The sequence below is a fragment of the Carex rostrata genome, chromosome 6 (genome assembly GCF_964058835.1).
Source record: "Carex rostrata chromosome 6, lpCarRost1.2, whole genome shotgun sequence".
In the NCBI taxonomy this organism is placed as follows: domain Eukaryota; kingdom Viridiplantae; phylum Streptophyta; class Magnoliopsida; order Poales; family Cyperaceae; genus Carex; species Carex rostrata.
Genome location: NC_135923.1, coordinates 9,663,168 through 9,735,256, shown reverse-complemented (window position 1 = coordinate 9,735,256; position 72,089 = coordinate 9,663,168). Strand labels below are relative to the sequence as shown.

The following is a 72,089-nucleotide window of genomic DNA, read 5'->3' as shown; positions in this document are numbered from 1 at the left end:
ACAATCACACATACATATTTCTCAGTGGGAACGATAAATACCTCATACTGTAGAACGTGACACTGAATGAAAACATAAATGACACGAACACAATTCTATTTAATGTTTCATTCGGGGTCTGTCAAATACCATGTTTCTAAAACATGTATCTATGTGATTAAAATGACATCTCGTGTCAGGTGGTTTGTAAAACTTAACCATCTTTTAATCCACATACTAACCTTATCGCGGTAATTAGTGTTCCTGCTAATTACCTTGGTCAGTGACCTTTTAAGAGTATATATCATCTATATTATGGAGTTTCACAATTTCAGTCATGAACTCGAAATGATCCATAAATTCAATAATACTCAAGGCAACAAAATGATATATAAATAAACATTCAATTCATGAACAAAGCTTTATGATAAATTATCGTATTATTGACTTCTAGATTATTATAAACTAACATCCCTGTCTACGGCGATGAGATGCCGCAAGCTCCTGCAGGTAATTACAAGTTAATATTAAAAGTACGACACACACAATATTCTTATTTTCGTTGAATTGTTCGTTCTAACTCAGTTAACTTCCAATTATGCAGCTGATGACTCAGGTTGGGCGTTCCACGACTGGGTGTTGAATACCCAAGGATGGGATGCTTATAAAAATAAATACGGAGTTGCAGTAGAGCTTGGCACGGTCAGTCGCCAATTATACCATTATTTGTTGCAGAGTTCTTTGTATGTAGCAAAACTAACATTATTTTAATCTAGGATGGAGCACCTCGTTGGAATGCCGATCCCATATTTAGCATAAATGAGCTGGACCCAGCAGATACAGATGCAGAGGCGTATGGCTCCCACAGACCACGATATGGAGTGGAGATGGAGCATGACTTTGAGGCTGGTGGGAGTTCATCTCAGACTGCAGATGGCTTTGTCTCTGCATTATTTGGCGCACCGCCTCCTTTCACGTATTCTGCAAGCTGGGAGCAAGATCCATGGGAGCTGCGTACACAGCCCGCGATGAGGAAGAACTGAAACCGAACGGGAAGCAAAAAGAGCACTCATTAATAATTTTTGGACGGCTGAAGCCTACGCGATGAGGAATTTGGAAAGATTGTTTTCACCCAAAAATAATGAAGAATTTCTGAGCACTCTTGATCCATGAATTAGAAAAATGCTGATGGAAGGCTGGGTGGACAGGGTCCCTCCACCTGGATGGGGACAGTGCTGCTTATGTGAGCTGAACGGAGATATGGTGGATATGTTCTTCTGTTATAAATGTGGCAAAGCTGTTCATCCCAATTGCATGGACCCGCATGCAGATCTGCTGAATGACGCTCGTCTCACTACGTGGGAGTGTCCTGCGTGCGTCCGTCGGGCTGAGGAAAAAAAGGGAGCAAGCTCCTCGTCTCGTAAGGTTTAGACCCCAATTGTATGTTGTTGTAGTATTTTATGTTTTAACTGTAACGGTTTGTATAATTGTTGTATGAACTGGTTGTTGCTGTATGAATTGTATGTGGCAGGCTGCGAGCGGTGTCTGAGGCTACGAAAATCCTTCAACCGACGGTCCAGATTAGTCAAATTATCCATTAAGATGTGCGGTCCAGATTAATCCGTTTTTCTTCACAAAATTCTTCAAATCAAAATACTAAGATCTATATATATATAAAAAAAAAAAAAAAAAAACACCATGGGGCGCCCTTAGGGCTGGCGCCTCACTTGCCTTATGGGGCGCCCCAGGGAATGGCGCCTCACTGAGTATTTTGGGCCGCCCTGGGCCCAGGCGGTCAGGGCATTTTTAAAAAAAAATTGGGAGCAGGGGCATTTTTAAAATTTTGATTTGTTTTAGGGATATTAATAAAAATGGCCGCATGGAATCGGTTCACTATAATTTATTTAGATAAATTGAACGATAATGTTATTGAGTATTGACAGTACGGGCGGATATATATTGATTGAATGAGATCAGTTCACCTCTATTTTTTTTAACTTTTTAGTATGTATGTATGATTTTTTTATATAATTTAGAATAAAATGTCGGCGGTATTGTAAAATTGATTCTCATGTTGAACATAAAAATTTTGTATGTTGACTTCCGTTCACGTTTGACTCTTATAATCAGGAAGTCTCACTCTGCCCTTGATTAACAGTACTATAAAGTGTGTGTGTAATATTGTTGTGTTTGAATTTTGATCTGATCGGTTTAAGCCTCTTTGTTATTTTATTTTATTTGTTTTTCACTACGTTTTTATATCCAACGATTCAGTACTTGATCAAGTTTTATTTTAATAAACTGGATAGTAACGTCATTAAATTGATGATAATACTATTAAACTGAATTTAAAAAAAAATGATAGCAATAATGATAAAAATGCAAGTTCTAGTATATTAGCTCTCTTTCGAGAATATTGTTTTTCCTCTTTTCTTGTCCCTCAATCCCTCATGCAGATGATGTGGTGATTTATCTTTATTAACATATTATATTGACCAAACACCGCCCCCCACCCCCCCCCCCCCCACCCCCCCACTCCACCCCCAACCCTCACCTTTCCTTTTTGACAAAATCCTATAATTTCATCATCTTTTTGTAATTAATATATTTTTTTGTACATTCTCAATCAATGGTTTAAATAGCAATTATAACGGTATAGCGAGACGGTTAAAAAAAAAACGATTGCACTAAGTAGCTAGCTATATATCACCCATAGCCTTTTAGGGTCCGAAAGAGCTATAGCTAGCTATTTAGAACATTGTTCTCAATTAATGTTTCAGCGATGCAATTGTCTTTTAGATCTTGACATAAAATTATTCATAAATATCAAGATTCTAAATAGTGATTATTACGTTATCGCGAAAAGACTAGAAAAGAAATATTGCGAATATCATAGCTATGACAGAAGTTATCATACATAGCGTTTTTTTTTTCAAAGATTATGTTATATATTTGTACTAATTATCAATATTATCTAAAGAGCAATAAATAACATCAAGTTCAAATTGTTATTCAAAATATCTCTAGTATTATCATAAACTATCTATCTTTTTTTTTCTATTAACTCAAATATCATGACATAAATTATCTATTTTTTTATATTCAATATAATCTAAACATCATAACATAAACTATCTGTCTTTTTCTTTAAAAAAAAAAAGTAATCTGGGCATTGAAAATATTTGGTCTTTATAAGAAATTTTCAGTTTGGACATTTAAATAAAAACATATGTAGCATAGCGCGCGCTATTTGCGCTCCACGCTTTTGCGGACCGCTATCATCGCCATAGCGGTCATAGTTGAATGAACACACTATTATTCCATAGCTTAACATTTAAGATAATTTTTTTTATAGAGCGTTATTTAGAACATCGATAGATACTAAAATATATTTGTGCAAGTTCAAACTCCAGAGATTTTAAATTTAAACATCAAAATGTTTAAGCACATGATTCTGCAATTATAAACATCTAACTATATAACTTTAAATATTAGGCAATTCAGTTTAAACAATGCGCCTTGAAGTATAAACAAGCGGTAGTTCAAGTTTAAACACCCAATTTTTGTAAACAATTGACTAAAAATACACTTAAGATTCAAAGATTATAAATTATGCCTCATCTTAAAATTTATTACAAAATATGTTTCTCTTCGTATGTTTTTTAAAAATTATAAAAATATATATAATATTTAAAATAATTATAAAATAATGTCTCATCCTATTAAATAGCTAGGCTTTGTCTCTATATGCAGCAAGTTTTATCTCTAATCAAGGACGGATTCAATGTATGTAAAGGAGAGAATCGTCTTTCTGAATTTGAAAAAGTAATTTTTGTTATAAAATAAAGATAAACAAGTATATACAAGAATAAACAAGATAGAGATGACATAAAATATGACAATCTCTTTATTAATATATTTCTCATATATGTACAATACAAGATTACAAAGACTCTATTTATAGGTCACAAATTGTGAATGTAAAACCATCTAAATTAATTACAAGAATAAATGCGAATTATATTCATATATGATCTTCGGGATCATTTCTCTAAAAGACAATCTACATGTCTAACGAATGTGTTAAATCACAGATCTTAACCAAACACATACTTGACTTGCTTTTGTGTATTGCTAAATTTTCTCATAGGTAACAAAATACATGTTTAATTATATGTCAATATCTTCGCGTGGGAGAATAACTATATCTTGCTAATAAATTTACTATAAATGATATATCATGTATTGTATACCCATCAAAATAAGTGCTTATATTGCACTAAGATATGGTACTTCAAGACCAAATAGTTCTTCATCAATTTCTCGAGGTCTAAATGATCTTTATTCGCATCTAATGATCTTACAACCATCGGAGTGCTTAATGAATGTTAGTTATCCATATAAAATTATTTCAGCACTCTTGCAATATAATTTTCTTGATACATAAAAATATCATTTTTAAATGTTCAATTTGTAATAAAATGCAAAATTTTGTTATTCCAAGATCTTTCATCTCAAATTCTTCTTTTAAATAATTTATTCTTTTGGAAGCTCTTCAGGAGTTCCAATGATACTTAGATCGTCAACATAAACTACAATTATAACAAAATCATTTCTATATTTTTTCATGAAAATATATAGACATGTCGTATCATTCTTATATCCATGTTTCAATAAATATTCACTTAAACGATTACACATCTCTAGAGATGAATTCAAATCGCGAAACAATCTCAACCGATGAATTCGAATCAGATGATCTCAATCCAAAACACAAAGATTGAGTTACTTAAGAAAATTGAACGATGATTTGTGTCATTTAGTTTTCATCACACTTCCACCCAATCAATGATTGAGAAACATCATTTTTCAAAAGAGCCTTATCTTCTTGATTGTTGATGAAAATATATTCTTAATTGTTTATTTGTGTAACCTAAAGGATAACATTCCGTGGTTCAACAAAAGTAGTGCGGTCATGTCACTCCAAGTGGCACTCAGGTAACTGTAGATTGTCTTTTTATTTATTTTATTCAATATTTTATTTTTATAGAAACAAATAATGATCATCTTGACTTCAAATATAATAAGATAGTTAGAAATTTATACTTGGTTATCTTACACAAATATTTAACTGTCGAAGACTTAAATATTTACATTTGTATAATCAGATTTTCATACTTCAATGTTTCGGTGTTTAAACTTAAATTCACGGGTCTTTAAACTAACACAGTCATTTATCTTTTTTTTTTATAATTAAAAAAAAACATATAATAAAAGTAAATTTTTTAATTTGTATCAAATATTTCATGTTGCCAGCGTTTCAAAATAAGATTTATGCGATTTTAGAACATCTCCATTCATGAAATTGACATGCAATTGCAAACAACTGTGAAAGTGTAAAATGAAATTAACTTCAAACTTACTTTCACAAAATCTACATTCAGACAATTGATTAACAATTACTTTTAATATTACGGCAACGAGTTTGATTGACTGTGAGAGAGTGAAAGTGAAGATGAAAATTTTCAAAATTTATAATTGCATTGCATTCATCATAAAAGTGAAATTGAAAACGCTAATAGAGATTTAGAAAATACCAAATATAATTTTACAATTCAATTTACAAGATTATGGAGATTCTTATGCGTATGCAGCCTTAATTGATCTATATATTACATTGAAAATAATACGTGTTGTATAATATCCTTCGATCCTTATATATACATTTATTTCTCTTTTCTCATCTCGCCCGTCCATCTCTTCATTTCTATATCGTGTCCTATTCTCAACTCTTCAAACTTCATAGTTCATTCAAAATCAGCACAGAAAAAGAGAGAGAGTAAGGATAAGAAAAGGAACGACACAATGACATAGTCGACGTCACACAACAATGGATCATCACTAGCAAAATTGGAAAAAAAAAAAGAAGAAAAAAAAGCACCATTTAAAATTGGGAAAGTCCAGAAAACCTTCATTGAGAATATCAGAAAATATTTTGGCACCATAATTAAGTTATCTATTCTGAAGAAAAAAATTTGGCTCAAAAAAAGAGAATATCAGAAAATATTTTGGCACCATAAGTTATCTATTCTGAAGAATGCTTCTGATAAATACTTTTTAGAATGTTAATTTAAGGAGATTTGTTTTTTGTTTGTATGTTAGATACAGGTGGTTAGTGTAATTTTTTTGCATCTGTTTTTTTTTTCCTTTCCATCTCTTGAAAAGCTTTTGATTATTGTGTTAATATAAACGATTATGAACTTGAATGTAAAAATTAACTGTAATAATAAAAAAACATGAAACTAGGTTCACTGATGGACGCTTGCATGCCTTTGAAATGCTTTTACCTTTTGCTGAATGAAACATTTACCGAACAACTAATTATAAATCAGAATCGGAAGATGTCGTTTAATAGCCTTTGATTTTCATCAAGATCTGCACAAATAAATTTAAGATTTTTAATGATCAAGTTCTCATGAACTTGATGCTGATTGAATCGCCTTGATAGAGTATCAGACCGAGTTTGATCCAATGCGCATTGGATCGCCCCAACTTCATTATACAAATGGTTCTTAAATAATAAAATCGAAAAGAAAACGAAAGAAAAAAGGAAAAAAAGATATCAAAAAAGAGCAAGTCCCACACTGGGTGGATTGGACAGTGGAATGGACCAGATAGTATCGACCGGTTAAAATGGTTCTCCTTCTCCATATACCATATTAATTATAGCGCTGTTGAAAACTTGAAATCTCACTTCACTGTCAAAATAAGAAAAATCTTTTCATTGATCACATGCCAAGCACGTGGAGAGCTTACTTGTGCAGCTTGTGCTTGTATGTAGTATGGATCGATCAATCTCTCCCGATTCAACCGCTGCGCCACCATGTGATCATGACCCGTTTGATAATATCATCATGATGAGGTTGCTAGTCAAGTATGGCATTCTTGCATTTGGGCTGTGTAACACTGGATACTATCTAATAAATTAGACTATGGAATGTATGAACTCAAGTTAATGATTTTAATGGAATCACTTTGAAACCACTTTTCTAAGAAAAAAATATACGCCAAACCTAAATTATAGACGTAAATAATGTATAAATAAAATTGATTATTTCAGTTCACACTACTACAAAAATGCTAAGCATACATTGCACATTATACAAGTTTTTTCAAAATTTCATGTTTGCACAGTATGAATTGCAAAAAAACAAAGGGAACAGCCAAAACTTGAGTTGAAGTTTTTTATTATGTTTTTTCATTTATGATTATTGATTTTGTATTCCTTAATCATATTTTTTCTTAGGCATTGTTTATGGAAATGTATAGTCTCCTTCTAGATTTTAGTCTCCTTCTAGATTTTTTTAGGGTAAATTTCGCTGGAGGTCACTAAACTTTGTTATTTGTCACGAATTGGTCACTCAACTTTGATTTGTCCCTTTTGAGTCACTCAACTTTGTTATTTGTCCCAATCAAGTCACTCAACGTTTTCCATCCAAATTTTTAACGGAATATTCCTATTCCGTCCAAAAAATTAACGGAATATACCCATTCCATCCAAAATTTTAACGGAATTAGCATATTCCATCCAAAAAACTAACGGAATTAGCATATTCCGTTAAAAATTTGGATGGAAAACGTTGAGTGACTTGATTGGAACAAATAACAAAGTTGAGTGACTCAAAAGGGACAAATCAAAGTTGAGTGACCAATTCGTGACAAATAACAAAGTTTAGTGACCTCCAGCGAAATTTACCCATTTTTTTAGTTAGAAGATCAAAAGATTATTCATGTAACTAATAATATATGATGTAATTGTAAATGTTATTTATATTTGGTAAATGTAGTGTTTTTTGTTATGTATTGTGTTTAAATTCATAATTTTTTGAAATAGTTTAGTATTTTTGGTATTCAGATCTAGGATTTAATTTGAATTCAGATTTAGGGTTTCTTTAGATGTTTTAAAGGTATGAATAATTCACGGTTTTTAATAAAAAGTCGTGTAGGATAAGGGTTTTCATACACGGTTTTACTTTAAAAAAAAAAGTAAAACCGTGTATGATATGTTTTTGGCAAAAAATATGATTGTTAAACGGTTTTTTTTATTATTAAAAATCTTGTAGATAAGAGTTTTCATACACTTTTTTACTTTAAGAATCATGTATGGTGTGTTTTGGTGGAAAAAAAAATCGAAGATTTAAAAAAAAAAAAAATGCACGGTTCTATTATACACAATTTCAACGGACACGGTTGCAAAACGTATATAAGCTCATTTTTCAACCGTGTATGAAAGTATTTTATGTAGCAGTGTCATGATGATTTGACTGGGAGAGTTTTGCACTGTAAATTAGTGGTATGTATGTTATTAAAAAAAAAACTACCCTTATGATCAAGTTGTGTTTAGAACTACGAGCTATCAATTAATTAGTAAGTTAACTCAATATCATCATCTAACAAATTAATATCAATCTAACGCTATCACATTAAAATAATTAAAAAATTACCCTGGTCTCTCTTCTCTCAAAAAATTTAATCCTGATCTCATACTTATACCTTCACACAGTAAGAAACAGTTTCTTATGTCATGAAACAGCCGCGCTATATAATTTACCTATGTAATGTCAAACAATGCAAGAATCAATGCACGTAGGATGCATAGTTACGTATTGTACAAAAAACACCTAACCCCACTAAAACACAATTAAAATAGTGCAAAGAGAATAAAATCAGCGAGGCAAAGACAAAAGGTGATTCCACCTCCAAAGAACTCCCCGCATCAGGCGCTGACCGCAGCTTCGAATTCCATTAACTATGAAGATGTTAATTAATTAATTATTAAGTCTATTCAATTGTTAACTTGTATGTGTATTCTCTCCCTCTTACCCGCGGCACACTCCCCTAAATGTTCTTCACTTTTGGCCTTACTAGCGCAACATGTCCACCATTAATTTATATTTTTAATGTGTGCAACACGCATAGATGCACCCAAAAATAGTTCGATTTCCATGTCATGCATACTTAATTTTGGTACTAATCATAAACAACTAGAGTAATTTGTTAGAGACAAAAAAAGCTAATAGTGATAGACAGGCGGATCTTAATTAGGGCCTGTCCTGAAGATTTTGAAGTCCGGAGCAAGAGAAAATTTTGGGCCCTTCATATATATAAATTATTTTCTTATGAGACAACATAATACATTTCCATAAGTACTTCAACATCATATGTCTATTAAGTTAATTTTACAATTTCAAAGTCCGAACAGTCGATCCGAACCATTCAATATGATATCCATATTAAAACATGCCTGGAGACCAAATTTTACATTTTGTTAGAACTTTTTTTTTACTATTTTTTAAGATAGATAGAAAATCTATTGATTCGGAAGATTTTGAACCATAAAAACAATGATTTTTTACCTACCATAAAAAATAGTAAAAAAATTCAAAAAAAAAAAATTTCATCTCCAAGTACGTTTTAATATGAATATCATGTTTCCATCAAACGATTAAAATATATGAATTATCAAATGAAAATGAAAATATGAACAAAAAAATGAAAATCTATTACAACCGAATTACTTGTTCTTGTTCTTTCATCCAGTCTCTTCCTGTTCTTCCGCTAATTCCTCATCAGGTGCATACACTCATCATGTGCATAAGTGTCGACATGGTTCCAACATTAATCAGGTGTCTAGTGAATTAAAGAAAACAGTAAATTGCAAAAATTGCTTCCTAGCAGGTACAACAATTGTCAAATCTGCAACTTTACATTATTCTATGCAAAGCAGGTTTGACAGCAGATCCAGAAATTGTCACACAAATTGTTTCCCAGAAAAAAAAAATTGGTGCAATTTTTTACAAAGCAGGTACAATAATTTATACCTTTATTGAAATGATAAACTTTGACATCATTCTATAATTTTATTAATGCTAAACTTTATTTTTTAAAAATTTATCTAAAACTTAGATTGTCAAGCATCTTTGATGAAAAAAACTTATTAAATTTACTACTGTCAAGTATCAAAATACCGTTATTGCATTTCTTGGTGATCATTCTAATTTTGTTGTCTTTCTTATCTTCTTTCCCTGCTAATTTGTGCTTCTAAAATTTTCAATTGATTTCCATTGTGATATATATATAAACAAAATTGATGATATTTCTATATTTCTCATGGCAATAGCTATAGAAACATAGAAGAGAAATAAGGAAACATAATTATATTGCTAAATTAGAAAGGAAGAAATAAGGAATAAATGAAATAAAGAAATATATTATATCGCTAAATTTCAGAATTTTTTTAATTTTAATTGTAATGCATTTAATCAAAAGAAGATAGCTTGTGTAATTGGAGGGTGAGATTAAATCCGAAATTTCAACTTTCAATCATAGTTATTGACGGATCAGACATCCAACATACTTAATAATAGAATGGAAATACTCAAATTACCTTCATTCTTAATTTAAATCTTTTTTTAATTCTATTGTGCTTAGACTCATTAATGTTTGCACACTGAATTCGAAAGAAAATTATCAAATTTTATTTATATGCCATATATATTTGTTGTCAATTTTGTATTTTAATTACATGTTACAAAACACCAACTTAGACGCTGAAATATTTTTAAGTTGAATGACATCATATTAAAATCATATAATCATCTGTGTATCCCATATTAACTTTATAATTGAAGAACGCTAAATTAAAACCAACAAAAGTTACACATTAAAGCCTAAGTTGCAAAAAGCATTATCAAAATTGACGAACCAAAAGATTAAACTAAGTCATGGTTAATGTTAAGTTAAAATTGACTTTATAAATTTGAATATTTACCTTACTTGTAATTTATGTTAAGATTAATTTTCAAATTGCTTGTTTTTTTTTGTTTCATTTCATAACAAATACTAAATACATATACATTAGATATAACTTTAATCCATTTAGTTTAACTGGTAAAAAATTTCAGACTTTCACGACAAAATAAGGAATTAATGAAATAAGGAAACATAATTATATCGCTAAATTGGAGAGGGAGAAATAAGGAATGAATGAAATAAGGAAATAAATTATATCGCTAAATTTCAAATTTTATTTAATTTTAATTGTAATACATCGTGTGACGGTATGTGTGGTGAGTATGTTTTTAGTTAAATTTGGACTTTTACACATTATTCAAATGCATTTAATCAAAAGAAGACATATTAAGTAATTGGAGGGGTGAGATTAAATCTGAAATTTCAACTTTCAATCGTAGCCGTTGGCAGATCGGACACCCAACGTGCTTAATAATAGAATGAAGATAAAAAAATTAAACCCTTTATATATACAAAATTTGGACTCTAATATTTTATTTATTTTTAATGTATACAATTTTTTAATACATACACAACTTATTTTATTTTTTGAGGCCCTTTGAATTTTGAAACCTGGGGCGGTTGCCCTGGCTGCATAACACTAGGGCCGATCATGATCTTAATGTAACTCAAATAGTGCTTAGCAATTACAGTAGTTTAAATATTTTTAATTATATATATTGAAAATCTATTTTCCTTTAAATTTTTATATAGTTCATCTATTCTCTTGAGATATATATCAAATATGTACTTATAGTCTAGTGGATAGAATTTTACATTCTGTTTGTAGAAATTTGAATTTCTTCTATCCCACATCAAAGATTTTGTATTTTATGTTTCGGTACTTCTAATTTAAATTTTTTAGTTCTGTCCCTCTCTAATGATAGATATGTTGGATTTAGTGAATAAATGTTCCGTTTGCCTTGCATGTCTTATAAGCATGCCTCACTGCTTGATTGATTACACAATTAGTGACTAATATTTTGCCCATGCTTTGTTAGGGGTTCAAAATTCAAACATAAAATACAAAAATTAAAAGAAAATCAAACCAAATATTTTCATCTTTAACAATATTTGTCTTTTTATAATTTCTATTAATTCAACAATAAAATAAACTATTTTGTCTTTGCCTATCCATTAAATAGAAAGGTAAACAAATTTATTTAGAAAGCATGTTAATTACTTCTTATTTTTTTGTAATCATACCATAAAAAGAAAGAAAGAAATGTAATCAATTAATTGCTTTTATGGTAAAATTCATATAAAGAAATTGTAAGAATAGAATTAGTGTACGTAGCAATTGTTCAGAGAACTAAATGCTGACTTCAACACAATGAATGCCAATCCATTACCACATAAAATTACAATTGCATAATTTTTTTTATCTTAACCGTTTATAATCCAGCAAATTAAATCACAGCCGTTAACGGATCAGAACATCTACATTAGATTTTTTTTTTCCATTTTTTTTAGTGTTTTAAGGTCACCTGGTGATTATATATATCAACCGACAGTAAATTAAAGTATTGTAATTAAAAAAATTATAAAATTTTGATTGATGCAATATTTAGAAGAAAAGAAAAGAAAAAAAAAACAAATACTCAAAACAAAGTCACAAATCAAAAGGTTCAACGTCTGAGAAGATTTGTGTAATTTTTTCCACCATAAAATCCTAAATCTGAACACCTATAGTGGATCCTATAGCTTTTATCATGTGGTTTTTGCAATATTAATTTGTCAACCTTAGCATGCCTCTAAAACAATAATATTATTGTATCTCATAAATATCAGAAGATTTAATTGAACATTCTGAGATCTCCGTAAAGATTGAGCAAGGAAGCAACACCAAAAAAGGTGACCCACTGTTTCCTCTTGATTTGATAAACGTAGCATGCAATGCAAATTGAGAATCTAATAGGGCTGGCAAAAAAGCTCGTGGCTCGTGGCCCGCTTGGTATTCGCCCGTGACTCGATCGGTAACAGCTCGTTCGTTAGTGGATCGAGTTAAAATTAGCTCGCTCATTACATACTCGAGTCAGAATTAATGAGTTTGAGTTTGGCCTGACTCGGCATGAGCCAGCTCGGTCGTTAATGAGCTATTTAATATGCATAGTTTAATAGTTTAATCGGATCCATTCACTTCAGATTAGGGATATTATGATTTATGGATGTTATAGTCAGTGTTATGGCAATTGCACTTTGGACTGTGTTTAAGTTGATTGGTAATTTTATATGGAATATGTGTGAATTAATTATAAACAATTAAGTTAATTTGTATGAATTTGTTTGATTTGGTATGCATGAATTTATTCTGTGAATATATTTGTATGAATTTAGGATTTTGATATATTTGTATGTATAAATTTAGTTGTAAACTTAATTTATAGTAGTTGATTTGCTTAATTATAATTGAATTAAGAGCATTCCTCAGTAATTAGTCATATAAATATTATTTTGTTTTAGCCATAATTGATAAGATGTGTTGTGAAAATTTAAGATATAGTAGGAAATAAAATATACAAATTTATAAATCTGCCAAGCTAATAACGAGCTAGCTCGGCTCGCTCGGACAAGCCACGAGTCGGTCTTGAGCAATAGTTTTAGCTCGGGACCTAAAATCTAAACTCGCTCGCTCAGCTTGATACATTAACAAGCCGAGTACGAGTGTGGCCTAGCTCGCTCTTTAACAGCTCGTTGCCACCCCTAATCTAACCTCTCTTAATTAAATTTTCTAAGAAGACCGATAAAAGAGAATGGGATCGAGCCATGCAAATACTTTGACCTTAAACTTATGAAGTGGGATTTTTTAAATAAAAGGAGGTATCAGCATCTCCGACCCTTGCCTGATGATTTTCTTCGAGTCTATAATAGGCTCTATCGCGAGCGGACAATAATTCTACACAGTGAGCGTTACTCTAGAAGGCTAATGCAGCTAATAGTGCCAGAGCTCCTAGAGCTTTACGATTCGAAAAGTAAAGATCCAATTAGAGTTTTTATAGATTGCTCTATGTTAAAGGCACCTGAATCTTTAGCTTGTAAGGAGTCTTAATATAATTCTATAACCAAATAGGGAAATTAAATTATGTCTAGTATCACTCTTGCTCGAAAAGTTTCCATTTGCATTCTATTTCCAAAAAATAAATAAAAATTCAATTGTTAAATGGAAGAGATGGTGAATAAAGACCAGAGTACCAAGACATCCACAAGAAATTAGAGAGAGTGAAATTATTATCATTCCATTTTAATTAGTATATCTGTACACCCATAAAAAATGTGGATAGTGAATGACCAAATATAACTAAGTTGCATTGTTGGTAACCAAGCCAATTTGAGGAGTAAAGCTTGATTAATTGTTCATTGTTAAATCTAAAATATCTAGTCCTTAGATTTTTTATTTTTAGGCATACAACAATTTAACCAGTTGACAAGGGAAGTTTCTTTTGGTCCAAGACTCCAAGTGCTTTATAAGGCTTGCCGACATTTTTTTTTTTAATATATTTTAATAAAAATAACTAAACTTTAAAAAAAAAATTAAAAATATCCAAGTAGCAGGAAAATCCTGCGACTTGAGATTTTTTTTGTTACACTATAGAAACCTAGTTACACTATATCTCTTTGAATTTTGAAAAAAAAAAATAATTATAGTGTAAAGGACATATATTGAACAATCAGAGATAATTTTAAGGTTCTTTGAATAATCCATTAAAAAAAAAGTAAACACACACAATAAATAGTAAATGCATTTTAAAATAATTATATGGGTAATTTTTGAAGCATCGATGTGTTATCGGTGATTTTGCAATAATAAAGTTATGGCTGTTTAGAGAGCATGAGTGCGTCATCGATATTTTGGCAATGAAACATTGATGCACATTTTTGCCATCGTTAAGCTGGGCATAAAGCATCAGTGCGTTATTGGTGTTTTTGCACAGAAGTATTGTTTTTTTAAAAAAAACTTAAACAACCATAACTTTGGCTAGGAAAGTCGGATTTACTCATATGACCACAATTCGGAAAGGGGGAGGGACGAGACGGATCTAGATTTTGCCACAAGAGAACCTCCGGGCATCTAAAGCATCAGAATTGCAAAAAAAAAACGTCGTTTAGTGCCTCAAAAATTCAGTTTAAGTTTTCTATCAACGGTAGACATACAACGATCATTATTTTGTTTAGTCAAAAGCCTAAGAGATTATTCAAGAATTATCCATATAATTATTTTAAAATGCATTTACTATTTATTGTATGTGTTTGCTTTTTTTTAATGGATTACGGTTTCATTTATTATTCAAAGATCATTAAAATTATCTATGATTGTTCAATATATGTCATTTACACGATAATAATTTTTTTTTCAAAATTCAAAGAGATATAGTGCAACGGGATTTTTATAGTGCAAAAAAAAAATTAAATCCCAAGTTGCAATAAAAAAAAATCTCAAGTCGCAGGATTTACTTGCAACTTGGTATATTTTTTTAAAGTTTAGTTATTTTTATTAAAATATATTAGAAAAAGAATAAAAATAAAAAGGGGAATTTCATATATATACTCAAAAGTTTCAATATTACATATTTATCGCTCCAAAATCAGTAAATACATATTTATCCTTGAAAATTGGACAAACTCGCATATTTGCCCAATCTAACTCTATAACATATCAAATATCTCCAAAAATAATTAAATAATATTTTTTAAAACTTTGAAATTTATTTTACAATATTAATTAACAATATGTTGACCATTATGCCCTTCGACCTCTTTAATCTGCCTGAGCTCTCTTCTCGGTAAGGCATCAAACCTTCCCCGCCTCTCTCTTCAAATGCGCAAAATCACAAATTTCTTCCCTCCTTCCCTAGTCGCCTCCCCTCTCGTAGATTTCTGCCGCCCCTTGCTTCTTTAATTTTCCATTTACGTATGGAGAGAGAGGCTGAAAATTTGGCGCATTACAGAGAAGAAAACTTCGGCGGACTAAAGAGACAAAAACGAAGAGCATAATAGTCAACATATTATTAATTAATACTGTAAAACAATTTTTCTAAGTTTAAAAAAATATTATTTAATTATTTTTGGAGATATTTGATATGTTATAGAGTTAGATTAGACAAATATGTTAGTTTGTATGATTTTTAAGAATAAATATGTAATTATTGATTTTGGAGGGATAAATATGTAATATTGAAACTTTTGAGGGATATACATGAAATTGCCCCCAAATAAAAATGTCGGTGAGGCTTGCAGCCTTGCATGTAATAAAGTGGTAAAACATTTAGGTTAGATTTGACAAGTGTGAACCGTCATTCTAGTGATTGAAAGGTGTACTTTTCATTCTACAATTTTTTTTATGAAATTCATTATCAACGATTAGAAATGCATTTTTTCTTAGCTTTCTCACGCAATTAATCAAGTGAACATGGATAACCTACTGGGAAGCTTTAAGCCTCCTTCAAATTAGGATCTCGCAATACAGGAATAAGGGTACAAGTTGGAGAAGTAGCTAGCTACACAAACAATTGATGAATTTGACATAAGAATAAAGTCTAACATTATTCTAAGCAGAAGAAAACGTGGAGAGAATATGCCGAGTTCTCTCTGCTACAAATCTACAGATCTAGTCGTAGACATGTGGAATAAAAGAATGAAGAGGTTTTGTCACGGGAGACGTGCACGTGGAATGAGCGACGATCGCTGGATGACTGCCACGTGTCTCGAAGGGCTCGAGAATTATAGTAAACACCGAGAGCGAATATAGGAGGGGATGCGACCGTGCGAATGCACCCGAGCGAGAGATGACAAACGGTCGCCGTTGGATGATCTATGTGGGGCCTGATGGGCCCCTTAACAAACCTCTTGATATGGAAATGCTAACTATTTCCGCCTTGGTGTACACGTAAGTGTAACTTAATTATCCAACCCCTGCAATCTTTGAATGGAGATCGATATCGTTAGTTAGACATAATTTCTTTTCTCAAAAGCTCTTTACTTAAATAGAAAATTCTTAAATTACAAAATGATAATTCTCAATTAAATTTATCAACATTTTACTAACCTGTACGTTAATCTCTTTTTTAGTGCGTTGCGTAACTAAATTCTCAAGAGTGCGTTGCAAAGGTTGGAATTAATTTGTAAGCCTCAATTATTTCTCAACAAAAAAAATACGAAAAATATGAGGCTTTACAACTAGGGTTGTCAACACGTGGGTGGTCAAATTTGAAAGTATGGTTACGAATGTTAGTCAAGTCGTAATCACACATAATGTGTTCAAGTATAATTGATCACATTTGTCATATTTGATCACATTTAACTATTTTATTTTCACAATTTAAATTAGTTTATACAATATTCACCATTCGATTAAAATTTAACGATTCTAATTACACGTGACTTGTGTGACCACGTGTTATATTGTGATCAAATCTTTCGCGTGACGTACCGTGTTAAATTTTTAAAAAATACCCATTGCAGGTGACCGACACACCGTGCAGTAACAGAATCGTGCCGTACAATGACGTATCTGATCACACCGTGATCTCTATTTACAACTTCCGGTTCTGGAGCCCACTAGCAGTAGCAGCACTACCATCATTAATTGACGGAGAGCAGTGGTAAATTAGACTAGCTAGCTGGTAGTATATATATGTGTACGGTGTACCGTGTATGTACTAATGTACGTTGAATTAGCTAGGCGGGACAGAGAGAGGGAGAGGTGGGGTCCATTAATTTCACATAATCACATGGTTCCCAGCTCCGATGTCGCCGGACATACCGGCCGCCTGTCAGAGAGTGGGGGTGGGTGGTGTGAGCTGTGATCTGTTTCCTCTCTCAATCTCTTTTAATTTACTTGTCTAGCTCTCGGCTCTCGCACGTTGAGAGGTAGGGAGGATCGCACGTGTGCTTCTTTCTTACAAGTAAGGATTAGGAGTATAATTTATTTCTGTAGGTAGTATTTCCAACTCCACATTACCTGCGAAATTTTGACTTTTGACTATTGACCTTTCAAAGGGAGACAAAAGAAAAGGAAAATTAAATTTCGAGAATCAAATTATTGGCGAACTTGGCGGACCTTTTTTTTTTTTAATTTATGTTTTCGCAAGGAATTAATGAGACGTTACTATTTGATGAGTGTTCAGTGTTTTTTATTTTTTTTTACTTTATCCCCTACAGTAATTATTAGTTAACAAAATTATCTCTTCTTAGAATTAATTTTAATTTAAGGTTAATTAAGTTAATATTCTCTACATGAAAAGTCACGTGTTCAATTAAAAATTTGGTTGAAGAATTTTTTTATAAAAATTAAAAAATTAAAAGCTTGATCTCGTCTTTTTTTTTAAAAGATAAAAATAAAAAGTGTTTGAATGCTTGATAGTTTTGAATAAATACTCGGAGGAAATGTACAACTATTCTGTTCTAAAATGCTAATCAGAGAAAGAAATATTTTTTTTGGCCTACTAGAGAAAATGCAACTATGTTTCAATAATTTAATTTTTTAAAAATTACAACAATGCTTCAATAATTAGTACTGCATTTACTTTATTGTCCCGGACACAGAGATATATATATAGACACAGTTCGAAGCATTGGTCCCCAAAGGCTCTATTTTTTTTAAAAATATATATACGTGTTTATCTGACTCAATTTCATCAACAACTTTTTTATGACAGGCCTTTTTCATACATCTTAAATTATTTGAACCTTTATGCATTTTTATAGGAACTTTTCATTGGACCACATATTAGTTCTGTTTGGAATTGAATCGGTAACCAAGTAGTTATTTCTGGAACATATACATATACATACATACATATATACATATAGAGAATGACTAAATTCAAAATGTTTTTTCTCTAGCTTTTGAAACAAACGACTCAGTTTTTTTTATTTTTAAAGTCCAAATAGTCGATTCAAACCGTTAGATGATCAATCTATATTAAAATGTGCTTGGAGACCAAATTTTATATTTTTTGAATTTTTTTTTTACTATTTATTAAGATGATTTGAAAATTATTGTTTTTCAATGGTGCAGAATTTTAATAAAAATAACGATTTTCAAACCATCTTAATAAATAGTAAAAAAAAATTTCAGAAAATGTAAAATTTGGTCTCCAAGCACATTTTAATATAGATTGAACATCTAACTGTTTGAATCGACTATTTATTAGACCTTGAAAATCGAAAAATTGAGTCGTTTGTTCTGAAAACTAGAAAAAAAAATGTTTTGAAATTAGTCATTCTCTCTCTATATATATATAGGAAAATGCTAATATGCTATTAATCGTTGAGCATATAATTATATATATATTCTTCTATCAAATCCTGCTAGTGTAACATATGTGGTATTCTACTATTCTAGTCTAAATAATAATACAAACTTCAAATTATAAAATCATGTCTCTAATCTGGTTGGTATATAGTAAATAATTTTGATATAATATATTAAGCCACTTACGAATTAATACATTTTAAGTCACCTAGCTTGTAAGTAATTATTTTGTTAAGGTTGCACAAGATAACAAGTATATATGTGACTATCATAATCGATCATATCCGTTTTAACACTGTGGATATTTTAGCAACGTACATAAGTGCTCACGATAATAATTCCGTCGGATCGGAATAACTATTGCGCGCTTCGGGGATAACTATCTGTGTAGATTATCCAACGGCATTAATCATTTTTTGTCTACGGTTTTAAAACAGATTCTAATAATGTAGTGAAGTATATTAATTGAATTTTGCGTTATTTGTGCTGTAGTAAATGATAAGTGCATCATTATTTTGTGACCTCATCCATAATAATTCCAGAACGGCACAGATAATTAATTAACATATTGTTTTGTCGTGTTGTATGGAAGATCTTAGATATATACAAACTTTTACCTGTTAATTGATGTTGATAGTTTTTATTTCAATTTGTACTCAAAAATAAAAAATCGAAAAGTTTTTTTTTTAAATATTTAAAATGAGTGAGGCTAAGGTACTATGCAGAGCGCAGATTGGTCCATACTACGAATTAATATTTTTATTTTGAAAATCTCGATTTGAATCATTCAGCATGGGCCCCATATGAATATGTACATGTAAACTAAATTTTACATTATTTTATAATTTTTTGCTATATTTTAGAACTTTCATACTGAAGATTTGAGTTCATAGCGCAGGCTAATTAATATGCATTGTGCATATATAGTACCATAGCCTCACTAATTTAAAATTGAGTTCTTTAATCCTATTTTTATCATAACATAAAAATAATTGGTTTCAAAACATTTGTTTTTAAAGCCGTAGGCAAAAACTAGCTCATTATTAAAAAAAAAAATTCTTAAAAGCTTCGATCGGTTGTACTATGCAAGTTAAAAATGCCACATTAATAACAAAATCCGTTAATCTCGATTATTTAAACAATTAAGCTAATTTGTATGGTACTTTTCTTTGTTTTAATATGAATTCTAAAATAAAATTGACCTTATATATATTTGTTTACAAAATTACTCCTTGTGAGTTGTGACCTTTACAATTCCAAAAAAAATAAATGAAAGTTAAAATTCATAGATTTGTACGTATCCTTAATTACTCAATTGAATATATATATATATATATATATATATATCAGTCATCACCTCTGCATTTTTGGATTTTTTTTTTTTTTTTTTTGTAGAAAGCATGTGAAATGAAGAAGATTATTAATTTATTATAGAATGAATCATTTTCAATTTACTGGATGGACTAGATATGAAAATTGGATTGTTGGTGCCTTCCTGGAAAGTACGCCTCCAATAAATATGAAGCAATTTTGACAAATCTATGTAGGTAAATTATACTATTCATGACTCAAAAATCCAAAAAACTGGTGTACAAAATTTGCAGCCTTGAAGTTGCTATCTGCTGATGTCAAATGAAACACTTCTGGTTCTGGTTGCTCTAGGTATTCTAAATCTCTTATTCCAACCCTTCTCTCTCTCTCTCTCTCTCTCCGAGCATTTATGACCTGAACCATAATTCCCTTCGGTTTCATGGAAAAGGAAATATTGACTCACATTCTCTCAAGCCATTATACCTTTGATTACTCAAATGACCACTATGTCTCTCTCTCTCTCTCTAGTCCCCTTCATCCCTGTCTCAATCCTTCTTTAATTCTCTCTCTTTGTTATTCCCTGTCCTTCAAGCAATTTCTTCCATACAATATCAATATAAGGAAATTATTTCTCTCTCTAGCCCATCTCACATTTCTCTCTCCCTAGCCTTTCTCTTACTCTATAACTCAAACCCACAATAGAAGAAATCATAAGCCACTCATGACCTAATCACAATCCCCGCCTTCTAACCTACAGCTCCATTGCTCTCTCTCTCTCCTTTCCTTTTCACTTCGCCATTACACTGTCCCCTCCGCAGTCACCAAACCCTTTAATTCTCCACTCCTCACCAATAACTGCTCCATCATCATCATCCATCCTTTCTAATATCTCACATATCAAAAGTAGACACAAATTAAACCCTAACATGGAGACCATGCCAGATCTCTCACTACACATCTGCCCACCAATTTCTTTCAGTCAAAATTCAGAGTCCAGTAGTAGTGGCAGTGATTTGAGCCATGAACTAGGGGTTTTACCTGTGGGCCGGGACTATCATGAACCGAACATACCAGCCAGTGGACTAACGCTGAGTCTAAGTTTGGACTCTTCACCGGTTGTGTCGGATCCGGTGTGTGCGCCGCACAGTGAACAGCATCATAGCCACCAATACTCGCCTCACCTCTATAATTTCAAGAGGAATTCTAGAGCAATGGTTCGGGGGAGCAGCAAAAGAAATGTTAGAGCTCCAAGGATGAGATGGACTACCTCTCTCCATGCGCATTTTGTGCATGCAGTCGAACTACTCGGTGGCCATGAAAGTATGTTTAATTTTTAATATTTTATTCACAATTTTTGTTATTATTTAATAAATTATAATACAATATATTTTTTTGTTTCTCATTGAAGAAATCATTTATGTAAGTGAGTATATATATGTTCTTCCCAAGAAAATTTTCATATGCATTTGTTCTATTATTTCGTGACTTGAAACAATTTCTATGTTTCTTTCCTTCTTTTTTTCTTATAAGTTTAGTAGATGCCTTTTCAATTACTTGGTGTTCATCCCTAGAAAAAAGGAAGCAACTTTTTCATATCTTTAAGGGTTTTTCTTTGGTTTGTTTAATATATGGCCTCATTAAGTTACCTTTCCTGTCTTCTTTTTTATAGCTAAAATTTCCTTATATCTTTCTTGATTTTTTTTTGCTGAGCAGGAGCAACCCCAAAATCAGTGTTGGAGTTGATGAATGTAAAGGATCTGACACTGGCGCATGTAAAAAGCCACCTTCAGGTATTACTATATCCGCTACTATTAAATATTTAAATATTTTATATTAAAATATTCTTCATTGCAGAATGCAATAACAGTATTTGCAACTAGGAGCCATTTATGCCTTCGTATATATAAAAAACGAACCATTTATACACTTTTGAGTAATATATTGAGACAAAAAAGTGAAAAACTTCGCACATATCATTTTATATTCTCTTATTGACTAAATCGAACCTCGCATAAGTAGGAAGTTGTGCCTGCCTACTAATTAATTCCATTGAACCTCGCATAATTGAAATGTTAATTAGTTCAGTATTTGCACTATACCTGTTTATTTATTCTTTTTCTTTTTGTCCATTTGATCTTAACTTCTTATATTTGTCGGGTGCAGATGTATAGAACAGTGAAGAGCACTGACAGGTGTGGAGGTACATCTCTCTCTTTCCTTGCTCCCTTCCCTCCCTCTTATTCTCTGGAACTTCCATGCCTCTTTGGTGTTAAACTTTTTATCTAGATAAATGCCATATCTGAAACTGGTACGGTAGTATCTGTTGAGACGAGTGTGGTGCCATGCTCCAGTACTGGAAGTATTACCTAAGCGTTATTTAAAGACGCAACAACTTATACTTTAATATAATCTGGTATGTTTCAGGACAAGGTCAGAGAGACACGGGCTTGAACAAGCAAATGGAGCCCGGAGAAATAACACCATCTCCTTCTGACAAATCTGGGTCCACCAGCGCTCCTTCCCTCTATAATTCTCTCTCTGCAGCCATTGCACCAACAACTGTTAATCAACCAGACGTGTTACCAAGGTGGGTGTAAGTGTAACTCTACATACTACTACTTGATTCTAATGTAAATAATTTGCAGTAATTGTTCTTCGCGGTTAACTATGCAAAATTAATTACACGGAATATATCATTTAAATTAGCTTACATATATATGAAATAATTATCTTATTTAATTAGCAAGCTTTAAAGAAACGGCGATTAAACCGGCTAATTGCACTTAGCGTTAAGATTATTTAAGAAACAGATTTGATAGATTGTACTGATGATTAAGTATATTAACCACCGTAGAAGCGAATTATTTTAGCACTATAAAAACTGATTTAGCGGATTTTGATAATTTGTGTTTTGAATTATTAAGTACATATTAGTTTGATATTTGTTTTGAGATATTGTAGTTTTAAGTACTAGTGAACTGCATTATATATAGTTGTATAATTTATAATGAGTTTGGCTAATATAACATCAGTGTCATTTTAGCCTATATAACACCAACTCTAAAACCTATCAAATCGACTTTGAACGACTAATCCAAACCGATTTACATTATGAGTGATGTGTTTACATACAATTTTTATATTTTCGAGTTATTTTAGTATCAAATCAAGCGGTAAAAATATTGAAAAATGAATGTATTAAAATTAACTTAAAAACTCACACATTTGACCACCTGACTTAATACTAAATAAATTCGAAAAGTTATAAATTTTGCATGTAAATGCACAACTAATGAAGTAGATCGGTTTGAACGGTTTGAATTCACCATTTGAAGTCGATTTGATAGGTTTTAGAGTTGGTGTTATATGGGTTGAAATGACACTGGTGTTATACTAGCCAAACTCATTTATAATACGATAAATAAAAATATTATTAATTATAATTACATATATATAATAATTTTGACTTTTTAAAGTTCAAAAAGAAATTTTATATAGTGTTCAGTATATTTCACAATTTACTAGTCACTTTATGTTGTTTAATTGTTAAACGGTTAAATTACTATTCAGTTTTAGTACCGTTAAATATTTTTTATAACTTCTTTTTGGCAAAAATATCTAGGCGCACTAATATGATGACATACATGGTCTTTGGTATATATGGTTAAGATTTTGCATGGTGTCTAAGATGAAAGATACATCTTGAGATATATAGAACACATCAAGGAAAAATAAAAATATATACGTCGATCTCCAAATGCTTAGTTTACAACTTGTTACAAGTCTATTAATAGGATATAGATAATGGCAAGGTCGATTTGACCGAGATACTACTCAAATAAGCATTAGTTAGAAATAAGTGCCTAGATAAAAGAGAAGACATGTGTATCAAGTTGACCTTGTAGAGTTTTGAGTCATGTATGTACAGACGTACAGTCCATTAATTAAAGTGGTATACACAAATATCGATGCCTTTTGAAAGGCTAAGGTACGATCGATCTGAAGTGCATTTAATGAGCTTTTGAATATGAATTCTGGCTTTGACTAGATTCTTTTTGTTTTTTTTTTTTTCCTGAATGAACCCCACATTTTGTTACCAACTTACCATCAATCGGATTAAAGATGAAAATGCAAGTACTTAAGTATCATACTAAATAATTGTAATTTCACCGTTATGCCTTCTCTTAGCTCTTTTTTATTTGGCTATTCTGCGCTTAATTGCCTTGTATTTTAGAGCAAAGGAAATATGATATAAATTTTTCTAACTTTACAATATTTAATGAGACCTGCTAACAATTATTTCAGATAAAATTGCTTCCTACTCATCTATTAATGGGGCTTGGATATATAATAGTAATGTAATCTGAACCATATCTATTTAAAAATATATCTTTAATAAACATTTTATACATAATTAACACGGGTTGAGGCGATTAATTATTTGCTTCAGATGACAAACATTATTTTCCGTATTTTATATAGAGGAGGGTTCAAATGCCTCCATGTTTTTGTGCCTCCATCATGCCTCCATCTCCTTCCATTATTTTCAAAGTTCAAACAGTCGATCCGAACCGCTCAACCTAAACTCCATACTAAAATATGTTTGGAGACCAAATTTTATATTTTTAGGAATTTGTTTACTATTTTTTTAGATAGGTAGAAAAATACTGTTTTTAGATGGTTCAGATTTACTGATTTTGTACCTATCTAAAAAAATAGTAAAAAAATTCCTAAAAATATAAAATTTGGTCTCCAAACATATTTTAGTATGGAGGTTAGGTTGAGCGGTTCGGATCGACTGTTTGAACTTTGAAAATAATGGAGGGAGATGGAGGCATGATGGAGGCACAAAAACATGGAGGCATTTGAACCCTCCTCTTTTATATATATACGTTTCTTCACAAAGAACAAAATATAATACTATTTAAAAGATGAATGAGAAACCTGATTTATGCAAGAGGAAGATCAGTGTAATTTTTTTTTTTTTTATAGGTTAGATGGCTTGATTCCGCTAACAATTGCATTAAATAAGAAAAGTATTTACAAAGATAGAATGCTAGATATTGTGGAGTGAACAATTTAAGTACTCAACGAAAGAAAGAAAATACATTATTCTATCGCACACACACACACACATCCTGAAATTAAATCATCAATGTAGTTTGTGAACAAGATAAATAAGCTTAATAAAAAGAAGAACAGAAAAATCAAAGTCATCGCTAGAGTATGTGCGCATCAACAGGAGGTGCACCCACACATGACATATAGCTGACACACACCTAAACATTATCTCTGAATGTTCTCAGATTGCACCATTTCATATGGTATCTAACATAATACAAATAAGAAACAGACAAAACACTCATCACTTCTCATACAACATGCCACTTTCCTGCCAATTGCCCTTTTGCAAAATTATTACAGATCACTGAAAAGCTGTAAATGTTAAGACCTGAATTTCTCAGCAATAAAAAAAAGTCAAACAGCAGGTTTTGTTGTACCGGAAAAGGTTTAATTAGGATGATATCGAGATAAGCTCCATATATTTCTTGGATTTTTTGAATTAATCAATTGGTGTGATTAATTTAGTTGTTATTAATTTTGTAATTCACATTTACATCTGAATATTTTTCCTGCAGGAGTCAATATGTATCCATGGAGGCATCTCACTGGCTATTTATCCGGCAAAATATTGCAACCCAGGTATTGATTTTACAGTACATTTGTAAATTACTATGAAACTACTATATCTGACATAAAGGAATAATAAGTATATTTTGGTTGAAGTATTAATTATTAGTTTAGAGATATAAACTACAGAAGTAAAGAAGTTTGTTCAAATAATTGCTTAAAGTGCTGTTTCCTTGAACAACTTCCTTCAAGGAGAAATGGTACCTGACATTTCAAACAAAGAGATGTGCAAAAGTACCTTCTTTCAACAAAAAGTTAATAGGCACACAGAATAATTTTTCAAAAGTTAAGAGACACAGAGAAGCTTCTTTGCTCAAAAATCCATAAAGCTTTGTCTTATTTTATTGTCTCGTTTTTTGTTTCAAAATCATTAAATCACTCTTCAGCACAGTAAATGTAAATGTAAATGTAAAATGCCTTCACTATCTTGAAAGTTGGAGAGGAAGAAACAATAAGAAAATGTCCCAGTATAGCTTTGATTACCTCAATAAATGCGGATTATTTATTGCTCTGTAAAGTCTTCAATTGATTATATCCCAGCTTTAGTTACTTTTAACTCATTGATCATGCATGTGCATTACATGTGAGCTTCCGTGATATCAGAATTCTCTTAATTGGCCAAAAAACGAGGAAGACAATATCTAAATAAGCTCTATAAATTTACTTCTACAAAGTACATTTTCTATATATCTGTAATAATTGCATCGCTTAATTAATTTCTTAGTATGTATATTCCTTTTACTTACAAAATTGGCCAAGTTTTTACCAGATGAAACCATATATATATGTGCTCTGTTACTCTGTACGTGAAATATGCTAGTAATTAAGTTTTCTACTATCAATTTAAATAACTTATTTTTTTTTAGAAATTATTATGTTTCTGCGAACAATATATAGTTGCAAACAGTATATTCCTTTGTGTTGCTTAATTTCTTTCTAATTTATTTGAATTTATTTTCTCTTATTTCTAATATAGGCATGCCAAGAAGGAATAAATTCAATGGAAGCTCTCAACGCAACCGATGATATCGGATTATCGGAGGGATCAAATCCAAGGACTGGATTACTGTCATCAGGGTGCATTAGCTCTGGAATGAGACATCTTTCAACCGTACCGAGCCTAGAGATATCCCTAGGGAGGCAAGGATGGCAACAGGAACCACACTTAGATTCTCCAAATGAGCTAACCCTTCTAAAGTGCTAGTTAAATAATTGAATAACATGTCAGATCAGATCAACTTCTATATTTCCTTCTATTAACCTTGTCATGTAAAAGTGAAAATTAAAAATTGAAAATGAATTAAGTTAATTAGCTTCTTAATTTATAGTACCAAAGCCTGATAAGGTGTATGGAGTGTGTGGCTTGTTGCAATTAGTACTTTTGATTTAGTCTCAAGAATTATGATTTACATACATCAACCAATTGTTGAGCTTTGCTAGTGTGTATTTAACTAATTAGATTCAAAATTCTTTGTGTGGGAAACATTTATTAGTATTTAGCACAATAACACTGAATCAGAATTTTAACTATATACTATATACTATATACTATATACTCACAAGACAAGAAATATCCAACTCAAATCAAATATATAATTATCTGCCCTTAAAAATGTACCATGCACATTCGCTCAGGATTATCTACTGGAAATAGACAATTAATAGGTTGAGGTAACGAATGCAATAATGCAACATTTATGTGCCATGCTGACATTTAATGTATATGCACAGTAAAATTTGGAAGAAAGAAATTATTTACTGTACTTTAAGTTATAAACAAGACAACTAAGTCCAGACAAATTAACTCTTGTTTTTCGTCTCTGTAAACTTTCTGGCAATATAATTAATTTGAATCTCGCTGTGGTGCAGTAAATTCAGATGAATCATTTCGTATGAACGGATCAATTTTTATTTCTATGAACGGATCAATTTTCTGGCAATATAATTTTTATTTCAGTAAATTCAGATGAATCCTTGCAGCAACTGGTAGGACACAAACTGGGACTGATACGATCAAAGGAAGAAATACACATTCTGGTACCGAACTGGTACAAGGCCTGACAGGGACAACATAAGCCCAGTTAGGGGAAGGAAGTCGTTGTTGCAACTTCAGGAGATTAATAAATGTTTCAATTAGTATTTGTTTAGATTTTACTATTTTTACTTTTTTTTAACTACTTTCATATTTGCTGCTCAAGATGTTTTGAGCATTGTTTATTTTCAATTTGGATACAAACTTTGTAACCATTTTCTCAATTAAATATGGGCATGACCCCTATTATTTCTCAAAAAAAAACTAATTAAATCGACGGTTATATATATCGATCTTAGAATTGATCACAAAACACAGATGAATCTTTCAGGTGTAATAATAAATCTCTGCAGGGGCGGAACTAGAAAGTCTGTACGTGCACGTACCGTAGCAATTTAAGTATTTAATCAATATATTTTTTATCAATTATTTAATTATATATGGAATTGAAAGTATATATTCACGTCAAGATATTTTAATGTACTTAATTATGCATGCGTAATAAAAAAAAAATTGGATATATCGATTTAAATCGATGCATTACGTCATATCGAATGCTGATTTTTACCGTAGTGAATTAAATTAACAACACCTCAGAATTGAAATCGACATTATATATATTGTTGTGCATGAAATTAGAATTTTTTGTTGTCTTTTGTTGGAACTTTCTTTCATATCGTTGTTATGTCATTTTTGTTTTAAGTCTGTGTTGATTTATATACAAGTAATTTAATTTAATTTTACTGACATATTTTCTTATTAATAAAAGTAAAAAAAATATATTAAAAAGCAAATTCTGGCATATTTTCTTATTAAAAATATTAGCCCCAGAATCCCATATGCCCCCCCAAAAAAAGTCATTTTCATCAAAAAAAAAAAAATTTAAAAGATCTAGAGATAGAAAGAGATCGCTCCGGGCAGGAGAGAAGAGTCAGGGAGTGAGATTGTGACTTGACAGCTTGGGATCAATTTGTGGTTTATGCCGACATTTTTAAAAATACCAATTAGCAAAATATTTTAATAATAATAATCAAATTTTAGATAGATTTTTAAAAGTACTCAAACCGTGGATTTTTTCCACGGTTTTGAATTTTAATTCGAAACCATGGAAAAAATTCACGCCTTGATTTTTTTTTTTTTTTGCAAAACAGAACAATTTTATTTTTATTTTTTGTATTGAAACATTAGAAATATTGAATATATTTCTTTGCAAATAGATAGAATACAATATAATTTGATTTATTAGAAAGACTGCAACAAATAACTCGGATCAACATTTTTCAGGCCGGATTTTTCACGGCTGTAAGAAAAATTAATATATTTATTTATGTGTTATTGTAAAAAAATAAAAATGCTTGGATTCTAAGTTATTGATCCCAGTTCGAAAATCAGTTCTAGGTAATACAGAAAATATTGTCATCCTTCTAGTACATTTAATTTCTAAAAAGATGTATCTATTTTGAGAATTCTTTTTGAATAACAATCATTAAATAACTTAAAGTCTTTTTGAGAATTTCTAAAAAGTTGTATCTATTTTCTGTATTACCTAGAAGTGATTTTTGAACCGGGATCAATAACTCAGAATCCAAGCATTTTTATTTTTTTACAATAACACATAAAGAAATATATTAATTTTTCTTACAGCCGCGAAAAATTCGGCCTGCAAAATGTTGATCCGAGTTATTTGTTGCAGTCTTTCTAATAAATCAAATTATATTGTATTCCATATATTTTCAAAGAAATATATTTCAACATTTCTAATATTTCAATAAAAAAATTTAAAAATTTCTGGTTTGAAAAAAAAAATTTGAAGCAGTGGAAAAAATTCACGGTTTGAATACTTTTAAAATTCTATCTAAAATCTGGTTATTATTATTAAAATATTTTGCTAATTGGATATTTTTTAAAATATCGGTGGTTTATGTAAGCTACAGAATATTTATTCAACGAAGCTTCATAATATAATTTTCATTTTCTTATTGAGAAAGTTAGTTCCATGTTATATATCCTTCAGATTATATTCTTTTGTATCGTTGTTGTGTCACTTTTGTTTAAATTTGTGCTGATTTATATACAAGTAATTTAATTTAATTTTTCTGGCATATTTTCTTATCGAAAAAAACTAGGGGCTCCATGCATACATAATTAAGATATCCATGATAACTTGATATGGTTGTAATGTGATGACTATTCGAAGAAAATATAACATAACAGAAAAAGTCAGCTCTCATCATCATTTGTTTATTATTTATATATATTATTTTCTCTATATACATATATATTATCACATTTCAATGTTGTTTTAATATAAATTAATAGTTGAAAAATCAATGTCTAGAAATTATTATATCAATATATTTTTACAAACTCTTCGTACCAATTAAACCAAAATAAAATTATTTTTATATTTTTATATGTACATAAAAATAATATCGATCAAATATAATTGTTTTATTTTAATATTGAAATTTTAAATTTTGTATTATTAACGTTTTAAAAAAGAAAGACATAACATAGATACAAAATTAAAGTTATTTGAACCATCATCAATTAACTATTTTACAAAATTAATTATTACGCTAATACATATCTCTTTTTTTACGATATCTCAAGGTTACGACTACACGTTAAACTACTGTACAATTGGCATCGATGTCAAATTTGGTTCTACAATTGAAATTGCGATGCTCTCAACTGTTATTCCTCACAAGATCCGCCGGATAACTCTCTTCTACTCAGCGCCAAGAAATGCCACGTCAGGACAAAATTTAGGATAAGGACTCCGAGTTAAATCCTCATCAAACGTCTTCTGAATTTTAAACGCTTCTAGAATCTTTTATTTCCAATGTGCTGGATATTTCCGTTTGCCCTCTCTAGATGCCACATCAGCAGACTCGCTAACGTGGAGGCATATCACTAGTCTGGATATATACAGTTAATAACAAAACTTGAGGGGATTATAGCCACATGCATTATTCTAGGTTCCAAAGCACACTGTTTTAACGACACCGTCTAATTAACAACGGGCATGTCTTTCTTTAAATACCAAACATGGAGCTGATTTTACTCAATTCAGATTGATCAAATCAATTATTAAGTGATAGCAGGGAAAAGAGAGAGAGAGATAGATGGCGATGTTTGTTGGTGCTAGGATTTTCGAATTTGGTGGATTGGGGAAGTGGCAATGGAACCACGATAACAAGTCGAACGCCGGTCAAGATGAGAAGAAAGAGAAAGGAGAAATAGAAGGCAAGGAGAAGAGGCAAAAGGAAAATTATGGAGATAACAAGGAGAGAAAGCCGATCAGTCGGGTTATATCAGAAACCAGTTTGTGCCTAGTCATGGATCGGTTTGCACCAAGCTAATTGCAGATTGTGGCGACCTGTCTGTTGGGTTCTTGTTTGTTTGTAGTCATTTCTATTTACTTCAATAAATTTCTAATATAATCTGTAGCTGTAAATATCTATTGTATAGAGGAATTTTTGTTTTTGTTTTTTTTTGTTTTTTGAAATATGAATTGAGATCAAGCCACTTGATACATTTCAAACTTATGTGAAGTAATACAGAGAAGGGTTTCGAACTCATAATCTTTCACATGTTTCATGTGAAAGATGTAGAGAAAAATTAAAAATATCTTGATGCTTTTTGTTAGATGATAATTAATTTCTTCTTTTCTAGTCCTTGAGATCCAACCCCGGACGAAAACTATAAAGAACAAAAAGCATGAGTGGGTCTTTCGATATTATAGAGACTTCTTTCGCATTGTTAAATTTATTAATTTCCGTATATGTATCGTCTTATACCGACAAATAAGTCTATACATAACTAAGCCTACCGGTCTTGATTTAGTACGAATTCTTAGTGGATAATACATGATGCAGTCAAATGCCTATTGTCCAAATATATTACAACAAAATCTTGCAGTATTAGTTTAACTAACTATTTTTCTAGAGCCGGTATAAAAAAAATAATAATAATAAATTTGGTGCTGTCATGTAAGAATGCGGGGCCAATTGAGGCAAGGTGATGTACTTCAAATCGCCACGAGTCAATCCAAAGCAAACAGGGCAACCTGGGCCCTATTTTTTTTTTTTCTCTCTTGCATAATTGAATTTTTGACCCAGATAATTTCAAATTATATCCGAACTATTCTCAAATCATGACTTTTTAATCTCCTCAAACCCGAATAATTCATTTGCCGTTTGCACTGAACCTAACGAACAACACGGTGAAAGTAAAAATCGGCAAGTAATTGAAACTCTCGGTAAAAGCTTAAGGATCATATACTGAATTTTCCTCTAATGAAACTAAGAGTCTCTAGACTTCTAGTGGTATGCGAAAATTACAGAAACTTGAAGTCGGACTAATGATGAATATAAAAGTGTCCTGTACGGTTATACCCGCTTTAATTAGACAAGTAATTCGGTGTGCATTCACCACAGAAGCTGAACAGCATTCACAAAAAGGAAACCGGTACCAAAGATCTCCAACAGGAAACAACATTTTACTATCACCACAGGGTAATTCACATGCAAGACTTTCTCATCCACTACTATTCACATGACCAAAAATCACTATACATTAATTACATGAACATTCTCCCGTGCTTAAACCAAGAATATTAGGAAGAAAGGAAATCTCAACTTTGTTGACTATCTTTCCTATCGAGAAAGCTCAACAAGAACCCACTAACTATACGTCTTGCTATCGGGTTGGGTATGTGACGACATAACCGCCCATCTACATATGCAACTACTCCCGATAACAGAAAGCCACCAACAACCCAGATTTTGCCACCTTGAGGTTTCTCCCTCCCATCACCTATGAGTTTCCTCCCTTTCCAAGTTAATTTGCCTGCTACTTTTGTGGCTTCTTTGTGTAGTAACCGGATCGCGAAGCTGACGAACAAGTGCTCGCATAGGGTCAGCATTGTGGGTCCTAGTCTCCATTCCTGCTTAAATTTCAATGTACGAAGTAAAGAGTAATTGTTTTTTCATTGCACAGTAGAAACTGTCATCTCCAGACACATAAGCTGACACTTAGGTGTAACATTTTTATCAACACGATTATAAGGTGGTTTAAAAGTTGGATACAGTTAGCAGACTTTGAAGCATCTAATTACTGATTAGTTATTTCTGTATATATCATATTAGTGCATAATTCAAATAAAGGAGAGTTTTAAAATTACAGTGTAGTAAGAAACGAAACAAACTAAAAGCTTGTACACAATAAAGATCCTAACAATGTTAAAACTGATGCAATTTTTTATAAATATGGTGATTTCAGCAAAGCTCTTCAATGTAAATCCAATACATATGTGCTTGTGTGTGTGTGTGTCAGAGAGAGAGAGAGAGAGAAATTTAACACTCGGCAGCCACTGCCAAGATTAAAAGAGAAAAAAAACAGAGGGGGACAGAGAGCTTACTCTTTCGGTATGTAACTGCCGAATAGGCCGAGAAGCAGCAGAGGGATCTCCTTGTAACAAACCCTTACTAATAAGGAAACCCTTGACATTTTCCATAATCTCCCTTATCACCGTACTACTCGGTGGTAAATTTTTCAGGATCACCTATAGGACATAATTACTCGATATAAGATTATTTCATTTTCGTAAACAAATATTGCATGCAAAAAACAAAACCACTGATGACCTGAAATTAATCAGAAAAATGGACACCAAAATAAGATAAGGCAACTGTATACCTGGTCATCGATTACTCGTACACGGAGATACTCAAGTTTGAAGGAAACATCCAGCATTCCTTGTAAATAGCCTTCAATATACAACTGAAAACATAATTTAGAAATATCCATTATATTACTAAATATGAACAATCAGTTGCTTTTTAAATGAGATAAGAGAGAAAAATAAGAAAGAAACATGCAGTAACCTCATCAAGCCCAGGGCTGCGAACAAGCTTGATTTTTCGATCAGGCCCACCATCCACTATAGCTAACCCTAATACAGAGGGCTCCATTGCCAATCTCAATATGCCTTGGTGAAATCCTTTGACCTAAAGAAAAATGGGACCAAAAGATATTTTAATTTTGGTTTGGCACACAGTTTCCAATTATCAGACAAGAATAAAATTTACAATAAAAACATAAATTACCATGCCATTAAAACCGTTTGTTTCTGCTCCCCTGAGGACGCTGTCTGAGATTTCAGTAACAACAGCAAAAAGAGCCTTCGAACCGGCTCTTTCAATCTATATCAGTAGCAAAAAGAAAAAGAATGATAAGCAAATAATATTCTATAAACCAAGAAATTCAATTTCAGGTATCATATCAGTTTTGATCTGATCAGATACTCGTATTTACTGACCAAACTTTCACTTCATACCAGCTGTATGTGAAGCAATCCCCCTTAAAAAAAATTAAACATAACCAGAACTAGTAGTGATACAATACTTCACCTATCTACAGCTGTTTTGAGAATTTCAACAAAAATATCCCCTTCAGAACATAAATAATGGATAATAATCAAAATAAAGAGAATGTGCTTCTTGAATTACGGTTTTGCCAATATCACCCAAATATCGCTTCGTTCCATAGCCCTTCGATTTTATGCCTTTGCTGATAAATTTGAACATCCCTGTAAATAAACAAAGGCGTTAACTATTTAATCTTAACTAATCAATCATCACTGCACTTCTGACCATTTAAATTAATCACAAGCATTGATTTTTATATTTCATGGATCATAACCAAGCCAAATCAACAACCTGGTACACCTACAAAACGATACAGCCAGTACCAGCTAGTATAAGAAGTGGCACCTGGCAATATCTGCCATGCTAACAAAGTTGTTCAAGTAACAGAAGCTGACAAATGAAGACCCAATTCAATAAAAAAAATGCAAAATTAAAGCTTGGAGGGGGAAAAAGACAAAAAAAAAAAAAGGGAAGTTCACAAAAGAAATCTATTTTACCCATGGTGACTCCAGGAAGGCTGATGGAGCCATCCGAAGGATCAAAGAAAATATCAAGAGAAGATAATGCCGAGTCATCAAAAATCGAGGCAAAAGTGGGCGGAAGCAGCTTGCTTCCTTTTACTACATAGACAGCCCTTAGCATATACCTGTACAACACAATAACCATTGATTATACTTGTGCAACATATTACAATATATTCACCAGGAGTTTTTTGAATCAATTTAGAACCAATATTTGTGGGTTTTGCATCTGGTGGCAAGTTTGGAACTATTGATAGTGTAGTAGGTACTAAATGGCTGACACAACAATAGGTAAGCCTCAATAAGATCTAAAATTCAATATTCAATGACTAAATTCATAAATTGTAGATGAATGTTCTATATGAAGAGGTATATTTACCATGAATAATGTTGGGCACATTTAAAAAGCAGTTCTCGAGAAGTGACCAAAGCATGATTAAGTAGTACCCCGTTCAGCTCTACCACTGAATTGTTTATCGGTGGCACCTAAGAGGAACAGGTGAAATACAATTAAATACATTACTAAAATCAGAAACCAACTCTTTTTTATTTTTTATAACTGGACAAACAAAATAGTGGCAAAATAATTCTATATTTCTCTTAAAAAGAATGAGCAAAATATCAACATGCTCTTAGTCATAGATGCCCAAGATATGTTCTTCTTAAAGCGCAAATGTTGAAGCACTTTACCTGTACAACAGTGTGAAGTAGAGAGCGAAGAGCCTCCTGAGCTGAACTATAAGTGGTATGTGAAATCCCAGGACGAAAACTTGCAGTTATCTAAAAGACAGACATAACAGAATCATTGAAAGCAAATAAAAAAAAAATACATTTACTTCAATCTTAATCCGTTCAACTTTAATATATTCAGGTGATCCCTCATACTTCCGATTCTGTTATTGGGGGTCCCATATGTCTTGGATGGTAGTGCCAAGACAAGGAAACCCATGTTGAAGATCTTAAAACAATAAAGCTCGAAATTTTCAGAGAATTTAAAAAATCTTATCACTGGTCTGGGTCCCCCATTTCCTTGATTAAAAGAAAACTCATGGATTCATTTTTGGAATTTCAAGAACAAGAATATTAAAATAAGTAAAATACAAGACAAAAGGCAAAACCTTTATAGGGTGAATTTCAAAGTGCTTGAAATAGTACTTCTGACTTGGTGCACTAGAATCACTAAGAGAGCTTCTCCAAAAAGGAACAAGCTTCATTAATGTCTCTTCATCTATTTTTAAATCAATTGGCTACACATAAAAGTGTCATACGGTCATTTGCTTGCAAATAATAACAAATCTACTAGAAAACGTTAAACCAAAATGCATAGTATTTGTTATGCAACATGAAACAACAAAACAGTTTCAATAGGTATCTTCATATGCACCCCTGCAAAATGCCAAAACATCAGAGCTATACCTAGAAAGGCTACAATATTTTAAAAATTACCCAGACACTACAAAACATTAGAATAACCTTGGTACGATAAACTGTATCAGTTCTTTCTCAAATTACTCCAGAACAAAATAAATTCCCTAACAGACCATCCCAATAGTTTTTGATTTCTTCAAAACTAAGGAAGAAGAGGGAGGTAGTATGGGGTCCTTAGCGCATACATGATCACTTATTTTATTAATGCAGGGTTCTATGTGATATAAAGATATTTCATTGATGAACCATGGACATATGGAATAGTTACTGATCACATAATCTTGGGACCTATCATCTTAGTTTTCTCTTGGATCCAAGGCATGAAAGTTGAGGGCAAATTCTGACATCCAAGGACATTTACCTATTTTACTTGCAATAATGCAACAGTTAATGTCATTTGGAAGGGCCTGAGTTACAATATGAAAAATATCATTGTTTGCAAAGACAATGATATTAGGATCTTCTTTGCAAAAATGTTTGCCAACCAGAGTACCTGTAAAAGTAGCGAAAGATATTCAACTTGTTTGATTTTAGACTTGGTCGAGCTAAGAACCAAAGAAATAGAGAGAATGTTCTCATTTGAACTGGCATCATAATCTCGGCTCCTCCTCAGAATTGACCCAAACGAAGCACCATTCCATCTTTCTTCTGCATTTATAGACTGCAACAATAGCATATATGAGGTTAATACACTCCTTGCTTTGCTTTCAAAAGACAATCTATATATATTTAAAATCTAGCAACCTGAATTCTTGTGGAGATGTACTTCTGTTGATATGCCATCACTGAGTCGACAGACATAAAGGCAAGATTTAACACCAAAACGGTGGTCTCCTGAGGTGCCTCATCTATGCTCTTCCGTAAGGGAAAATGTGCATAAATATAGCCCAAAATTAGCATGCAACAGGAAAATCTTATTGAGTAGAGCAGGACACAATTTTGACATATGTAGTATATTTATAGAAAGTTGGTGGCAAACCTGGCTCTTAGTCTCACATAAATGAAAAACTGCAGAAGCCCATCTTAGCTGGACATTTGCAAATGGACGGCTCGAATTATCAACTTTTGTAAAATTGGCCCTTTCACAAACACGTAAGACCCTAGTAAGGCCATCAAAATCCACCTCATAGCCCACTTCCAGCGGCCATTGTCTGAGAGATTCATCAGACCGTCCCTTATCTGTAGGAAATATTCCCTTACTTAAAGACATCAAATCCAATCCAAGGCCTCTATGATTTTGTATTTTGAAGAATGGTCTCCATTGGCAAACCTTATCTATGCTTATTTCACGGAGCAAATTCATATCTGAAAGGGAAAAAAAAAATGGGAGAGAGAGATTACTACCTCTTACTCAAATATCACAAACAAAACAGTAAAAAATTTGATCATGAAACTAAAATCAACATGGATCATTATCAAAAAGAAAAAGAATTCAACGTGTATCATATTCTGCAATAGTGTATTATGCCAATGCAGGTATCAAACTGTATAATGTAATATCGTTATTCACAACATGTTTTCTTTATAAAACCATCCATTTGTTACTCAATGGATGGCAATTTATCATGTAAGAGATTCTATTATATATTTTTTTCATGAAAAAAATTATTGTATTATTTAATTGCAGGTATCAACATATAATGTAAATAATCATGTGCGCCAATGTAAGATAATTTTTTTTCTCCCTTTTAGTCCGAAAGGGGGGGAAGGCAAATGGGAACAAAATTTCATGATCAAGTCTTCCTATTAAATTTAATTGTACAACAGATTTTCTCTTCTTCACGAAATGAAATAATTAGGTTTTATATGGCTTTGAAAGAAGTATGAATGTTTTAGATAATGGAGCCCAGAATATTTACGGGTGCCCATTCAAATTGTCAAGAGCTCCTTCGTTATTTAACCCATGCTATCAGAAGTTCAAAATCCTAGCAAGAGATACTAAAATTTAATAAATCTTGAGGCAAAAATATTCCAAATCTGCATGGCAACAATGCTTGGAGGCCTGCTTGGAGATGTATTTGTTCTCTTTTTCTTTGAGAAAAGTATTCATATCTAAACAGCATATAATAGTGTGGAACTAAGCAAAAGAAGTACTGTACCAACAATACGAACAACGAGCTTATGTGGCAGATTGATGTCATCCCAGACATACTCTGCCGACTCCCCTGGGTCCAACATATCCACTTCTGTGGAGCCCTAAACATAGTAAAAGGATATAAGATTAAATTATCTGACGGTTATCAAAGAGCTAATTAGGTACGATGTTGTAATTTTCCGTACCTTTTGAAAGTACATGATGGATGATCCAGGCAATCGATTCTCTATGCGATAAGGCAATGCATAGTCCGGAGGCATAGTGTATTTCAAAACCAAACTATTGTTCTCTTCCACGACATGCACCGAAGCCAACTTAGTGGATTTTCTGCTCGGCCCAGCAGACCCATCTGTGACTGTATCATCCAGAGGTATCCTGAACTTCACAAAGAAACGGCCAATGGATTTGACGCAAACAGGTCCTGACCAACAGTATCTAGCCTCTTTAAGAGAAAATTGAACAAAGACTTGGCTCTCATCAGAACCATTCTTGTGGCCTCGGAGCAGTGAGTCAAACAGAGTCTCTCTTCCTCGTATTCTGGTCTTTCTGGTTAGTAGGATTACTCTCTTCTTCGCCTCAACAACAATATCATCCATGTCATCCTGTTAAATAGATCATTAGTAGAACCAAGGACTATCAAACATGTTGCCTGTACCAAAGATTACCATAAACCTTACTTGTACTCTCCTCAGACAAAAGTTTGAATGTCATCATTTGCACTGATTATACTTTTTGTTTGTTTGGGAGTCCAAACAAAGTGAAAAATACAGGAAGAACCAGTACAACAAAGCTGAACACAATTAAACGAAGTCACAGAACACGACAGAAACTAAGTAATAGTACCTCTGCATAACATTGACGAACAATTACATCCTCTGAAGATTGATTGGCGATGACATATCTGGGAACAATGTGCACCACTTGCGCTTGCAGATTCACTGTGTGATCTGAAGACGGGCAAACTGAAACAGCTAGAACCGCTATAAGGCTGTTACCTCGAGAGCTATCTTCCATCTCCAGACAAAGCTCGGTGAAAGCAGACAATGCCCCCATATCGATACGCACCACTGATGTTCTTCCATCAGCAGATCTGATGTACACCTCTGTTGACCTGTCAAGATGAACATTATCTTATTATTTTGAGAAGATTACACAAAATACAGAACATCCAGTGCACAACGAAAAAACACAGAAATATAACTGAGCATATTGCCTGTAAAGAAATCCTGTTTCTATTGCCAGCCATATTTAGAACTTCTGATGGGCTCGTGATAGTCCAGGTTAGACTATACACGCTTAATATTCAATTAAGAATCAGTTCAAACCCAAATTGTGGTTTGAACTTATTAGTATGAAAATGTCCACACTGGTTGCCAGCAAGTTGTAGCCACAAGGCTGAGTACAGAAGCAAATACACATTACACTGATCCTTTTATTTAGATACTATTGCAAACGTCAAAAGACAGTGCGACTTATAGCATGTCTTATGCCAAGCTGTAAAGAAATATAAATATTAGTATTGGGTACTAACTTAGCAAACCATGAGACAGACGAAGCTGGATGCAACAAAAATTCGTGCTCAGGATGTGAACTTGTGGTCTCAGTTCCAAACCTACACAGAGAAACTTAATCAGTAAATACAAAACCAATTAAAATTATCCTTTTAAAATGGTAAACTAACCTTGACAAGGACTTGGGATAAAAAGGTGTGCATAACAAGGGAAGATCACTGCTGTTCTTCAGCGTGTATTTTGTAAATACAGCCACCTGCATGAAGGAAAACAAAAGAGCTATTTAAGAAACTGAATCAATAGTTAAAAAAAACCAATATTTTCAAGCTAATTTTGGGGGGGGGGGGGGGGGGGGGGGGTCTTTTTGAAAGGTTGGGCACAGCTTTCATGCTGTACCTCTAACAAGCCTTTTTCTCCACGCAGGAATCTTAAGGATGCAGAATGTTTCCCTGTATCAAACTGAAGCTCCATATCAAAATACTGAATCTCAGTCGTTCGTTTACCAAGTCTCCTAGCACACTCACCACTATCCACAGGCTTGCATTTTGAACCATTCACCATCAGTGTGACCGAAAAATATATATTGGAGGGGTTAACATAGAAATAAGAGCTTGAACCGCATGGAATGGTAGCCTCCCTCCCGACATTATGCGACTTTTTTGCTGCGTTTAGATCTTCGGAAGTTGCAATAGAAATAGAAAATGATTACGTTAACTCTCCGACCTAATAATTGGTCATATTTCAGCATATTTGAAACAATACAAAAGACTTCATACGTTTGATCAAAGATCTTTTCAGGAGCATTTGTTGCTTAACTGCCAAGTTTTGGGTTATTTTGATGGAAGTGGGTGTTCCGTTAAATATTGCCAATTTTGTCCCTCCCCATATGAAGTTCCCCTTTTTACCTCCCAAGTGACCGAAAATCATCAAAACCCATGCCAATAAAATTATTAATGTTATATTCAAGTTTCAACCGTCTTAGTTGTTTTAAAATGGAACAGTAGGAGCAGAGTTTTTATTTTTCCTTGCCAAGGGTAAAGTGTTGTATGAAATATTCAAAATTTTACCGAAGCTAAAAAAATAGTATTACCTGTCTGATTTTCACCAATAATAACAAGGATCGCTGACTGGAGAAAATTGAAAACCTGAACAGTCGGGTAAATAAAAATCTCTCTTTGCATTCGTAAAGCCACTGGCAAGGTTGAGTTCTTCTCAGAATTGCTGCCCCCATCTAAAGGGCTCTGCAAAGGCACATTTCTCTCTACAGTATGCACCAAAAAGTGGAGATCTGACACCTGAATCCCCTCAACAGAAAGGGGACAAGATAGACAGTTGAACAAGGAGTTGAGAGAATTAAAACCAAAGGCACGCCTTAGTTTGTAGTTCAACTTATCCAGCACTCCTGAGACACGCACGGCTTTGTCTCCTGTTATGTCCTCAGACCAGTCAGCTGAAGCAGACACCAAATTGTATTTCTCCAAATGCTGCTCAGAAATTACGGGTTTGAACGATAGGAGGAAGTTCCCTACAAGAAGGTGACAATTTTATTAAATTAGACATCTTTACCAAATGCATTTATCTTTTTCTTCAAATTTCAGCAAACCTAGATAAATAATTCCTTCCTAAGAATCCCAGAAGGTTGCACATAACACTCATAAGAAAGGAAAGAAGTAATTAAACATCCATAATAATTATAACCAGCATGTCATTTTTTCCTTACAAGGAGGAAATCACAAAAGAAAAGTAGTTGCCACAACATAATGTGTGTGGGTGTGTGTGGAAATATCCACAGCACAAGGACAGAGACTAACTTACCTAGAGCTAATGATAATAATGCTCTCCTGGATCCTCCAGAAAGATCAATGGCGTCAAAAACCCCCATCGATTCATCAATTGTATCACCACTTCTCAGTGTAACAAAAGCTGACTCATCTTTGGGCTCATTAGGTCTTGCAAACCGCAACTCAATAGGGAACTCACTCTTGTTGTGTAATCTCAGAAAAGGAGAAACAGAAAGACATAATCCTTCCTGGAAAACAGTTTCAGTTTATTTGGTCGAAGGAGAAGTTCAGTAATTATGAAAAAAAAAAAAAAATTCAGTAGAACGGCAGTCTGCGAGCCAGTATAGACAGGATGGTGTCAAGTCAAAGTAACAGGTCAGCATCCTAGATTGTCAAGGTGTTTGGACAACTAACTAAAAGCAGCCTGACCTTCTAACCAGCGAAGATAATCTCACCAACAAACCCAGATAAGCTGGTCAGGTCGACCTTGGCAGGCCTGACTCACCATTGCAGTCTAATTTGAGAAATAATGGTTCATTGTGGTGTATAAGTGACATGACTAATGGCTAACATGTTTTCATTAATTAAAATAAACAATGGTCAATCAAATTGATTTTATTTATAACAGAATCAAGTCATATAATGTTGATGGTGATGTAACTGAGGTGAAGCTCATCAAAGTTCGTAAGGTTCACCAAGTCAGATCATTCAGCTAACTTAAATTATTTCCTTCTTTGTACAATACTATCAATTTAAATCAAAATCATAATACTACATGCATGCATATTACCTCGCATTGTTTGGAAACCTCAACAACAACAAATGGCCCAGGGAAGCTTCTTGAACCTGCTTCAATCACAGTCAAAGCAAAGTTACAAATGAAAATTTCCATACAGAGTGAACTATAGAACAAGAAATTATCTTACCATCAACAGATGTTATCCGAGTTCTCCATGCAAAGATACACGTGTCTGCCAAAGAAACGAGTACAGGAGAGGTTGAAAATGTGCCTTGTTTAACTAAAGATATCAAGACTGAACTCTCACTTCCCAGAACCGCCAGATGCCTTCAATCAAAAGCAAGTGGAAAGAAAAAAACTTAGTCTTAGCCAATTTGATTCTGACATGCACTTGATTCACTTTCATCAGCATTCCTTCCAACCATATAGGTACGTACGAATGCTAAATACATTACTGACAAAAACTAAGTGAACCGCATAACAACCATTTTATTGGTCATTGGATCAACAATTTTACCCTCTTTTTGATCTGCTACAGTCTCAGACAGACATATTCTGAGGAAAAACAAGGGGAACTTCATAACTCTAATTGAAGTTCACAAGGTAATATTGCAAAAAAACCTCAAGAAAAATGATGACGCCTGTCTCGGTGAAACAATTACATCTTGATTGTTTGGGAAATGGCAAAGGAGGCTCAATCCTGATTGGTTCTCAATCTGTCAACATAAATACATGCATATAAGCATTTGAATTTCCTTTTTGCAAAATAATTGAAAAGAAAATAGCTCTAATCTGGACCACTAATAAATAATTTCATATAAGTTGTTCATGCTATATTTTAACAATACTCCATTTTTGCATCCTATACCATTATAGAAGACTTGTACCCTTTATTCTACATAGTCTGCATATATGCACTATTTTTAATGAAAATAACAGCTTTGTATACAATATAACCTGTGTAGTTGTTAGCCAACTTTTGTAGAGATAACAACATCAGCCTTTTACAAAGTAATAAAAATAAAACAACATGACGAATAAGCTCAAAACCTTGCATGAATTAGGAAAGATAGCAGATTGTCTGACAGCATAGGGACCCGACAGATCCAACTTTCCAGCCAAGTAAAGCAGTATATCCACTGAAGGCTCATTAACATAAATATTCATCTGCAAGAAAAATTAACCAGATAAGATTTTGTTTATCAACTAGGATATTAAGCTTGTCCAATGAAGTCTTATTGTGCATAGTAAGAATATTTATGTTAGGCCCTACAAAAATATGTTTAAGTGTTAGTATTATGTGTGCGCTAAACAAAAATAAATCCAGTACACCAGTAGAATAATAAGCAATTATTTTACTCAAACAAATGGTAAAATGCTTGAGCTCCTCACCTGCTTTGCACCAAAGAAGAAGCGAATAGGTATTCTATTCATGGGACCTGCACTAGAGAACCGATGGCGAAACAAAAAGAACGAAGGGACAGGAGATACAACATCTTTCCTGAAAAAAAAAAAAAAACACATTTATCAACATATGAGTAGGCACTAAATGAGAAGCATCACATAATGAACTATATGAGGTCTTCTGCTGATACCCGATATAACCTGAAATGGACTTGACTCTTGCCATAAGTGTAGCTGGACTTTACGGAACCAAACTATAGCACCATGCGATTTGGGAGATCAGTGCAGTCTAATTCGTCTCAACATAACTATAAGTGAGTTTGCATATTTCCCCTTTAATATTTTTCTAGTATCCTATCACCAAAAGGTCAATGGCCTTTTTTCTTGATACAAAAATAATAACAAAAACCAATTACTGACCATTCATCTTTCCTTCCATCAAAATACTGTACTGATGCATTAAATGAACCCAGCATCCTGACTTTAGTGAAAGTAGTATGTGCCACAACATGCCAATCAGTGATGCAGCCTCTGACAAGCGGAACCTCATCTCTCGCGTCAGAAACATCATGAAGTATAGTCAATGAGATATTCTCAGCTCTGACATCCACACTTGGTGCATTTCCTATGGTACCTGGTACCTCTCCAAGAAAATTCTGCAACACTTTAACCCGGAAAACACTCCCTGGTTTCTTTACAAACTCGGGAACTCCATCAATAAATCCAATGCCAAGGTTACTTTTGCAATTTACAAGATGAAAGACATCTTCTGGGACTAAATTGAAAGATTTGACATCATCATTGTTTGTATCATAGTCTTCGATCTTTCGAGACTGTACAGGGATCATTTTCCACAAAGAAACAGGTTTTGTTGAACTGGATGAGGTTTCAACAAAGCCTGACCCACTATTGTAACTCAGGCATATTTCACTTGTATTGTGCTCTGGTCTGTACAAGGAGCTGAAAGAAATGATTTGTTCTTCTGATCTCCATCTTTTGTGATGCCTCACCTTGAATTTGAAGAAACAAACAGGGATAGAACAAATTTGAAATTAGAATGACTGACATCATTCAAGTAAAGTATGTATAGAATAATTTTGTTTTGATTCCTTTGGTTTTATAGTCAGGCTATCTGCAAATACAGCAAGATATTCAGAGTAGCATACTAAACCCAACATACAGCATATGATAATATCGCCAACACCATTTTACATTCTTGTACGAACTTCTATGGAGGTAGATTTTGTTCATTATGAAGAAGCACAATGCTACTGACAACTTCATATATGGAAATTCAAAATTCTTTGCTATTTTTCCACATTAGATTTTGTTAAAGTTGTGGACAAAATTACTAAAAGAAGTCCTACCCAAATGACACAATATGTTTAAAATAATTGAATGCTTCATTTGATTCGTCATTTGACAAAAAAAAATTGATGCATTTGAGTTTTTTAATTTGTAGATTTGCAACCCACATTGTTAAAGGGCATTGTCATATATGCCTTGGAATCCCCAAATATCATGCATAATCAAGCCCGGCATGACAAAAGAATCATGCACGCCGTAATAAAACATGAAAAACATAACTCCTGCCCCTAAAACATCAACACTTTAATAATTCCTTCACTTACATCTTCTTTAAAAATGCCCAAACTACCCTTCCTTTATAACATTTGTGTACAACATGCTTTCATGTGTGTGTGGGGGGGTTTGGGGGGGTAAGACATTTTTAGTTTCCTCGGGGCACACAGGAGCTTTTCATCTTTTGCCAAAAAATATAAATCTCCTCCAAAATTTCCAAAAGAAAAAATGTAACATACCTTAAATAGAGCCCTTTCTCCAGCAATAGAATAATGAAGTACTCCGACCACGAGGAATTTAGTCTCTACATCTTCAATTGCCATGTACATGTGTTGATCCAAATCCATTATTGCCACAATTGCACCTATTCAGAATTTCAGAGAGAACAACTTTCTATGTCATATTCAACTTTGCATTTACAGAAAGTAGCAAGAACCTGAACAGTTCAGTGCTCGTGCAGTACCATATCCAGATGATACATAAAAATATTAGGCCAAAAGTTGGTTTGTAAACCACAAACTCAAAATCCAACACCAGAAAAGACCACAGAAGACAAAGTTATGGTCCAGGCCGCACAGTTGACATTCACCGCAATAACAAACCAGAGTCTAGGATAATCAACTCTTACAATTTGAGACGAACTTGATATGACATGTAGTTAATTAAGTGCATTTCTTAATAATGTATGAAACAAAAGCAAATTTACCATCAGGAATATTCAACTATTGCATTTACAGAAAGTAGCGAGAACCTGAACAGTTCAGTGCTCGTGCAGTACCATATCCAGACGATACAAAAAAATATTAGGCCAAAAGTTGGTGTGTAAACCACAAACTCAAAATCAAACAAAAATTCAACACCAGACAAGACCACAGAAGAACAAAGTTATGGTCCAGGTCGCACAGTTGGCATTCAACGCAATAACAAACCAGAGTCTAGGATAATCAACTCTTACAATTTGAGACTAACTTGATATGACATGTAGTTAATTAAGTGCATTTCTTAATAATGTATGAAACAAAAGCAAATTTACCATCAGGAATTTTACAATCAGCAGCATCCCGTTGGGTCTGATCGTCAGAATCACTAATTGCAGAAGATTCCTGGTGGCTTCTTCCATTTCTCACCCGATCTAAAGGGGAAGACAAAGCCAAAAGCATCTGGAAGTACGAAAAAAAAAAATTAGGAACAATTTTCATAATTCCTTTGCTCCTCTAAGAATTTAAATCAAAAAGTGCCCATGTTTTACAAAATATTAAAGAAAAAGCTTTATTGGAAAAAACATCTATTACTTGAGCATATTTACAAAACACCCATGTTTGGTACCTTTTTTAGAAAGAGAGCACATAACTACCAACCAAAGGTTGACTGAGGTGCCCTTATTGCAGTGGTCCCAAATATTTTTAAATCCATCTAGACATCACATAAGAGGCAACTTAAATAATCTTTACTTTACTTCAACTTCATTCTTTTCCACCTGTTGTTTTGCTTCATTTCTCTAAAACCCCAATCTTATCACTTAGTTAGCAAATTAAAATCTTTATTATTCAAAGATAATGAAGAGGTAAATTTTTCCAGAAGAAAGTAGTTCAAGGGACAAAAGAAAAATGTGACAGATTATTCTGTTCCTTTCAAGAAAATTAAGTCTGCAAATGTGCAAAAGCAGGTTTTCTGTCATAATAAAAAGCAGCAGCCAACATTGCAGGAAAATAAAATAAAATATGCAGAACAATAGAAGATAAGTTTTACCTGAATAGTTGAAAGAGAAACATTCAAATCTAATCCTGAAAAACCAGCAGTCCCAACCCAATTACTTGTCAGTTTTGTGGGGCTCACTTCTCTGTCCAGGTCAATTTTCTCAATTTCAGCATAAGCCGACATTTCTTTAAGAATGTACCCCTCATGAGACAAAATAGGGGATTGAACAAGTTCTTCCACTTGAAGAACTTGTACCGAGGTTGAATTGTCAGATCGAAAATGAGGAGCAAGTGGATGGTTGTTTTGGGAAGTGATTTGTCTAGCCCAACTATTTTTGGAAATAGATAAGCATGAAACGTCGTATGAAATCTTTCTCCCAAAATTTAGTACTTGTAGATTTATGTCAGCTGATATATTGAGTTCTTGAACAACACCTACAAAAGTAGAAAATGTGACCTATAAGCATTGGTGCAATAACACACAGAACTTATGATAGCTTTTTTCTATCTTGATTTTTTTATTTATGATGTTTCAAATGACAAATTCCAACCATTGACCATGATCGATTTAATGAGCCAAGCATCTACATTTCAAAGTTTTTATTTTTAAAATTCATTTTGTGCAAGATAAATAGGTCGATAATAGTCAAGAAAATGAATGCATTAAAAAGAATTTAATACACCACATCATGATCTTGTACAAAATTAACCAAAAAAAATTCTGAAACTCAAAACATTGGCTAGTCAAATAGATCAGGATCAACAGTTCAAATTCGTCGTTTGAAGCAAATATAAAGGTTTTTCAGGTTAAGCTTATGAAGTCCTTGTGAGCTAAAGCTCAGACTTTACTTATAAGAAACATACTACAGGACTTGGGTAATTATATTTCCACTTCAAACTAAACAAGAACTATGCAACCACTAGCCAAGAATCTTACTAACCGGTTTCATCAGCAACTGCAAGAGTAAGAGAAAACTGAGATAAGTCGATTTCAACTTCTCTGACAAGATATGATCCAAGTTCATTCTGTCTTTGAGAAGGAGAAGAATCGAACAGCACATGGGTCCCACTGTTTGAAACCTTGATCCGACCAGCTTCCACAAGTAGAAGACATGCATTCAGACAATTAGCATACTCTGCAAGTGTTGATGTTTCCAGAAATATGAAACCTCCCTGATCAAATAAAATAAAGATATGCATTAGAACAACCAATGAAAAACATACTTGAATATGGATTGCATTGAATTGTTTTTCATTCATAGCATACATGCAATAACAGTAAATAATTTTAATTTAAAAACCACATCATAATCCAAAACATGGAACATAAAAAAGATAAAAGTCTACAATTCAAAGAAACAAATTTACCTGAATTTCGCATTTAACTGACTGACAATCATCAGATGCCAGTAAAAGAATCTTTAAGGGTTGGTCAGACCCACCCAATAAACCATTCAAACGATAATCTGCCACAAAAAGCCTAACTAGCTCAATATTTACATGCATCTCAGTTTCAAGCTCTAATCCAAACATGCATTTGGATAGAGAAAAGCAGTGCAATTTTTCAGATTCTGATGCACCGATTGTAGGGTCCAAGATTAAAGCCTCCACTTGAGAGAAATCTACAGTAGCTTTCATCTGTTCTTCACTTAATGAGAATCTAAGTTGGGTCTTTGAAATTGAGAATCCCAGGCCAAACTTTAACACGTTAACATTCTCATCTATTCTGGAATGTTTAAGTACAATGTGCACCGGCTCGCTTTCAATAATAGTATCCATCATAAGTTGAGCACATTCGTACTTTTTCTCTTTATTACCGACAAGTCTAGACCTTTTAGTAAAACAAGGAGAATAGATAGGGTTCTCAGAATGAAGAGAAGTGTAAGCAGAAGAAATGGCCGACAAAATGCATTGACCTGCCTATTAGAAAACAAATAAGAGAAATTGAATATCAGAAAACTACGCATAGACTTTACCTTCTAGATTATATGTTCAAGATTATGCAATCACATTTTAGTTCTTCTAGGATATTACAAGTTTGTATTACACTGAATATCAGTGCTAGTACCATCTTTGTAGAACCCACTTCTAACAGTTCAACCACCTAACCAGGCCCAACCGCTTAAGGCTAACCAACTGGGTCAATGGTCAGATTCCTATCATGATTTCCTGATCTTGATCAGGTAGGAGGTCAGGACTTGTAAAGCCCGCCTGCTTGATGGAATAAAAGGCTTAAACTTCCTGCTCGACTTTTAATTAAGATATATTAAGTAAGAAAAAAAATTGTAAAATGCATCAAAAACCAGAAAAATTTGGAAAAAAAAATAAAATACACAAAAAGCAGACCCCAATTGGGTAGTTAGACCAAGCCTGAACCTCCCATAGGTTATTAGATCCCTGATAGGTTACAATAATTCTGACCAAACCATTTCCACACCTAGATTAAGTTCTTTCTGCAAAATATCCTCGAATAAAAAAAAAACCTGGGAAATAAACACAAAACCAGACACAAAATATATATAAAAAAAGTGTCTGAAGAAAAAGGAGCTATAGCTTCTCAGAATGCAATGAATTATGGTAACGCTCGCACTAAATTCACCTGGAATGAGGTCAAAATTTCGTCCAAGTATAAAAATGCTGATGCACCAAACACATTCCCCCTCAAAGCTATAGAAAGATGGTCCTCAAAGCAAGACAAAGATTCAAGTAGGTCCCTGTAAAATTATAGAATGAAACTTCAGCCATATGATAAGCAGTAAAGAACCATTCAACTAAGGAGTATATTTCAAAACAATTCAATTATAGTCAATTAATGTAACATTGAGAACAACCTCCAGATATCACCTATAAGTCAAAATTAAGTTAGAAAAATTATCTTCGCCGTTTTATCAAACCACACTCAACATTTCTAGCATAAATCCAAATGAGAAATTGTTTGGCCATTTTTGCAAATAACCAAAAAAATACCTTGAATGGGATTAAAATGTGACAAGAGATGGATTTCATTTAGAAACGCAAAACATACATGTCATTTGCTAAAAATCCATTATGCAAGAAAAGCAGTTGGATAAGGAAAACACAGAAGCACAATGAGATTTACTCCCAAATATGATTTGCTAAAAATCTAGTACCTTGTAACTGACAAATTGAAATTCATTGAAGCAGGACCCAAAACGGGAGAATTGTGATTTACTCCCAAATGCTCAACTTCAATACCAAATTTGCCTAGTCTGAAATAACATTCATGCGAAGCATGCCGTCTATAACTATATTTCATATTCATTTCACTGTTCCGTGAGTTCTCTGTAAGTGGAGTAACCAAAAACTCAACAATACCGAGATCAAGCAAGAAATGCGATACCGGTATGGCAGCTGCCGACCAGTCTTTTTCTAACTTTACCCTGATTTGTGGGCCTTCAATCAGGGTTGCAATTTGCAAGCTTTTACATGGAACAAAACCTGACCCTAATTTCATCATTCTTTCAGTGAATAACTTAAAACTGCCCAGCAAACTCCCTCTTGTCTGTTCTGGTTGTACAGAGATAGAAGAGGCCGAAGAGGTTTGAATACCTTCAAATATCTTGTTATACACCCGGTAAACGCGATAAAAAAGTATAACAGATTCCAAATCCAAACTTAGATTCAATTTCCCAAGAACCAAATTGCATTGTTGGAGACCGTAATCATAAACAGTAGAGTTGAATTCACAAAGGAAGAAAGGCCCCTCATATGTGGTACCAGCATCTATCTCCTCATATCTCTCTATAATTTGAGTCCATTTTGACCATAACATCCCAAAGCTTGATGATGAACCACATCCTTTATCTGATAAGTAGTCCCCACAGGCAGGGTCACTCCAAAGGACTAAGTTTTGTCTGTCACTTGATAATTTCAGATCCCCTAGCCCAAGAAATAATGATTTTCTGACAGAATCAGATGAGTTAATCTGGATCAATGAATTTACTGTGAGATGAAGTGGAGCCACTTCAGGGTCAAAACCTTCACTCATAAACAAGGCAAATTTGAGTTCCCCTAGGAATATAATATAATGAAGTGGTGTATCCAGATCACTGGATATATCAAAGAAAGAATCCAGAAAAGAGCCAGTGTCTACCAGCTTGGTACCAAAAACACGCACAAGGAACCGATATATGTATAAGATAAAACCCAAAAGAAGCCAAACTAATGATAGAATTTTCAAAAAGGGAACTCTTACTAAGTAAACCCAAGATTTATTAGTATTGGATCTAGAGTCTGATGACTTCCTGAGACGAGCGATTCTTCGGCCTTTTGCAATAGCTTCAATGGGTAATTTCTCTTCTAACTGATTTAGTATTGCCAATTGATAACTCACATTCCTTTTTATTCTGAAATTCCCAGTGGATTGCAATTTGGTGCAGTTCTTCCTTAATATTTTTTCATTATGATATCCGATCATTGACAACAACACCATATAAGCTGAGACATACCGCTGCCATGTCCTAACAGTATCAATAGACTTATAAAGGACATTTCTGGGGTGTAGTCTTCTTGAGGCAATGCACCACAATTCCTTCCCATTTCGTGTACCAGCATTATGTTCAACAGAACACTGATGTGTTGTTTTATCCAATAATAGCAAAATAGAAGATATGGATCCGAACGACAATGTGCAATCCAGTTTCGCAATTTTAATACCAAAAGCAGAAAGCTGGAGATTTTGAAACTTGAGTAAAACTGACAAACCGGTAAAGGATAACACTTGTTGAATTCGGGTATTGTCCTTTATTTCAAAGTCCAAACTGGGACAAGTAATAGATAGAAAATTATTTTTCTCTCCTGGAGTGATAGACGAACTGATGAATCCTTTGAAAAGTGAAGTGTTGGAAGGATGGCTTGATTCAAGGCAGAGTTTTTGTGCCTTTAATGTGAAGATTTGGGCTTCGTCACAGTGTAAATGAAACTGAATTTCATCAAAATGGATTGCTGAGCATCTTAAAATGGTGCTTTTGAGTATTGCTACGAGCCTCTTTTGTGGAGATTGAGCAGAGAGATTTTCTACCAGGTCATGAAATAATGCACCCTGCAATACATCAAAGTATAAAAAGATGTAACATCAGGATAACAAAGATAATCATGCCTACAGAACCCCTTGTTTTCGCTATAATTCAATGAAAACACTTGAGTTTAGCTTTATACATGAGGATAAAGCAACAAATAGGCACACAAAAATGACTTCAACTGATACGGACTAGAATGTGGCATTAGGAACTAACAGTTACAGTCTTGGTGTATTTGTAGTCCAATAACATGGTAATTTAGAATAGCCATTTAGTTGGCCAGAGTACGTGGTCCACTTAATCCTGATCTGTATATTTGATAACTTGAATTGAACGTAAGTGTATTGTTTCAGTAAAATAGTAAAATTCTATAAGCAATGTTCAAGTTCGACAATTTTGAAGCGCATGTTGGTTACCAACATTATTATTATATCACTTGGAGCATTTATAACATTACTACTATTCATTTTCAATCAACATTTTCAAGGTTCCCTATAACATGAACCATTATTCGATGCATTACATCTTATTAATTATTCAGTTATATTTGCATGACTATTTACCTTGTTGATATCAAGTTAATTTACGAAAGCAACAGATAAAGGATGATAGATTTGACTAATTACAGAACAAATTACCTCAGAATCAATTGATGCAATCATTCGTTTTCTTTCCTTGTCAACTATATCCTGTGAACGCGCTCTCCTACTAAGTGGTTCTACTTCTCTGCAAATTTCATATCAAAATAACCAAAAAAAACAAACTATCAGATTGTCTAAACCTAAACTCCACTTAAAGAAAAGGTCGAAAAAGATAAAGCAATTTTAAGTAACCTTAGAGCAATAACGACATTCAGACTTTTCACAGAAACATCGACGGAGGGGATGGACCAAGGAGAAACCCTCAATTCCACCTCTCTCAACACCAACTCCTTGAAAAAGAACGGAGACGAATCGTCTAATGTCGAATTGAGAACCGACGGGTCGAGAGATAGATTCGCCGCCTTCAATTGGAATGTCAGAAACCCTACATGGAGATCGAGCTGGGGTTCTTGTCCTGCGAGCAGCCATGGCCGCAGACGAGATGCCAGCATGGCCCGAAACGTATCGGAGAAGAACATTGAAGTACCGAATTAGAGAGTAGATTAGTTACAAATAGGAATTAGATGAGACATGGCGGGATTTGTATGGAAGTTCAAAGAGACTTTAGAAAGCGCGAGAAAACTGAGAACGATGAAAGCAAAAGCCAGAGGGATAGGACGCTATGAAAGTAGCTAATAACCACAGAGGGATAGGACGCAATCGAACATCGCCTCAACGAGTTGTTTTTTAATATTGCAAAAGTCTGAGGCAACAGCAAACAAAGGCGAATGGTTTCTGGCAAGAAATTACAATATTAGAGAGGAGTTGAATCCGGAACAGATAAGAGATAGAAATGACAGAAGGAGAGATCGATGTCTGAAAAAAACCTATGAACAATGAACTGTGACGTGAGAAAGGTACCAGTGTGCTAGTTATGTACCCTATTATATATATGAGTACCAGTGTGTTAGTATCCTAAAACTTAATGAGGCGATTCAAATGTCTTCATTTTTTTTAATTTAAATAATTTAAAATTTAAAACTTAAACATCAAAATAAAACCATTAGATGTGATCTATGTTATTTTCTCTATGCACATGTAAAAAATTATGGTATTTCAACTTTGTTTTGATTGTCATCTTGAGCTTGTAAAAATGTATACAAATGTGAATAATTTGTAAACGTAGATTTTTCAACTTATTAATTCATATAAAAGCAAAATCAAAATGTGATAATTTTTTATGGCCACATAGAGAAAATAACATAGATCACATCTAACGGTTTTATTTTGATGTTTAAGTTTTAAACTTTGAGTTATTTAAGTTTTTAAAAATGGAGGCACAAAAAATGAAGGCATTTGAACCCTCATCTTTAAATATATATATATTAGGAGATGGGCTACGATGAGTTGCGAAGTAAAACGCGTTTCTACTTAACGCAATATCTTCATTTTCAAAGTTCAAAACATTGATTCGAACCGTTAGATGTGATCTCCATATTGAAATGTGCTTGGAGACCAAATTTTACATTTTTTGGAACATTTTTACTATTTATTAAGCCACTTTGAAAATCTGAAAATCCGGGTGAACAATAAAAATTTCTAGACTACCGGATCGGAGATTTTCAAAGTGGCTTAATAAATAGTAAAAAAATTCCAAAAAATGTAAAATTTGGTCTCCAAGCACATTTCAATATGGAAAACAAGATGAACGGTTCAGATCGACGTTTTGAACTTTAAAATCGCAAAATATGAGTGTGAAGTAAAATAGTCGCTTTACTTCGCAACTCACCGTAGCTCATCTCTATATATCACTATCTAAAAAAAGAAAAAATAAATAACAACTGAAACATGTAAATTCAAGATTTGACACGTCCGCAATCTCAAATGGCGGACAGCAAAGTGTTGGCTTTTGGGAGCCCTCGACTTATCTGTTTGACTAGACTTGCAAAACATACATTATTGCATTTTACAGTTTTCCTCTTGAGTATATGTGCAGATTCATGACAAGTGAAGGAATAGTAAATACACATCAAAGATGAATTAATACACAGCAATATAACATCATGGATGTGGTCATGAAGGCACAAGACATTGGATAACAAAAGCATTAACTCAAGATTAAGGATAACGTATATGTAAGATTGGTAAAATAAGCTTGAGATTGACCTAAGTGAGGCCTACCATTGTCACGGTCCATTTACCGTGACAAAGGAATAAATAAATCATGTACAAATCCCGTGACGCTTAAAATAGGTTTAAACGTCACCGAACACTTATCCTTCCAGAGGATTACCGTGGTGGGTACCATTGTCATGGTCATCTACCGTGATCAACAGTAACCGTCATTACACTTCAAACCTCTCCGATTGACCTACCGTTGTCACGGTCCCCTGTACCGTTACAACGGTCAGCACCACTTACTTCCTTTTTATCAGCTCTCTATAAATAGAAGCTATACCAAGGTTTGGAGGACAACTCTAGCCACCTCCAACTTCAATATTTCGTATTTACAGATCTAGAGAAAGCCGTTGTTGCTTGTGCACTACAACTTCAATATACACAATCCATCTCAAGCTCATTCAATCAATCAACCAACTCCTAGAGTGATCCTGCGTGATCGAATCATTTACTACTTCGAGCCTTGTGCTCATCTTGCAATCCTTGAAGTCCTTGCTACTCGGATTGTGCTGTTAGGGCCGTGTGACTTTCCAGAAGAATTGTGAGGGCTCACCGGTTCCACCTTGTACTCTTTTCTCATTGGGTAAAGAAAGGCTCACCATCTAGAAGGTCGCGAGCCCCGAAGACGTAGGCGTTAGTGCCGAACTCCGTAAACAACTCTCGTGTCAAGTGTCTCTAAACTCTACTATTTACTTTACTTACTTTACATTTAGTTTAGAACAAAGTTATTATAGTTTCCACCAATAATAACTTGTAGACACGTTAAAATATTATCACTTAGATCAAAAATATAAAAAAAAAACTATTCACTCCCCCTCTAAGTGCCTTTGGGACCATCACAAAGAGGTGTCCGCAATCTTAGATGGCAGACACAAATTGGTGTTCACATTCTCATATTGCGGATGGTTTTTTTTTATTATTTGACATCATGCGTAGAGCCAAAAAATTGATTCCCTTTTATATATAATTTTCAAAAGTAAAAGAACAAGTTATAATTTGAATATATTAGAAGGAACATCAAACAAAATAGATAAAGTATCTTATAATTTAGATGTACTAGAAGTACTATGAAATATTTTTTAGGTAGGATTTTTCGCAGCTGTAAAAAAAAACTATTTCTTAGTGTATTACCGGAAGAAAAAAATATAAATGTTTTGGATCTCAGTTATTGATCCGGTTCAAAAATCACTTCTGAATATATATAAAAAAAATATTGTGGTTCTTTTAGTACATTCAAATTCTAAGGCATTCCATCTATTTTTCTAGAAGTACCTTAGAATATATTAAAATAGATTGAGTACCTTAGAATTTGAATGTACTAGAAGAATCACAATAATTTTTTTATATACCCGGAAGTGATTTTTGAACCGGAATCAATAACTCAGATTCAAATGATTTTTTTTCAGTAACACACCAAGAAATATTTTTTTTTATAAAACCGCAAAAAATCATGCCTGAAAAATATTTCGTAGTGCTTCTAGTACATCTAATTATAAGTTGTTTTATCTATTAAATTTAATATTCTTTATAGTATATTCAAATTATAAGTTCCTCCATCTATTTTCAAAAAAAATAATCAGCTCTATCGAATGATGTCAAATTAAAATATTTTTTTTGAAAATAGATGGAGTACCTTAGAATTTTAATGTATTAGAAGGACCACGATAATTTATTTGTACACCCAAAAGTGATTTTTGAACCGGGATCAATAATTCAGATTCAAAACATTTTTATTTTTTTCCAGTACCACACCAAAATATTTTAATTTTTTTTATAGCCGCAAAAAATAATGCCTGAAAAATATTTCGTAGTACTTCTAGTACATGTAATTATAAGATTATTTATCTATTTTGTCTGATGTTCCTTTTAGTATATTCAAATTATAAGTTCCTCCATCTATTTTTGAAAATTAGCAAAAGAATAAAAAATTCGGCTCTGTCGAATGATGTCAAATAAAAAAAATATTTGAAAATAGATGGAGTACCATAGAATTTGAATGTACTAGAAGGACCATGTTAATTTTTTATATATCCAAAAGTGATTTTTAAACTGGGATCAATAACTCAGATCCAAAAATATTTTTATTTTTTCAAGTAACACACAAGAAATAGTTCAATTCCTTCTAATATTCAAATTAAAAAATGGAGACTAGTAACTCAAGAGACGATCACATAAAGATGAGGATTGAGAGAGAAAAACAATGACAGAAAGCGAGTGTGTCCCTGAAGGAGCAGCCGTCGTGAACTAATGATATAAGTGCAGACATCAAAACAAATGCACTTGTGTGCGGATCCGACTCTGCTGCTCTCCAAATAGGAGAGCAGGACCCTGTTATTCTAAATCGGACCGTTGAATTTTTTCATGCACGAATCTCAACACAGATGAATGGTTCGATTTAGAATAACAGGGTCCTGATCTCCTATTTGGAGAGCAGCAGAGTTGGTTCCCTTGTGTGCTCCCTAAACGTCAATCTCATAGATCTGAGGAAGAGCACTAGGCTCAAGGTGCAGGAATCCGTATTCTCATAGAAACTGTACCAAGTTACACATAGGGGTGATTAATGAGCAAGTTAGAGTATGCTCATGCTCGGCTCATTAAGTAAATGAGTGAGTTGTTAATGAGCGAGTTTAAGCGAGTTACTAAGTGAGCGAATTATGAGCGGCTCACGAGTTATGAGTACCAAAATTTAATAAATTGTCATAATTCATTTAAATAAAATAGAATAAAAATCCAACAAAAATATAATCAACATATTACATTCTCCACAGTAGCATCAACAATCAACATATTACAAAAATAGAATCAACATATTGCATAAATTTATTTCATTAATTTAATGCTATAGAAACTTAGTGCTGTAGAAATTTATTTGAGATTGAATACGACAGGGATTAGATGTGACAAATTTTTAATGAGCGAGTTAGAATATGCTCATGCTCGCTCATTAAGTAAATGAGCGAGTTTAAGCGAGTTAATAAATGAACAAGTTTAAACAAGTTTTTAATGAGCGAGTTATGAACAATTTACTCAGCCCTAGTTACACATAAACGCACTACGATTCCGGCTGAGCAATTCAAATTTGGTGCCTACAGCTACAATAGAACCGGGTACGTTTTGAGATTCATGTCGGGTTAAAGTACGGTTTGAATTTAATAATTCTATGTTTGGTACTGAACTGGATCTGGATTCGGGTGTGTAAGGACGTCTCTTTAAATTTATAGTATTTATTTTTGTGGAGACACTTGAATCTTTAAATTTATTGTCAGTAAGAATAAGACTAAAGATAAAGCAAAAACTAGAGCATCCCAGCGACGCTGAAACTTCGTTCAAAATTGTACATATTGCTTTCTCAAAAAAAAAAATTGTACATATTGGCCAACAAAACATTTAGCATAAACACACGTAGAAGCAGTGAATAAGTTTTAACTTCTAAGCACATCCTTTTTTTTTCCCAAGATTCTTTGGAAAAAATCAAGCACACAACTATATATTTACATATTGGAGAAACAATTAAGTCAACAACCATTCAACAAAACATTTTTCATCCTGCATGCTATTGTCTCAAGTCCTCATATATATATTCACACTATCATCCTAGTTTAATGAACAAAACCCAAAAAAAAAAAAAAACCCACAATTAGGGATGTCAACGAATCGAACTCAAGCGAACAGTCTTCAGTTTGAGTTTGATTTATATTTTTATCAAATTCAGTTAGCTGAATTAAACTGTAGTTTTAGCTCGGTTCGAATCGAGACTATTTTAAACTCTAACCACAACCCATTTTACACTTCTCTTCTTTTAAATTTTGGCAGACCAGCTTACCATTTCAGTATTTCACGCTCTTTCGTTTCCGTGCTCTTTCCAATTCCGCACAATCAGGGGGTCCCACCCATTGGTCCCATCTGTGCCGCCCCCAAAAGGGACGTGCAAAGGCAACCGACCACCTCCTATCACGTGAGCAGGCGTTCTGCTATTCGTCTCCAACTGTGGCTCCATGTATTCCGCAACGCGCCAAACCTTGACGGAGCGGTCAAGGCTTCCACTATACACCACCCATCTTTGTCCCCACTCTCTCCAACCCGACCCCACCTGATACCTCTCCTCCTCCACCGCCACGCACTTTACCGGTCCCTCGTGACCAGTCAACATAGTAACCTTCGTGTGGGTTTCACCCTTTTCCTCCCTCCTCCACACACACAAGCTCTTATCGGCGGACCCGCTCACCACTAACCGACCTGAAACCGCCAGGCATAAAACCGCCATCTTGTGCCCGTGCAAAACACCTCCATAAGCAAACCGCCGGTTCATGTCCCAAAAGTTCACCTTCCCATCAGATGAACCCGCATAAGCAACACCGAATTCTTTTGACACTGCAATTGACGTCACTGCACTTTCGCCTTGCAGCAGTGTCTTCACCGCCGTGTGTCGTGTTGTCCCGCCTTTGCTGTTGGTCATCTCTCTACGCCACACCTTCACTGTTCCATCTGCTGAGCCGGTGAACACCAAACCGTCAGACCCGACTGTAACTGTGTTTACTGCATCATCATGTGCTTTAATGGATTCCAAGCATTTAAAATCTGAGACCCGCCAGACCTTTACTGTCTTATCCCATGAACCGGAGTATAGCAAGCCCGCTTCTTCGTCTAGACTTAAACATGACACAGCATCAAAATGGCGGATCCATACTGTATTACGGTGCCGCCTGACCTCGACATAGTTAGAGGGGTTAATTGAGCTCTTTATTAGATCCTTCATCAATGGGAGAGATGCGACCCGTTTATACACTGTCAGATCTTTGTGTGAAACCTTCCACACCCTTATCTTGCCATCTTGATGGCCCGTAAAAATCTTACCATCAGAAATGACCATAGCTTTGACAAACCCGCTACTGGACTTGAACCCCGTAAACTCATGCTGGTTTTTCCAAACCCGTATATTCCTACTCTCAGATCCGGTAAACAACAACTCGCCGGAAGCAGCTAAGGAGTACACATGTCCCTCCTCTCTGACAAGGGACCCGACCAGACCCGTGGTGGACCCCTCATCAAAGAACCCTCCAAAGTGGACCCATGGAGACTTGGTGAATGGAGAAGGCATGGTATCCCTTGGTGAAAGATTGAAAGGCGTAGTAGAGGTGCTTGCCGGATTCATATCCGATAAGTAACCAGGACTTGTTGCCGAAGATGGGGTGAAGAAACCGTTATGGGTCGAGTAGTCTTCTTCGCTGTTAGATTGTGATATTACAGGGTCGGCCCGAAAGAGATTTACCAACTTCTTCAACCTCTTGGGGCTGCTCTTTTCTTTGTAGTCTCTCATGGCCGATATATGGTATAAACTCAGAACAAAGAAATTAGAAAAGTATGTTTGCAGGTGGGGATGTAGCTTGAGAAATGTAGAAAGAATCAATGGAGGTAATCCCCGTTGCAAGAAAGCCGAAAGGTCAAACCTAACAAACAAAAGAAATCAAAAGAAAGAAGCCAGAAAGGAGATAGCTAGGAGGTGCAATTGCAAGGAAGAAATTTTTGAAGTGACTGTTGAAAGTCGAGTAATGAAGATGCCGCAGTATATATAGACCGTATACATTAACACAGTACTGCCACGTGTGAGATGTATTACTTACCATGCACGGAAATTTATGGTGCCTTCTGATGAAGCGAAGGAAAACGAGAAACAGTTAGTTGAGATTTGGGGGCTGATTTGGCATGGCCTGCGGGATTTCCCCCTGGAGAAACTTAGGTCAGCTGTTTGGATCCAACAGGCAACAGCTTATTTTAATTATACGAATTCTATGACGTCTCCTGTTATTACGGGTCGGATATGTTTTCTTTGTATTCATAGTTCGCGTCAGGAATTGACGACTCACAGCGAGTCATCATTCATCAGTCATTACCCTCAGTTTTTTGTATTTTGTATCCGATAAAAATATAAAATTAAGCACTAAAATTGCGCAGTTAGAATGCCCAAATTTGTATTGATATCCAATTTTTTTTTTTCAAAATCTACATTCAAATTCAACTTATTTTCAGTTCTACCCAAACCAGAGAATTATTTTTCGAATCTAACTCCTAAAACCGGAAATTTATTTTTTGAATTTCGAGTTCTGAGAAATAATTCTCTGGATTTTTTTAATTAAATAGAACATGTAATGATTTATTTATTTTTTATATTGAAATATTAGAAATATTTTTATATTTCTTTGAAAATAGATGAAATACTATATAATTTAATTTATTAGAAGGACTGAGACAAATAATCTAGATCAACAATTTTCATGCCGGATTTTTAGCAGCTTAAGAAAAATTAAAATATTTCTCTGTGTGTTATTAGAAAATTAAATATATTTTTTGGATATGAGTTATTGATCCCGGTTTAAAGTTAATTCTGAGTAAACAAAGAAAATATCGTGATCCTAGTATATTCAAATTCCAAGATACCGCATCTATATTAAAAAAAAGTTGATATAAAAATCATTCCGGTCTGATTTTGTCATATCAATTTTTTTTTTGAAAATAGAAGTATCACAATATTTTCTTTATTTACTCAGAAGTGACTTTTGAACCGAGAGCAATAACTCAGATCCTATATATTTTTATTTTTTTTAGTAGCACACAGAGAAATATTTTAAGTTTACTTACCGTCACCAAAAATCCAGTCTCGAAAATGTTGATCCGGATTATTTGTCGCAGTATTTCTAATAAATTGAATTATATAGTATTTTATCTATTTGTAAATAAATATAAAAATACTTCTAATATTTCAATAAAAAAATTATAATATTTTCTATTTAATTAAATAACTAAATCCGGAGAATAATTTCTCAGAAAGAGACTTTTTGGATTTGGAAAATTATTTTTCGGATCTAGGAATTGGATCCGAAAAATAATTTTTTGATTTAGACTGATATGAAAATAAGTTGAATTCGGATGCAGATTTTGAAATTTTGAAAAAACAAAAATTAGATATTAATAAAAATTTTGGGTTACAATATACGTCTTTTATACACAGATCCTATAACAAATTAACAAGCGACCTACATGTCAACGATGAAAATAAATTTATGAATTTATTCGGTAATTGTTTTACACGTGATTAACACAGTAGTACTACCTACATAAACAGCAGCAAGAAAAACCTTTGGCGATAAAGTATTGGAATTATTGAACAAAATAAGCAATTTTATATTACGTGACGTGCTTGTGAAAAATAATTGTAAAGTCAATATATAAATTTTGCACTATTAACGCCATAATTAACATGTCATTAACTGCATGCAAAAAATATGGCTGCACAAAATTACAAACAAATAAGTTTAGTTAGACTGAGAGATCCGACGTCAACGTCTAATATTGGTGGCAACGGATGGGTCAATGGCTTCATGAGATTTTCACAATTCAAATTTTGTTAATTGGAAATTCTTACCCTCCGGGAAAAAAAAATTACCGATTTTTTTTATTTATATCCAAAAAAATAAATCAAATTACAAAAAATAACCGAAGCAGTGTTGAAATTCGAAAACTACCCAATCCGGTTACCCAGTAACCGGATTTTTTTTTTCCGGTTATCCAATTCCCGGAATTGGAAAAAATGTCCGGTTATTGGATAACCGGAAATATGGTTTTGGTCCGGTTATCCAATAACCGTTTTTTTTTGTTTTTTTTTTAAACTCATTTTTTTATAATATATGTATATGTGTATGTGTATTTTTCTATAATTTTAAATTTTAGATTTGATTTACAAATTTTTTTTGTGTAAATTTGATAAATCTAAATACGAATTTTGAAGTATGAAAATCATCCACACCAATCAGGCAATCACTAACCATCCAATATGAGAAAATAAAAATGGTTGATTTGACGGTTGTAATTCGTTTGGAACAAAAAATTGTCCTGCCTAATTGTATAAGATCCGAAAAATTTCATTGTTGCTTTCTAAAAGAGGAAATTGTGAGAATGCCACTACAAAACCTTGAAATTGTGAGATTGCCACTACAAACTTCAAAATTGTGAGAATGCCACTATAAAACGTTCATACTTGTGAAAATGTCATTAACAGTGTATTTTTATAATATTTTTATCAAAAAATAACTGAAAAATACTATTTTGATATACATAATTCTGTATTTCGATTATACCCTTCATACAAAAAAAGTAACACTCCAGTTGATATCGCCTCTTCAAATTAATTTTTGATAAAAACATTATAAGAATACACTGTTAATGGCATTTTCACAATTATGGACGTTTTATAGTGGCATTCTCACAATTTTGAAGTTTGTAGTGGTAATCTCGCAATTTTAAGGTTTTGTAGTGGCAATCTCACAATTTTCCCTTTCTAAAAATGGTTCACTGTTTTGCATCCCACTTTTGTAATGTATCTCCAAACCATACATTTAAAAAATCTCCAAAAACAGTGAATATAATTAAATACGTTTTTATAAAATAAAATTCGTATTTAGATTTATTAAATTTACACAAAAAAAATTTGTAAATCAAATCTGAAATTTAAAATTATAGAAAAATATACCTACACATATACATACACATATACATATACATATACATATACATATACATATACATATAAAATAAAATTTGTATTTAGATTTATCAAATTTGCACAAAAAAAATTTGTAAATCAAATCTAAAATTTAAAATTATAGAAAAATATACATACACATATACATAACATACACATACACATACACATACACATACACATACACATACACATACACATATACATATAAAATAAAATTCGTATTTAGATTTATCAAATTTACGAGAAAAAAAAATCTGAAATTTAAAATTATAGAAAAATATACATATACATATATTATAAAAAAATGGGTTTAAAAAAAAAAAACCGGTTATTGGATAACCGGACCAAAACCATATTTCCGGTTATCCAATAACCGGACATTTTTTCCAATTCTGGGAATTGGATAACCGGAAAAAAAAAATCCAGTTACTGGGTAACCGGATTGGATGGTTTTTGAATTTCAACACTGCTTCGGTTATTTTTTGTAATTTGATTTATTTTTTGGATATAAATAAAAAAATCGGCAAAAATTATCATCCGGAAAACGCTTCTGATAGGTTTTGGTGTAGTAAATAAATAATTTAGGGGTGTCAACGAAACCATTGTATGATCCGTTTATCATAGTTGTATCATAGTTGTAATTAACTTACTGTAAGAGAATATATGGGTGAGAAAAAAAATTGGCAGATAAGTAAGAATATGAGTCTTATCACATCACCGTTATGAAAAAATTAATTTAATCAATATTTTTATGGTTTTTAAATTAGTAATTTATGAAAAATAAATTTGTAAAACAAAGTTTATATCTTAAAACAATAGGATCTATTATTATAAATTTTATATTTCAAGATATTGCATATATGATGTATTCAATATTTTTATTTATTTGCTATTTTTGTGGATTAAATACATAACTTAGCAACTATTCGATACAATATCCATTATTCGTTTGATACCCGTTAATTTAATGAGTAAGGGTAGAATAAAGATAAGATAAATAATTAACGGATAAATTAAGCTAATTTTAGACAATTATAATTTTTAATGCCTTGATTCTTAACAAAATTGAGGTAAGCATATTTAAGTATGAACTTGAAAGTTTTAATATTCAATCCTCTTGATTTGTCAATTTACAGACTAGTCATAATTGTGCGCTGACCGGATGTAATGAAGACTTGTTCGCACTGGATTTCTTCCTTTTTTTTCCCCAGTGTGGAAAGCATTGGCGCTGACTACATGTAAATGGTAATGAATAGAAGCATCACATGAATAATAGAAACATCACGATATATCTAAATGATTGTATGGACTGTTCTCTCTTATTTGAATCAGATTTGGGCCAAATAGGAATTTAATTGATCGTTTAGGAAATTAAGCCGCTGAAACTCGGCCGTAAAATATTCAAAACTTCTAATAATTTGATATTAATGCAATATCAATATTGGGTGTGCTTGGATGAAACAAAGAATAGCTCGGAATAGCAGCTAATCCGACATTTCTAAGGAATAACGGAATAACAGCTAACCCGAGCTATTCCTTTGTGGAGAATAACATTTTTTTTTTCACCCAGACGTGTTGTGTTGAGAATAGCTCACCAGAAATAGCAGCTATTTCTGAGTTAGCGCTATTCCTGTGTCACCCAAACGCACCAGAGTGAAAAACACAATTACATTTTTTTTTAAATTATGAAAAACACATCTGCACTATTAAAATTAATTTTAACATTTTTTTTAAGGATAACAATAAATCTACTAGTATCGTGTCTGATAGGGCTATGTTCCCAAGGCTCTTCTAGCTTCAATATAGGCCATGAACAAGGCCGGGATTCAGACCTCGCCTAGAGGCCAACCCAGGATACGAATGAAAAGCCTACATTAAAGCTAGAAGGGCCTTGGGAACATGGCCTTATCAGTGTCTGTATGTTGCAACATAGATTTATTACAAGAGAACAAAAAAGAATCTCATACAAAGTGATGTAGTATCATAAAAAACATTTAAACAAAATGACAAATAATATTTTTGAATGACATATTAAATAACATCTATATGTGAATAACATTTCTTAAATGACATACTTTATTAAATATCATACATATTTTTTGATGTTTTTGATATGTTTTTATACAATAATCTCATACAAAATGACATATTAAATGACAAATAACATTTCTCAAAAGATAAAAAGAAATGAAAAGAAATGAAAACATGACCAATCAATTGTCAATCAATCTAAAAAGTCATAATCAATTAGAAAGATGATACAATTTACATGTGACAAGTATGTGTCTAAATAATTTTAGATTTCTACATGTAAAAAAATATATAAAAGATGTATAATATCAAAAGAAGGCATACTATTTAATTAGATGACTAATATTTAATCCAGAATTTCATCTTTTAATCACAATCGTCAATCAGAAAATCCACATGCTTAATATAAAAATAAAGACATATTATGCCAGAACTGATATAAATTGCGATAGTATCTGAGTGATAATATTTTACGTAATAATTAATAATCAATAATCTGAATTTATATGTCGTTCACTCATTTAACCTACAAACCCACACACTACTAAGTTGAGTTTCAGTTAATAAACGAACACTTGTTCCGATATAGCCATATTTTCAAGAGAGTAATATAAATAGAGTCAATTACATAAGATTTTCATATTGGGAATGAAATAAATTGTACAATATCTATAGTATTTTACTCTAAATTATATAAAAAATCATACATAAATAAAATAGGATATTTTACTCTAAATTATATAAAAAATCATACATAAATAAAATTAAATTAAAAAATAGAGGTAAATTAATCCCTTCAATCAACATATATGCCTCCGCAACAGTTTAATAAACCGACTGAACTACTTATTCAATCTCTAACATTTATTTGTATATGAAAAGTATTATTTTAATGCCTAAAGTAAAAAAAAAAAAATAGTGTTTCAAAGTTATTCTGCCTATAAAAATAATTTCATTTTATTTCATCTGAAAATATCTTAAAATGCATGCATTTTGATAATTTCATATAACTAATTATCACTTCTCAAAATGAAATTCATTGATACTGAAATAGCAGATCAAACTGTCACCACTGATTTAATTTGCGCATATCTCAATAAATCACCATGAAAAATAACTGCAGATTTTTAGTAATAAATTATCATAAGAAACCTTCCCATTGCCACACGGCAGACATCCATCTTTTACCGCTACCTCACGGCAATACTTTGTATTGTGTTGTGTGGTTGACTATCAAAATAAAAACCAATATAAAAATATTTTTTCGCGCATTATATTATTTGCGCCACCACACAAGCTAAGCCAATGCACCGCTTGCCAAAATGCCACAACAAAGTCCAACCGCAGCTCATTGTCGTATGATTGGTTAATTAATGTGGAGGATTTGGCAGCAGACGTTCGATGTGACAAATGGCATTAAATGTGGGCGGTTTGTGCAATACGTAGCAAGAGCCGCTCTTTCTTTTTCTATATTTTGTTGGGAAATTTAATGTACATCCTTGTAAAAATTAAAATTAAGTATTTCTCCGTCTAATATTCTTAATATAATATCGTATAATTATTCTTCCAAATTTCAAAAAGTCAGAAATTTACTCAATTTATTACCTTTTAATTAAACTTATTTTTTAATTTATAAAATATTCAATTTACCGTTTAGTAAAATATATATAACATGTTTAAAAGAAACATCAAGTCTTCTGATTGACCGGTGTAAGTGTAAGTCATTATTTTCTTACTTGTGATGAACACACAAGTGTATGTCTAAAGACATTGTATATGCGTCACAAGTAGAGTATGAAGCATTTGTCTTAAGAAACCGGTCAATTAGAAGGCCAATTTTTTTTACTTACACAAGCTACACAAACACACACACATATTTTTTTAATAAAGCACACAATATAAGCTTTATAAATTTAATATGAGTTATTGAGTTTTAATAGAAATTGCAATAAATTGAATAAATTTATGAGTTTTTACATTTAGAAGGATAAATATGATAATAAATTTTAAAGGGAGAAATGTGTAATTTTGAAGATTTTAAGGATAGTACATGAATTCTCCCCTTTCTTTGTCTAACCAAGAAGGTGGGGCAATTTCATTTGTACTATTATTCAAAGAGTTGTTCAACTGAATTTCCTTGTTAGCAAAGTCTACAGCAACCCAAATCCATTTGTTTGCCACCAACTAAGAACATCCAACGAGCGTAGTCAAAAGATCACACACACACACACACACACACCAAAAAAAAAAAAATTGAGGTTGCAAGTAGTGATCATACCTTAATTTTTCTGATTATGGATTAACGTCTTCATTGTCAGGTGCTACTTCTTATTTGAGATTATTCTCTGTTCTGAATTGTGACATGTGTGTACTTGTTAGTTGTTTTATTTGGAATTTATCCCATTCAGATTCCACTCTAAAATCTGACATTGTTTAAGGCATAAGTCGGTTCAAATGATTTCCCTTACTATGAATTTGGAATTTTCAGAGTAATTTAATTGGTAATTCAATGAAAAACTGTGATTAATTGGTCACTAGATAGAACACGCGTAAGGCAAAACTTTTGTCAACTAACCAATAAGTAACATTCTGAAACAATTTAATATTGTCATTGTGCTTCAGCACTTTAATTAAGCTGCTTAATTGGCAATTATTAATTAAAATCACGTTTAACTTGTCAAAGGTAATAAATTGTCACGTGACTCTCTCACCACGTGGCAAGAGAATGTGGTCATTACTCATTAGTAGGTAAGACGTTGGTTTTGGATTTCATGTATCCCTACCTGTTGCCACGTATAAAAAAAAAGAGCTTGTTTCTACGCTCTATTATTGCTCTGCTCTCCTTTTCTACAAAAGGCGTATATATTTACTGATCTCGTTTAAATACAATTTATTTGCCACAAATATTTTTGCTGTCAATTGCTAGTGGCGCCAACACAACGCCTCATAGAGGCATAATTGAGCTCCTAGATGTACGTGTCGAATATTTATGAAAGAGGAAAGGCCGAAAGGGGATGTTTTAAAATTGATTTAAATTATTGATGTTTGGGTATTTATTGATTTGTATTATGATGCGGAAAGGGTTATTTTTATATTCTATTTAAATTTTAAACAGTTTATAATTGATTTATAACAAAAATAAACATAACAAGATGGCCGACAATCTATCAAAGAATAAAAAGTATATCGACAATTTTACTCTTTAATTTTAGTTATCAAATGTCATAATTATTAAATAAACATTGTTGTAATTGTAGTATGTTGATTGGATGGTCAAAATCATTAATTATGAATTAATTACTCGATTATGCGTACATAATTTAAAATACCCGAGTTCATAAAACATATGGAAATATAAATTAAACATTTGATACGAAATTACGAGTATATAAGACATATGGTGCTAAATTAAACATATATCCTCAAGTTTTCTTATGAAGGAATAAGAAGTGTATGATAGGTTGTAAGCTATACATATTGTACTACTATTAGCTCTATAATATATTCGCGCGGAAAACTACAATCCTTCAATCTATACTTAGATTAGTTGACAATTTTAAAATTTATTAGCTATTTCATACATTACTCGTGTATATATCTACCATTTGATTCTTCTTTTCTCTTATTATTGGGATTTGATGCAAGGGTGGATTCAAACTTTCAAGATACTGCAAATGGAGATCAATTATATTAAATTTTATACTGCGAATGGAGGTCGGTCTTACAGTACTATTCATAACATATTACTCTAAAATATATAGAAAATTATGTATAAATGCACAAATTTTGAATGAAAAAATGAGGATGATCAATTGACCCCATTTAATGTGCACAGCTCAACCTCTGATCTAACAGCTCATGTATTTATATATTTCTTTTTTTTGTTATAGATGATGTATTTTATAAGTCTTGTGCAGAGAAAAAAATATTCATGTAAACTAGGCCTATTTGTCTAAAGAATAATTGAATGTGGAAGCAGGAGTGTATCTGGTGTGTATCAGGAGCAACTGCCTCTTTGGAAATCAATTTTTTTTCCCTCCCACCTCTTGTTATTTGTGTTATTTTTAATATGTAAAAGAATATTATTTTGTTACTTTTATTATGTCAGAGATTGTTTTGCTATTTATTTTTATCTAATATATAATTAGTTAATAGATTTGGATCCAATAAGTTATTCGAACTCGATTAATTATTTGAATATAAAGTTATTTGAACCCGATTACTGCTCTACCTGATAAAAATTATGAATTTTCTTCTCTGTGGCTATTCTTCAAAACAATCCTATTTGGCTAAAGATCTTTTTATGATAAATTATTAAACCAGCTTAGACTTAATAATTTATCATAAAAAGGTCTTGAGACAAATTTATATAAAATACAATTAAACCATAAGCCCGACGTGTATGATAATGAGTCTCATCGCTTTAGTAGTAAAGAGACGTTTGTTCCATTTCCAAAAGAGGCATCTACAAAAAAATATTTACGGGGATTAATTAAAACGGGTCTTATTCTAAAATAATAACTAGATACTTATGACAGATGTATGGTTTAATTTAACGTATAACTAGATATTTAAGCCGGATGCATGTATTAAGCATACTATATAGAACTTTATGGCTGATTAATTAAACTAAACCAGATCTTTACGGTTGATTAATTTAAAGTAACAAGATCTGGTTACGCAATACGTATATTACACAACATATCATGAGCCACCACGGTCTATTGGCAACATGGAACATCTGCTTATTTTAATACATTTATAGATGTAACATGTATAGCGCTGGGGAACACAAGACTTCGAGTAGGAGCATGATCTGGCAGTATATTAGTTTATGACTTTATGGTGTGATAATATATGAATTAATATTGGGGACAAACACTGCCTTTCTTGACTTTGTAAAGCGAAAAAGAAACCATTGTTATATAATAATGATCCGATGGAAATCCTTCTCAAAGCGTGGCATTGCCATTGTTAGACGCGTTAAAACCTTTTCCTTAATTTAAATATGGTTTGGTTGGAAGCAGCAATTTCGTGTCGCCCCGCCTCAAAAGAAAACGAAAAAAAAATAGTCCGCTAAAAGAGCAATGGATATACCCGCTAATTCAGTTTTAGAAAATACATAGGTCATTTAATTATTATATAGGGGCAATTTTATGTATTTCCCTCAAAATTTTCAATATTACATTTTTATCCCTCCAAAATCAATAATTACATATTTAAGCTTGAAAATCATACAAACTCACATATTTTTCCAATCCAACTCTATAACATATCAAATATATCCAAAAATAATTAAATAATATTTTTTAAAACTTAAAAAAATTACAGTATTAATTAAAAAATATGTTGACTATTATGTTTTTCATTTTTACCTTTTTAGTCCGTCTAAGTTCTCTTCTCTCTAGGGCGCCAAACCTCCCGCTTCTCTCTTCAAACGAAAATGAAAAATTAAAGCAACGAGGGGCGACAGAAATCTGTGAGAGGGGAGATGACTAGGGAAGGCGGGGATAAATATGTGATTTGGCGTGTTTGGAGAGAGTGGCGGGGGAGGTTTGACGCCTTACAGAGAAGAAAACTCATGCAAACTAAAGAGACCGAAGAGTATAATGGTCAACATATTATTATTTAATATTGTAAAATAAATTTTAAAGTTTAAAAAATATTATTTAATTATTTTGGAGATATTTGATATGTTATAGAGTTAGATTGGACAAATATGTGAGTTTGTACAATTTTCAAGAATAAATATGTAATTACTGATTTTGGAGGGATAAATACATAACATTAAAACTTTCGAGGGATATATATGAAATTCCCCCTGTTATATAAGTTTGTAGTCACAAATTAATCGTCTATATATGTGTACTAAATCTATAATATATTTAGCTTGATCTGTCACATCATCGATATTTTTGGATGCCTCTTATATCATACTTCTTCTTTCTCATTTAAAAATAGTAGAACTTGTTGGTCCCAAAGACACCTAGAGGATGGGTGAATAGGGTATTTTTTAAATTTTAATCTAAGTTATAAAGTTCGAATGTGTTCTAAAGTTATTTTTGGCAAAAACTTAGAATAACTTTGTCATAAACTAAAAATATAAAATAAATAAAGTAAAGAGTAGAGTTTAGATACACTTGACACGAGAATTGTTTACGGAGTTCGGCACTAACGCCTATGTCTCCGAGGCCCACGACCTTCGAGATGGCGCGTCTTTCTTTACCTAATGAGAAATGAATACAAGGTGAAACTGGTGAGCCCTTACAATCTTCTGGGAAGTCACATGGCCCGAACAAGAAGCACTAAAGGCTCAGGTTGGTCAATCCGATTCGCGAGGACTCAAGGATTGCCGAGGTGAGCACTACAGCTCAAAGTAGTAAATGGGTTGATCACACAGGATCACTCTAGG

The 72,089-nt window shown here is 32.8% G+C and overlaps 2 protein-coding genes and 1 pseudogene across 5 annotated transcripts; 1 reads left to right on the top strand and 2 right to left on the bottom strand.

Moving 5' to 3' along the window:
* Positions 1-20,805: 20,805 nt before the first annotated feature.
* Positions 20,806-27,520, top strand: LOC144556162 (putative transcription factor KAN4). Of its 2 annotated transcripts, none has more exons than XM_078304658.1 (6): positions 20,806-21,715; positions 22,109-22,185; positions 22,559-22,595; positions 22,820-22,988; positions 26,035-26,098; positions 27,063-27,520. In XM_078304658.1, the coding sequence occupies exons 1-6, from the start codon at positions 21,322-21,324 to the stop codon at positions 27,288-27,290; spliced, it is 969 nt and encodes a 322-aa protein (XP_078160784.1). In that variant the 5' UTR covers positions 20,806-21,321; the 3' UTR covers positions 27,291-27,520. The 2 variants fall into 2 exon arrangements, with proteins under 2 accessions (XP_078160784.1, XP_078160785.1); XM_078304659.1 differs by having other exon boundaries at positions 20,811-21,715; positions 22,820-22,982; positions 27,063-27,519.
* Positions 27,521-32,606: 5,086 nt separating this feature from the next.
* On the bottom strand, positions 32,607-53,612 carry LOC144556180 (vacuolar protein sorting-associated protein, putative (DUF1162)). Of its 2 annotated transcripts, none has more exons than XM_078304685.1 (36): positions 53,182-53,612; positions 52,987-53,074; positions 50,441-52,371; positions 49,909-50,023; positions 48,678-49,229; positions 48,251-48,482; positions 47,362-47,744; positions 46,646-46,772; positions 45,852-45,976; positions 44,452-45,041; positions 44,020-44,128; positions 43,678-43,794; positions 43,249-43,343; positions 42,815-42,954; positions 42,679-42,737; positions 41,923-42,136; positions 41,198-41,632; positions 40,504-40,781; positions 40,278-40,363; positions 40,128-40,208; positions 39,440-39,707; positions 38,782-39,198; positions 38,601-38,697; positions 37,481-37,806; positions 37,246-37,356; positions 36,995-37,162; positions 36,192-36,320; positions 35,764-35,853; positions 35,453-35,559; positions 35,050-35,198; positions 34,634-34,713; positions 34,232-34,327; positions 34,010-34,132; positions 33,822-33,905; positions 33,544-33,687; positions 32,607-33,069 (listed from the first exon to the last, which is right to left on the bottom strand). In XM_078304685.1, exons 1-36 carry the CDS (start codon positions 53,466-53,468, stop codon positions 32,758-32,760), a joined length of 8,745 nt encoding a protein of 2,914 aa, XP_078160811.1. In that variant the 5' UTR covers positions 53,469-53,612; the 3' UTR covers positions 32,607-32,757. The 2 variants fall into 2 exon arrangements, with proteins under 2 accessions (XP_078160811.1, XP_078160812.1); XM_078304686.1 differs by having other exon boundaries at positions 42,679-42,734.
* Positions 53,613-58,617: 5,005 nt separating this feature from the next.
* LOC144555910 (protein JINGUBANG pseudogene) lies at positions 58,618-60,775 on the bottom strand (annotated as a pseudogene). The gene has a single exon (XR_013512155.1). The product of XR_013512155.1 is annotated as a protein JINGUBANG pseudogene (transcript).
* Positions 60,776-72,089: the final 11,314 nt, after the last annotated feature.

Bases quoted from the DNA above. Each gene is read 5' to 3' on its own strand.
- LOC144556162 (XM_078304658.1), top strand. From the start codon at position 21,322: ATGGAGACCATGCCAGATCTCTCACTACACATCTGCCCACCAATTTCT. The intron at 22,186-22,558 runs GTATTACTATAT...TGTCGGGTGCAG, and splicing joins ATGTAAAAAGCCACCTTCAG to ATGTATAGAACAGTGAAGAG. The intron at 22,989-26,034 runs GTAAGTGTAACT...TTTTTCCTGCAG, and splicing joins GACGTGTTACCAAGGTGGGT to GAGTCAATATGTATCCATGG.
- LOC144556180 (XM_078304685.1), bottom strand. From the start codon at position 53,468: ATGTTCTTCTCCGATACGTTTCGGGCCATGCTGGCATCTCGTCTGCGG. The intron at 42,738-42,814 runs GTAAGATAATTT...CTGTGATTGAAG, and splicing joins TCGGATAACATCTGTTGATG to CAGGTTCAAGAAGCTTCCCT. The intron at 40,782-41,197 runs GTAATACTATTT...CAACTTCCGAAG, and splicing joins TATTGGTGAAAATCAGACAG to ATCTAAACGCAGCAAAAAAG.